The 70,379-nt window shown below is 42.3% G+C and overlaps 6 protein-coding genes across 6 annotated transcripts in view; 2 read left to right on the forward strand and 4 right to left on the reverse strand.

Annotated features, from left to right (window-relative positions):
* Positions 1-799: 799 nt before the first annotated feature.
* Positions 800-4,021, reverse strand: entr1 (endosome associated trafficking regulator 1). Its single transcript, XM_084181276.1, has 8 exons — positions 3,694-4,021; positions 2,984-3,105; positions 2,345-2,770; positions 2,161-2,234; positions 1,816-1,927; positions 1,555-1,617; positions 1,327-1,466; positions 800-1,168 (listed from the first exon to the last, which is right to left on the reverse strand). Exons 1-8 carry the CDS (start codon positions 3,737-3,739, stop codon positions 1,078-1,080), a joined length of 1,074 nt encoding a protein of 357 aa, XP_084037402.1. The 5' UTR covers positions 3,740-4,021; the 3' UTR covers positions 800-1,077.
* A 77-nt stretch (positions 4,022-4,098) lies between these two features.
* LOC311145095 (serine/threonine-protein kinase Chk2-like) lies at positions 4,099-13,842 on the forward strand. Its single transcript, XM_084181277.1, has 15 exons — positions 4,099-4,150; positions 5,199-5,432; positions 8,111-8,235; positions 8,346-8,478; positions 8,685-8,775; positions 8,907-9,006; positions 9,090-9,143; positions 9,837-9,901; positions 10,090-10,189; positions 10,395-10,481; positions 10,710-10,873; positions 11,121-11,239; positions 11,419-11,504; positions 11,657-11,758; positions 12,026-13,842. Exons 2-15 carry the CDS (start codon positions 5,225-5,227, stop codon positions 12,110-12,112), a joined length of 1,521 nt encoding a protein of 506 aa, XP_084037403.1. The 5' UTR covers positions 4,099-4,150; positions 5,199-5,224; the 3' UTR covers positions 12,113-13,842.
* Positions 13,644-16,567, reverse strand: LOC311145096 (glutathione S-transferase theta-1-like). The gene is made up of 5 exons (XM_084181278.1): positions 16,386-16,567; positions 15,092-15,179; positions 14,842-14,992; positions 14,491-14,667; positions 13,644-14,291 (listed from the first exon to the last, which is right to left on the reverse strand). The coding sequence occupies exons 1-5, from the start codon at positions 16,513-16,515 to the stop codon at positions 14,145-14,147; spliced, it is 693 nt and encodes a 230-aa protein (XP_084037404.1). The 5' UTR covers positions 16,516-16,567; the 3' UTR covers positions 13,644-14,144.
* Positions 16,568-22,124: 5,557 nt separating this feature from the next.
* LOC311144719 (solute carrier family 2, facilitated glucose transporter member 11-like) lies at positions 22,125-27,878 on the reverse strand (the record flags this gene model as incomplete). The annotated part of the gene is made up of 12 exons (XM_084180814.1): positions 22,125-22,322; positions 22,510-22,637; positions 22,774-22,849; positions 23,565-23,666; positions 24,284-24,394; positions 24,815-25,002; positions 25,589-25,737; positions 25,851-25,980; positions 26,142-26,266; positions 26,442-26,602; positions 27,128-27,226; positions 27,810-27,878. The coding sequence occupies 12 exons, from the start codon at positions 27,876-27,878 to the stop codon at positions 22,125-22,127; spliced, it is 1,536 nt and encodes a 511-aa protein (XP_084036940.1).
* A 2,297-nt stretch (positions 27,879-30,175) lies between these two features.
* LOC311144844 (uncharacterized protein) lies at positions 30,176-57,595 on the forward strand. Its single transcript, XM_084181001.1, has 12 exons — positions 30,176-30,329; positions 32,621-32,732; positions 33,297-33,390; positions 38,869-38,923; positions 44,537-44,677; positions 45,110-45,270; positions 47,285-47,383; positions 54,669-54,814; positions 55,040-55,211; positions 55,450-55,562; positions 55,688-55,775; positions 55,919-57,595. Exons 1-12 carry the CDS (start codon positions 30,188-30,190, stop codon positions 55,970-55,972), a joined length of 1,377 nt encoding a protein of 458 aa, XP_084037127.1. The 5' UTR covers positions 30,176-30,187; the 3' UTR covers positions 55,973-57,595.
* Positions 57,596-62,765: 5,170 nt separating this feature from the next.
* The window catches only part of aifm3 (AIF family member 3), a gene marked incomplete at its 5' end in the record, with an annotated part of 17,316 nt that continues 9,702 nt past the window's right edge, over positions 62,766-70,379 (reverse strand). Inside the window, 13 exons of the mRNA XM_084180206.1 lie at positions 62,766-62,845; positions 63,425-63,529; positions 63,710-63,785; positions 64,285-64,383; positions 64,673-64,790; positions 65,070-65,146; positions 65,329-65,392; positions 65,895-65,966; positions 66,420-66,535; positions 66,744-66,874; positions 67,013-67,104; positions 67,333-67,419; positions 67,929-68,041. Of these exons, the coding sequence (XP_084036332.1) occupies positions 62,803-62,845; positions 63,425-63,529; positions 63,710-63,785; positions 64,285-64,383; positions 64,673-64,790; positions 65,070-65,146; positions 65,329-65,392; positions 65,895-65,966; positions 66,420-66,535; positions 66,744-66,874; positions 67,013-67,104; positions 67,333-67,419; positions 67,929-68,041 (1,193 nt within the window). The 3' untranslated portion in view covers positions 62,766-62,802. The remainder of the gene's footprint in view (positions 62,846-63,424; positions 63,530-63,709; positions 63,786-64,284; positions 64,384-64,672; positions 64,791-65,069; positions 65,147-65,328; positions 65,393-65,894; positions 65,967-66,419; positions 66,536-66,743; positions 66,875-67,012; positions 67,105-67,332; positions 67,420-67,928; positions 68,042-70,379) is intronic.

The following is a 70,379-nucleotide window of genomic DNA, read 5'->3' on the forward strand; positions in this document are numbered from 1 at the left end:
TTACAGCACAACAGCAAAAAGTGTGGCGGGGCTACAGTGACCTTTGGCTGAAATAAGCATTGTAGCTTTAAGACAAACGTGTGCAAAAAAAACAAGGACATGTGCCGCCCAGAGTTGGCTACTAAATCTGTAAATTCTTATACTAGGCCTATCTTTTACGAATATCCAATAAATGGTAACGTGGGTAGGCTAGTTTACTGGGTAACATGGGTTATAGCAAGCCTACTAAAATATCAATGTACAGTTCAGTCATAAGCTAACCAAATTGGTATAGTTGTATTCAGGGGTGCAAATTGGAAGAAATCACTCCTGGAACCCTCCAATGTAAAATCCATGAATTCGATGTAAAAAAAATAATAATATATATATTCCACTCACGGAACCTGGAACAGTATATATGATCGGGGATTGAGACGCATGCCCGTTTCTTTTATAGCTCTTTGCCTCCCTCCAGTGGTTAAAAATGATACACGATACCAGAGACTGTATAGAGCAGGGGTATTCAACTCTAACCAGCAGGCTCCAGACCTCATAGGGTTTCTGTATCAAAGTCACTCATCACAAATACACTCATTACTAACCAGACTATCTGACAGTCTCAGAAAAAGTGGATGAAATGCAACTCAAATACACTAAGGGGGATCAGAGGTAGGAAAACTTGGCCAGTAATTTACTGACAAGTAGCTAGCTACAGAAAATCTCCAGAGAATCTCTACTCGCATAGAATGGCTATGTTCAAGCAAAGATTGTGGAACAAATGCAGTGTAAAATGCTCACAAAATAAAAACCTACCAACTTTGAAGGATATCTAGTCACATGTTTATTAATCACAATATTTGAGTCATATTTACCTCAGTGTTAAATACATCTGTTGTTTGTATATATTGTTTTCAAATCGCCTGTTAAAGTGGTTTAAACTAAACATTTGATGAAGTACAAGTAAAAAATATGTGCAATATTTTTTTGGGTCACAAATCAGTGCACCCACCAGAACTTAAAATTCTCTGTGAGTTGTTTTCCAGTTCCTTGTTGCTGGATGGTACTAGATCTGAAATCTCTATGGTCCTTTAAACTCCATCAGCCTTCATTGTGAATCTCAGATATGTTGTCGATGGACTGCAGCAGTTGAGATACTAGACAAAGAGTCTCTGCTCCTGTAAGTAATTGCCTGTGGACAGAATCAAACCGATAGCCTGAACTTGGAGAAAATACCCCAATGTAAAACACTATGAACTGAAATTGCACATTACCCAATACACACACAATCAATATGAGGGACAGTTTTTTCCCACTTGTATGTGGATAACACTATGGGAGAGAACTCACTTGATGGAAGTCTCTGCATTGAGTGCTGCTTTGTTAAGGTACTCTGAGGCCACTTGCGCATTATGTTTCATTGTATTTAAGGCAGCTGTTTCTCCAGCTCGAAGTCTCTCATTCTCAAACCGGTACCCATCTACTTGGCCCTGTAATATAAAGAGGATCACATCATGAAATCATATGTCACTGGAGCTCATCATCCAGTAACAACAGTAACACCAGTCAAGGTCAAACCTGTAATTGATGCAGCTCCTGTTTGAGTTTTGATACAATGTTTTCAGCCTTAACTGCTCGTTTCTGTCAAGAAGAAAAAGGTCAAAATAATGAATAAATAATAAATAAAAGACTTCATATCTCAACACGCTTCTGTTTAGTAACTAATCATGACATTTGCTTGTAATCTTATTGAGACATATTTCAGATGATCAGTGAACAAAAATGATTCTTCATCTTTGAGAAACTGATGAACTAGGAGAAAGAGGGACAGGTGCGTACGGTCATTAACTGCAGGTTCTGCTCTACGGAGTGGACCATGGTCTCTAAAGCCTGAGCCTCCCTCTCCTCCTGCACTCTTCTCTTGTGCAACTCATCTGTGACGTGTCGAATTCTATGGGGCAGTCAGAGAAACATGATGATAAGCATAGGTTAAACACTCTTTAAATAGCATTAACATATGAGTACAGTTGACATCTTAAATGTACATCTAAAGAGTACTATTCGAAGCATTACTGCCATGCCATAACATAATATAGGCTTTAACACCATCCCTTAAATCCCTCTTATGCTCCAGGTAGGTCTGTACTCAGCAGACCATATCAACTGGCACTTCTATCCACCTACCTTTGATCATCATACTCAGACTTCTTCACAAGATCTTTAATGTGCTTCCTGAGCAGCACATTTTCCTCCCTCAGCTTAAAAAGAGAAACAGAAATACCCAAAATAAAGGACTTGTGACTAATCCCACGTGATATCCAATCACACGTGTGCATCTGGAAGCAAAGCCTTGAGAGAGGAAAATTACCTTTTGTTGATCCCTAATGCCATTCTCGGTACTACTCTTCTTGGTCTTGTAGGAGAGCTCTGCCATTGATGTCTCATCATCTCCCTCATAATTCACTGGGGCCCTCCTGGACTGGCGGGCCTCTGGTGAGAATTCTTCATCCACCTGCCATAGGGAGGATGAAGTCTCCTCTTCTTCCTCTGTGCACAGGGAGGACTGACCAGAGTATGTGCTGCTGTCTGCTGCTGCAGTGCCACACAGTCCAAACTCATGTGCCTCCTCAATGGCTGATGGCTGGTAACTCCCAGCCCACTCCTCTTTAGTCTCATTTTCCAGAGACTGAGGAAACGGTGTGGGGTCCATGTAAAAGTGACCCTGGAAGTCTTGATCGAAGCTCTTCGGGGCAGTATATTCCCCCTCTGCCGGAAATGTGCTCCCATATGCCTTCTACAACACAAGAAGCAGCAGTAAGGTAAGCCACCTTCACACCAACATTACACCAAAAGTATTAGTCTAAACAGTCTGACCATCTTTACAGGCCTTGTATATTATGCTGTGACTTTATTTCCAAGGACCTAACACCTAATTTCATGCATAGGCTTTGTAACAGTTCATCTCTGGGGTTTAATGTAAAACTGGTTAATTTAAAATGTACAGCACCTTTCGCGGTGAGTAATTCTTCTCATCTGGATCCCCTTTAATATCTGGGTACTGGTTTTTACTGCGGATGAACTCTTTGAAGGAGAAAGGATTCATCTCCTCTCCATCTTCTCTGACTTCATCTATGAAATAAGACATATCGGTAAATATTTGGATGATAGTTATTTTCAAACTGTCTGGCTGCCATTATTGGAGAACAACAAGAGTTGGACTTTGTTGTGGATGTGTGGGGGGCAATATGCCGTCCTACTCCAGCAACAAGTGTCATGGGATTTGTAAATCCAGATTGTCTCACTAAAGGACAGCACCGTGCCAGGGCAGGGTGCCTGGGTCATGGAGTTCTTAGACCAGAGGTAAGAGTGCCTCCCTAATGGCACCATGCCAGCAGAAAGAACTCTGATCCTGGTACCAACCATGCCAACCCCAGCACTGCAGTGGTTTTAAACCTAGCACTTGACAGTTATAACACAAATGAATGCCCCATTACTTGCTGATCACTCTTCGATGGTGCTGAACAGATGTGCCCCTGTCTCAGGTTGATGAGATGTGTGTTATTGCATCCAATGATGTGAATATCAAGTAGCCTATGTCTATATGGTTGCATGCATCATGCCATCTGAATACTGTACAAGGATCAGCTAGCTATAGCTAGTTTAGAATGTACAACAGAATATTGGACAGATGGATTAGCTATGGAAGTAACAACTTACCATCTTCGATTATATTCGTTTTTTCAGAGGCTTTATGCTTTGCCATGTTGACGGTTAACCAGTCAATCCGTGATGGTATGAACGGTTCAGTGGCTAACGCGTAGTTAGCTAGTTAGCACAGTTTACGTTATCTAGCTAGCTAGCTAGCTTGCTGAAAACAGAAGCGTGGCACTGTGCATTGATTATTAACTATCGAAATAATGTACTTGCAAATTACTGGATGTAGACGACATTAAAGGTAATTTATCAAAATGACATATTCCAGATGTGGTTGTTGGTCAGCTGTGTGCGTCGACTCACAAAACGTAAGCTAGCTGCTGAAAATCACGTGGACAATCCTAAACTTCTCATTGGCTACGATTCAGATGACGTTTTAGGGAAAACAAACAACATTTCCCATGAGTCAATCCGATTTCCCGGCAAATTTTACACGTGCCGCGATTAATTCGAAATCCTGGTAAGTGTAAAAGTGTATTTGATTAAATGGTCATTCTCATAAATGTTTCAAATATTGCTCTGATCCGTTGCACACATTATAGGCAACGAGTCTTCACATTTATTCGGTTAGCAAGCAACCACTTAATTTCGCCGTCGTGCTATCTAGACTAGCTAAATTAGCTAACTACAACGGAAATAATTAGGGCACTTGTGAAACTGATTTAGTTTTGCGCTATTTGTGTTTGGTGAGGATACAAATACAGTTAACTCGCATGACAGGTTAGTCAATAACACTTCGCATTGTTGGCAAGAAACTAGGAACGTATTTGTAAATAGATGGAGCATGTTGAATGAATTACACACAGCTAGCTAGGTAGGCAGATGATTCCGACCCTACCGTTATGCTTGTTTACACTGAGCTGTACTACTGAGGTCGGAACGACATCATGGTTAGATTAAGACACCATAGAGCTGGTGTGAGATAATGTTGGAAAATGTACCTCAATGCAGGGGTGGGATATGCCAATGTACTCCCAATTTTACCTTTATCCAAACTGATACTTGGAGAAGATTGAAATACTGCTAGTTTCAGAAAACTGCCCTTTATCGTCCTCAAACTAACTAACAGTAGCCACAGCAGCCATTATGGAATGGCATGTCACTTTGAACAACAAATGAGCTGATTGGCTAACACTGCCATTCCAAGATGGCTGAGGTGGCTACTGGTAGCTGGCATGAGGAGGAAAATGACAGTTTTCTGGAAAAGCTAGATGTATCAGTTTGGATAAAGGTCAAATTTGGAGTACAGTGGCATAGGGTCAGAATCTTCTGGCTAGCTACAAGAGTTGCCAAGATCATGGATTTTCCAGACTAGGTGCATTATGAATACATAGGCGACTCATTTATTCATATCAATCAATCTTTAATTAATATTCATAATGCACAGATTCTCAGACGCAAGTTATACATGAGGACTTTGCTTAGTTTACGGACATGGGGAACATTGTTTTGGAAAATTGAAAGATGTTGTGATAACCTGAATAATGTGTTATTATTTACTTGAATAGACTCAGACTGAGGAGAAATATTGACCATGTCCCAGGAGAAGCCAGATGCTGGCAGTCAGACACAGTCGCAGCCTCAGACTCAGTCCCAGAGTGGTTCCAGCTCCTCCTCTGGGTCAGGCACGCTCAGCTCAGTGGACACCATCCCTGTTAGGGACCTTGGCTCCATACCAGAGGAGCCTGAGCCACAGCCCTGGGGTCGCCTGCTGCCTATGCAGAGAGGCTTCAGAGCCCACAGTGAGTGCAACCACATGACATGCCCCGGTTTTCTGGGTTGATAGGATACCTTCAGGTAGGGCTATGACTGTCATGGAATTTTGGATGACGGTTATTGGTCAGCCAAATGATCATGGTCACCTTATTAATCGTTTGAATAGCCAAAAGAAAAGACGCACATTTTCTCCTCTGCTCCGCTCGTGACTGCAGGGATGGGGGCGTTGCCTAGGCAACCGAAGACTGTTTGTTAGAACACCTTGCTGTTTCAGCCATAGAGATCCATTCTAATTCCTAATTCTATGGTTTCAGCAAGGAGCAACAAAGTTGTATCACGTTGTAGAGTCCATGTTACAGCAGAAACGGACTCAACTGCACAAATGCTCGGCCGTCATTTAAATAAAAACAGTTATGACTGTTATTTTCATTAAGGTCTTCATCTATAACCGTCGGTTATATGGTAATTGTGCCAGCCCTACCTTCAGCATAGCTATTGAATTGTAACACGATATGTGATGGCGCCGTATCTATCTGGTGTGATGGCTTAGCTTCTGGAAAACGCTGCCACATTTTTCAACTAACCTGGTCTTGGTGATACGTTCTTCGTTTAGATTCAGAAGAAAGGTGTATCTTATAAATGTCTGTGTCTAGTTACAGGTGGTTCTACAAAAAACTGTGAAAATTCTAGAAGCTAAAAAAAAATCCATGTTTTGTACTGCGCGAGGAGGTTCCTCGCCATCTTAGCTGCCGCACATCTAGCATTTCCCAGCATCTTTGCAGGAACCAGTCGGTTCTATGCGGCGACGTTTAGAAGTAGATGGCAGCACGTCACACAGTCCCATTCCATTTCTCACACCATACAAAACATGGATTTAATATATTTCGGAATTTTCTCTGGTTTTTGAAGAACCACTTGCAATTGGACACTGATATTTATAAGATACACTTTTCTTATAAATCGATAACTAAGAAAGTATCACCAAGACCGGGTTAGTTTAAAAATACAGTGCATTCCGAAAGTATTCAGAAACTTTCCCTTTTTCCAAATGTTTGTTAAGTTACAGCCTTATTCAAACATTTATTTAAAAAAAAAAATCTATTAGACTCGAAATTGAGCTCAGGTGCATCCTGTTTCCATTGATCAACCTTGATGTTTCTACAACTTGATTGGAGTCCACCTGTGGTCAATTCAATTGATTGGACATGATTTGGAAAGGCACACACCTGGCTATATAAGGTCCCACAGTTGACAGTGCATGTCAGAGCAAAAACCAATCAGCACTCCACCAATCAGGACTTTATAGTAGAGTGGCCAGACGGAAGCCACTGCTCAGTAAAAGGCACATGACAGCCCGCTTGGAGTTTGCCAAAAGGCACCTAAAGGACTCTCAGACCATGAGAAACAAGATTCTCTGGTCTGATGAAACCAAGATTGAACTCTTAGGCCTGAATGCCAAGCGTCACGTCTGGAGGAAACCTGGCACCATCCCTACAGTGAAGTATGGGGGTGGCAGCAGCATGCTGTGGGGATGTTCTTCAGTGGCAGGGACTGGGAGGACTAGTCAGGATCAAGGGAAAGATGAACAGAGCAATGTACAGAGAGATCCTTGATGAAAACCTGCTCCAGAGCGCTCAGAAACTCAGACTGGGGTGAAGGTTCACCTTCCAACAGGACAACAACCCTAAGCACACAGCCAAGACAACGCAGGAGTGGCTTCGGGACAAGTCTGAATGTCCTTGAGTGGCCCAGCCAAAGACCGGACTTGAACCTGATCTAACATCTTTGGAGAGACCTGAAAATAGCTGTGCGGCGACGCTCCCCATCCAACCTGACAGAGCTTGAGAGGATCTGCAGATAAGAATGGGAGAAACTCCCCAAATACAGGTGTGCCAAGCTTGTAGCGTCATACCGAAGAAGACTCAAGGCTGTAATCTTTGGCAAAGGTGCTTCAACAGAGTAAAGGTTCTGAATACTTATGTAAATGTGATATTTCAGATGTTTATTTTTAATACATTTGCTAACATTTCTAAACCTGTTGCTTTGTCATTATGGGGTAATGTGTGTAGATTGATGAGGGGAAAAAATATTTAATCCATTTTAGAATTAGGCATTATCGAAACAATGTGGAAAAAGTAAAGGTGTCTGAATACTTTCCGAATGCACTGTATGTAGCAGCGTTTTCCATTAGCTAAGCTGTAACCCCAGATACAGAGCCATCGCATATCGCGTTACAATTCCGTAGCTACTGTAGGCAGTGAATACAGGGGCACGTTTAGTTATGAAACATTTTGCTACAGTTTGTACTGGACAACACGTTTTCCCACCACGGCGCGCACCGTTCCTCAACATTCTTTGAGGTATGTTTGATCCCATTTGGGTGTGGCGGGGTGTGACCTGATCAATATGGGTGTGACCATTTGAAATTGCAAACTACTGCAGCAGCACACTGTACATAATTGCCCTCATTGCCACCATAATCAGTAATCAAAATGTTCTTCAACTGGTCATTCAGAACAGCACTGTTTACGTTCAATGAACAACGTTGTGTCCTGCTGAACGCAGTCCATGTGGAAGCTGAGTGTGTGTGCAGTTTGCTTTGTTTGTGTGAGATTCTTTGTATTTCTCAACTAGCAGCGCTAGCATCTGTGTATTCTCTTCTCTATTGAAGTGATGGTGTTAGATTTACTTCCATTTTTTTCAGACTGTGTTGAGGACGACGCTTGGTTTGGCCGGGACACTAAATGTAACTATTGCTTTGATGACCCCGTACTGAAGAAATCACCCAGATTTGCTGCATACAGCAAAAAACATTTCAGAATATTCAGAGTAGGTCTATTCATTTGACACAATTATGTATTTCATAATATTTTATTTACAGAAGTGAATTTTGTTCGTCATGTGTGCTCAGTAATGACGGTCAGATCTTTACCTTGCAGGAGCAGAACATTGTCTATGTCTTTGACAACAGTGGTAATGGCACGTTTGTTGACGGTAAAATTCTTGGAAAAGGAAAAACGTTGCCACTAGCAAACAATGCAGTGTTGTCCCTAGCTGAGGAACGCCATAAAGGTACCCTTGTTACAGAGGTTTATTTTCAAGTCATTTCTGTTTAGGTCACTGATACGCAAATAGCAGCCAGGAGGCCATATCTAGCATTCCACTATATTCCCTGTCGCTCTCAACATTAAGTATACTGCATCATTCCCTTATTGGTGATGCCGGTTTTAGTTTTTGCATTTATAATAAATGAGATTAATAGTTTCTCCCCTCATTAGTGTTTGTGTTCATTGATCTCATGGCGGATGAACAGTCCAACCTCCCCAAAGAGTTCAGTGAGAAATACCTGATCACCAAAAAGATTGGAGCGTAAGTGAGCATTTGATACATTTTTTACTTGTGTATTTTACAAAATCATATGATTTTGTTTTGAATTACAGAGTGACATTCTAATATGATCAATGTGTGTAAACGTGGCTGATAATGATTTATTATATCAGTGGTGTGTGCGGGGAAGTGAGGCTGGCCTTTGAGAGGGCCACTTGCAAAAAGGTGGCTGTGAAGACAATCAACAAGAAGGACTTCCCAGCATCTGTTGGCGTAAGTCTTTTCACAATTTTTCTCATGTTCTAGGTTTATGAATATTACTGCAATAAACGTAACACTCCTTTTTGTGCAATTAGACTGCCACACGAAATGCGGAACGAGAGATCCAGATCCTCCAAAAGATTGACCATGTAAGTAAGTATTCATTGTAATTTCTAATAGCCTGTTTATACACTGAGTGTACAAAACATTATGAACACCTGCTCTTTGCATGACTGGTCAGGTAATTCCAGGGGAAATCTATGATTCCTTATTGATGTCACTTGTTAAATCCACTTCAATCAGTGTAGATGAAGGGGAGAAGACATTTACATGACATTTTAGTCATTTAGCAGACGCTCTTATCCAGAGCGACTTACAGTTCGTGAGTGCATACATTATTATTTTTTTGTCATACTGGCCCCCCGTGGGAATCGAACCCACAACCCTGGCGTTGCAAACGCCATGCTCTACCAACTGAGACAGGTTAAAAAATGATTTTTAAGCCTTGAGACATGGATTGTGTATGTGTGCCATTCAGAGGGCAACTCAATATTAGGAAGGTCTTCATAATGTTTTGTACACTGTGTACATCTATAACTTATTACGCTGTAATGATTGCCAAGGAAAGGAGCCAAGGAAAGGAGCCTAGTAAAGGAATGGTTATTTTCATGTCCAACCATGTTTTTTTTCTGGGGTAATCAAATACCATAGAAGTAGTCATTTTCAACTTATGTTTTCTACTGGACAAAGCCACAGTCATAACACTTTTTTTATACAACCACTTTGTATCAAAAACACCTGTAGTATTTTTCTGTGTAACTTTTGCCTCCTGTCTTTTTCAGCCATGTCTAATCAAAACAGAAGACTTCTTCCAAACAGATGACTCATACTACATTGTTTTAGAGCTGTGAGTTTAGTATTTCATTCAAGCAGACATTTTTTAAAAATCAATGACAAACCATTATCATTACATTGCATGTAATATTAATGTAATATTTTCAGTAGCCCTCCTCAGAAGTACAATTTTCACAAGCATAGTATTTCCCTTCCCGTTTGTTTTATTCTGTTTCAACTGATAGCATGTATGTGTTTCAGCATGGAGGGTGGAGAACTCTTTGACAGGGTCAAAAGCAAGCACCAGATCGAGGAGTCAATTGCCAAGCTCTATTTTTACCAGATGTTGAAAGCCGTAGAGGTGGGTGGAGTGATGTATTTCTCCATCATTTTCCCATTTTAATTTCTAGAAGAGTGATATTCATGGTAGGATTTATTGAATAGGCTCTGCTGTGATGTCAAAATACGCCATACCGATCTTGTTTTAGACTGGAGATATTTACTGTCTCTTGAGTAGGTTTACAACTGCTTCCTTATGCTGGTTTATTTCACATTCCTTCCACTAGTACCTTCACAAAAATGGCATCATCCACAGAGACCTCAAACCTGAAAATGTGCTGCTTTCGTCACAGGACGATGTTTGTGTCATCAAGGTAAGGTTTCTCAAGTAAAGTCATCATGTGGGTCATTTTCCCACAATAATTGAACATGGTACATCAAGAGTAAGTGAGGGTAGATAGTTATCCACCTGAACTCCTTGCCTTCCTGAAGCAGACCTCTAAACACTCTAGATCTGGAGAAGGGGGGGGGGGGGAACTGAAAGCTTGGTTGAATAGTCACTGTAACTGAAGTGAGGAGTTACAGGCCTCTCTATGTGACAGATCACAGACTTTAATCAGTCCAAGATACTGGAGGAGTCTGCCCTGATGAGGACCCTTTGTGGAACACCCACGTACCTGGCACCCGAGGTGTTCACCGACGCAGTCACCGTGGGTTACAGCAGGGCCGTAGACGCCTGGAGTTTAGGGGTCGTCCTGTTTGTGTGGTAGGGATCCATACTCCTGATGACAGGGTAACATAAATGACAGTGCTGCATGCTATGACTGTAGCAGTAGTAGGAAGTGGCAAGTAACTTGTTTCTGTCAACATTTAAAGGGAATTGTAATGCAATTATTTCAATCCATTTGCAAATAACTTGGGCCACGATTACTTTTCAACAGCACGCAAGGTTTTCCTGTTAACAGATTCACATAACCTTTTAAAGTGAAGCTTACTTCCTCTCTCCCTCACAGCTTGGCAGGCTATCCCCCGTTCCACCCTGATGCACAAACTGGTTTGTCAGTCAGGGATCAGATCACGCAGGGAATTTATACATTTATTCCATCCAAATGGGACGGCATCTCGGATGATGGTAAGGGACTACTGTAAATCCTGTTTGGCTTTGTCATACATGTGCTAGAGCACATAGAAATTTGAAATGGATTCTTCCTGTCTCTGGTTGGGAAAGAACTTTGGGTACTTTACTACAGTCGTATTGATAATTCAATATATGCTGTCCAATACGTATTTTACTTATCCAATCATGTCTAGCTAAAGACGTCGTGAAGAGGCTGCTTGTAGTGGACCCCAATGCCCGCCTCACCATTGAGGAGGCTTTACACCATCCCTGGCTGATGGTAAGAGCTTTATTGCCGTCTCTCATTGCCTGGCCCTAGTGCCGTCAAGGCGGGTACGTTTACTGGATGGAGGGGTATTTTGTATTTGGGGCTAGGCAGTGTTGTAAGTGGCAACAGTGAATCATCTCTGGTCCCATCAATCTCCATCTCAGGATGAGGCCATGAAGGAGACTGCTGAATGCATAATGTACCCCAAGGACTCTGGAGATGCCACAGCAGCTGATGCCACAGCAGACTCAGGAGATGCTACAGTAGTGAGAAACAATGTCATTCTACTATAGCCGTGTTTCCCACCCCTCTCCTGGGGGACCACTAGACAGTTCATATTTTTGTTCTAGCCCTGCACCGACACACCTGATTTAACTAAGGTCTTGGTGATTAGTGATTCCGCGTGTCCGTGCAGGGCTAGAACAAAAATGTCAACTGTCTGATGGTCCCCTCGAGAGAGGGTTTGCATATGGCGATATTGTTCAGAGTATGGTGTTGCTCACAAAATTGAAGTATGTCTCCTGTTACTTTAGGCTTCAACTACAAAGAGGTCAAGAGAAGATGACGGCGAGCAGCAGCCGGCAAAGAGGAGACCAGGCCCATCCACAGAGGCAACATGAGTCACATTTCATCCTCATCACCCCATTGGCGACTCCCCCAGGTCGTTTTCCACCGGCAATTAGGCCTCCTGGAAATCTACCAGTATATTGCATTTTATCACACATCTATAGCTGTTTCCATTAACTTGTCCAATGATTTTAGACATTTAGAACGTTCGCATAGAAAAATAGATGCGACAATTGCCTGCTGCGGTGCGTTTCCATTTAACTCTCTTGTGTCAATAGAAACAGCTATATATAATGACGTCACACATAAATGCCTTTTTTTAGCGAAAAAAATAGTTTCGAATAAAAATTAAGTGGTTGAAGTGTTTCCATTAATAAATTTGCTACAGCCTGTATGCCCTAACACCTATCTGTTTCATGTCTCAGGTAGCCCGCAAAAGCCAGCGTGGATAGAATGCAAGAATGTACTAATATTTGCCATATTTTAATAATTATCATGTGCCAACATATCGCCATGGTGAAACGTGCACTCCTGTAGCCTAGATTTTAAATAATTGGATGGTGAAACTTGCATCCAGCCAACCAGAATAGCAAGGCGAAGCAATTCAGGCCTTCCTGAAAGTTCAGACAATTGTCCTGCAAAGAAACATTATTTTTATAGTTGAAAAATAGATTGAGCAAGCAGTAGGCATTTAGAATTGAATGTGGAGTGGAGCTTCCAAATTCGACAATCATCATTTAATAAAAAAACACCTTTTCCATTATCAAGTTCGACAAACGAAAAATCCACCCGTCGAACAGATAAAAATGTTGGCAGCTATAGAACAAATGTTCTAAAGATCGACATTTCCTTTACATATGGTGAAATCATCTGAAATGTACTTGATTAACGTTACTATACTGAACAAAAATATAAATGCAACCATTTTTATTTTATTGAGTTAGTTCATTTAAAGAAATCAGTCAATTGAAATAAATTCATTAGGCCCTAATCTATGGATTTCACATGACTGGGAATACAGATATGCATCTATTACTCAGATACCTTTAGCAATATGGGCCTCAGGATCTCATCACGGTATCTCTGCATTCAAATTGCTATCAATAAAATGCTATTTTGTCTGTAGCTTATGCCTGCCCATACCATAACCCCACCATGGGGCATTCTGTTCACAACCATGGGGCACTGTTCACAACCGCTCGCCCACACAACGCCATACACGGGGTCTGCGGTTGTGAAACCGGTTGGACGTACTGCTAAATTATCTAAAACGACGGAGTCGGCTTATGGTAGAGAAATGAATATTCAACCCTCTGGCAACAGCTCACCATGCCAATTGCATGTTCCCTCAAAACTTGAGACATCTGTGGCATTGTGTTTTGACAAAACTGCACATTTTAGTGGCCTTTTATTGTCCCCAGAACAAGGTGCACCTGTGTAATGTTCATGCTGTTTAATCAGCTTCTTGATATGCCACACCTGTCAGGCTGATGGAATATCTTGGCAAAGGAAAAATGCTCACTAACAGGGATGTAAACAAATTTGTGCACAACATCTGAGAGCAATAAGCTTCTTGTGCGTATGGAACATTTCTGGGATCTTTTATTTCAGCTCATGAAACATGGGACCAACACTTTACATTTTGAGTTTATATTTTTGTTCAGTGTACATGTTGATTTCTAACTTGTGGGCACATACTGAGCTATGTCCACTGGAAATTGCCTCCTGTTTTGTAAATAATTGTTTTTGTACAGCTACTGTTGAATAAACAAACATCTTTTCCACTGGGTTTTATTGTTATACATCCCTTAATTCTAGGCAGTTGTATATCATTGAAAAATATATCTTACTCTATTCCACATTTCCCATCTCCACTCCAGATCAAGGTCCATAATGCGGAACCATCTAGTAATTTTGTAGCATATCATACAGAGGCTCATATAAGGCACTGATCACTCTCCCATAGAGCCTATCAACAACATCAATCTCTAGGTCAACATGGACAGCACAAACATAATCAGTAAATACATCTGGTTGCTTTCAAGCATTGTGCAAGCTTTTATATCAAACCATATTGAGATTATTTCATAGCTTGGCTTTGGACCTGTCCCGGAGACTGTACAGCACTCTGTGTGCCTCGTCAAAGGAGTCCCCCAGCGCAGACTGGACACGACTCTTCCAGCTCAACATCTTGGGATGATCCTTCAGGATGTCTCTGCCGCCACCTAGGGGCTGAGAGCAAAGCAGTCAATTAATTTAGTAGGCTGAAATGGGTAGCAATCCATACATCAAAATATACTGTAAGTAGTCAAAGACAGTCTTTGAGATTTGACACATTCCTGACTGCATTGTAGGACCATTTTCTCAGCAGAGGTGGCTGGTTCACCCAGTGGCTGAGCTCTGATGGACCAGTTGACTGAGTTTTCCTCACCTGCATGAGTTCACACACGGCCAGCAGGTCAGCCAGGCTGATGTCATCTCCACAGAGGAAGGGCTGCCTCTTGAGGAACATGTTCTCCAGCTTCTCCAGAGTGTCACTCAGGTCTGCCAAAGCCCTCTCCACCTTCAGTGGGTCTGTTGGCTGTCCTGTCATTTGGGGCAGTAAAACCTACAGCACAAAGCAGCGACGCATGCCATCAACAACAACCACAGAGCATGAGATAACAATAAAAGTCTATTGCATAAATGTGTAATACCCTGCAAAGAGATGGTGGCTTTGGGATTAGACTACATTTCACCTGCCAAATGACATAGAGCTGAGTGTTCCATGAGCAAGCCTTACCTCCATGAGAAAGACCTTGGCCGCATGTGGCCGGGTGTTGGTATGGTGCCATGCTGTGTACTCATCCACTCTCGCCCTCCTCTCTGGGTGGCGTGGATACCAGTTACCTGGGACATCGTATTTGGTGGCCAGGTATTTTAATATGGCATCACTGTAACAAGATGAGGGAGGGGAAATGCCCCTTTTATTTTTTTCATTAAACATTTTTTAAAAAAACATTTTAAACTACAAAGTGAATGAAGAGTCTTACCTCTCAGTCAGAACAAAGTCATTGTCGACCATTACTGGGACCTTCTGCATGGGATTGAGTTTTGTATACTCTGGTGTCCTATTCTCCCCTATATTTAAACAAAGTCATTGAGATACAGTATGTTAATTACATTTCTTTGAGGTATTGGTTTATGCATTTAGCTATACTGAACAAAAATATAAATGCAACATGCAACAAAAACATTCAACGTTTTTACTGAGTTACAGTTCATATAAGGAAATTGAAATAAATTCATTAGGCCCTAATCTATGGATTTCACGATTGGGCAGCGGTGCAGACATGGGTGGGCCTCCACTGGGGAGCCAGGCCCAGCCAATCAGAATGATTTTTACCCCACAAAAGGGCTTTATTACAGACAGAAATACTCTTCAGCACCCCCCCCACACACGATCCTGCAGAATCCAGATGTGGAGGTCCTGGGCTGGTGTCGTTACACATGGTCTGCCGTTGTGAGGCCGTACTGCCAAATTCTCTAAAATGATGTTGGAGGCAGCTTATGGTAGAGAAATTAACATTAAATTCTCTGGCAACAGTGCTGGTGGACATTCCTGCAGTCAGCATGCCAATTGCATTCTCCCTCAAATTTAGGCATCTGTGGCATTGTGTTGTGTGACAAAACTACACATTTTAAAGTGGCCTTTTATTGTCACCAGCACAAGGTGCACCTGTGTAATGATCATGCTATTTAATCAGCTTCTTGATATGTCACACCTGTCAGGTGGATGGATTATCTTGGCAAAGGAGAAATGCTCACTAACAGGGATGTAAACAAATTTGAGAGAAATAAGCTTTTTGTGCATATGGAACATTTCTGGGATTTTTTTAATTTCAGCTCATGAAACATTTGACCAACACTTTACATGTTGCGTTTATATTTTTGTTCAGTGTATTTGTCTAAATTTGAATACATGGACGATTGTGAAATAATAATAACATAGACTTGTCATTCTGAATAGCTAGTTAGTACACATTCGGGACAACTATCAACAGAGAACATGCATGCTGCTGTACAGAGTAGGACAAAGTTCAAGGTACAATAGGTCTAAGTTCATTGCAGGACAGAGCACACACATTTTGCATTTAAAACAATGTAGCACTCAGTCTGTGTATAAATGTATCAAACATATTTGCATTTCCATTTAACATTAACAATCTTGCTTTAGTAGCAACCAAAACGATAGCTAGATTGATTGCATGTTTAACTTTAGCTAGATGATGTTGGTAGTTAACGTTAAACGTTAGCTAACTTTCGCCCAGCCAGCTTGAAACTCACCTTTTCGTAATGCAACAGTTTTCACCTTGTGTGGAATTTTATTGCAGTTCAGAAATATATGTATTGCTCTACATGGTTGTGACAATAAATCTAAATACACTTCTAGTTCTACGGCCTTTCTACCGTCCATGATAAACGTATTTGTATTGCTTGCTAACGTTAGGTACTGTAGGCTACTAGTATTTTGCCAGCAGCACAAATTATGTCACTTTTGTAGGGTAATGACGCTACCTTCCACGTTAAAGCCCCCCCTCCCCCTTGAGTAAGGCACTTAACGCTAATTGCTCCTGTAAATCGCTCTGGATAAGAGTGTCATGTAAAATGTTTTTTAAGACCAATAATGAAAATACAATGTTGAAACTGGTATGTTGAGAATATTGGGTTGTAGAGAGATACATTTTCTGTCTCAGCTAAAGTGGGGTGGAAAATATATAATAAAATACGTGAAATTATATTTTTTTCAAAGGTGGTTGCAGTGCTGTGAAAAACAGTTGTACTGCACTGGACTGGAAAAAATAGATATTCCCAATTTAGCGTGTCTTTGCAGGGGGACTCTTATTTTGAAAATAAACAACTGATCGTGCTGCCCGCATAATATCCTGCTGCTAGGAGAACGGTAATCTGTAGGCTACATAGCCACCAATTGAGTCAAAACAAAAGTCGTGCAGGGCGTGATCAATGGATGGCCGAGCAGCAGATTTCCCATAATCCTTTTAGATTTGAGATGAGGGTTTAATAACATTTTTTAGTATAAAATGACGCTTAAGATCTATTTTGTGAGTAAATGTTTGCAGAATAAAAAGTGTACATTATGGCTGTAAAAACAACAACATTCTGAAAGTTACACAACGTCAGTTAAAATTGTATATTTACTTTAACCTACATAATGCATTTACGCGATAATGTACATGGAGCATTAGGAAGGCTTATAAATTAGGCTACTAACTGAGAACTAAGTTTCTCCAGGAACGCCCTAGGGGACAGTCCCCGGGCACATGGCAGAAAGTGCACTGCCGACTAGCAGTCATTCGGCTTGTGCGTTACAATCTGTAGCTGAGACGTTCAATGGAACTGAGCTTGGTACTCGCAGGTTGCCTTTTGTCAGTGCGATAGCCGATAGGTATGCATGAACAGAAAGGGTCTCATTCTCATGTCGTTTTAAGAAAATGCACCATCAGTTTGTGAGATATCAGTGGAGGTCACAGCTTGGCAAATTTCTGTATATAGCAGCAAGCATGAAGCATAGACGGAGCATGGGGTGGCATCAGTTTCTTGTTTTAATTGACAAGGAAGATATATATTCCATGTCAATTAAAACAAGAAACCTAATATCTCCATCAGTGTTTTCAATATAAAATGGATCCTTCAATTTCTGTAATAGCTTATTAAATTTTTATCTATACCCCTTATGGCATTTTCCTTCCTCCTTACCCTGAATTATTTATTTGTTCTGTTTCTAGACAACTTCCTTATCATATGGCCTGTCCATATGGCTGTGATGCTGCTGATTTTACTTTAGTATTTTGTTTTTGTAGTGGGGACAGTAACATTAGTACTTTCTAATATATATATATATATATATATATATATATATATACTTAAAGGCCCAATGCAGCCGTTTTTAACTATATCAATCATTTCTGGGTAAGGATGTGTGTTAGCAATGGATCTGAACGGATATGGGTGGGGCAATGTCTACATATTATGGGTGCAAATTTCAAACACTCACAAAATCTTTGATGAAGGCAGAGAGGGCGATACATAAAGCTTAATAAAGAACAGTGATACTAGCAAGAGCAGTGTGCTGGTTTCTCTCTTCTTTCACAGTATTATTCGATCATAGTGTGGAAATATATGTAAATCACAGGAAAATGAAGTTTGACAGTCCTGGCCCTAATAGAATAAACATGGCAAAAACAAATGTAGACATTAATAAATGCATTTCTATAGCTTCCAAAATATTTTGTACAATGGTGGGGGAGTGCCAAGATGGCGGCGCGGTGGCTTCAAAACAGCGGCCCCTATCAGTAATTTGTTTTCTCAGCGGCAGTCGCTGCGGGCATGTCTGTGATGGTCGTGTCAGCGGTGGTCTCGTCGCAAAACTAAGACGGTTCTGCCGAGTTGTTCAGCAGAGTTATTCGAGGAAGGAAAGAGAGGAAGACTCCACACCACTCTCTCACTTGAGTATCTTAACTAGTTATTTTCAGATGATCTAATTTTGCTCTTTTGTAGCTTTGGAAATTGTGTGTGTGTTTTCTATACCTGTTCGCACCGCTCCCTGTAGGCTTTACAGACGCTCCCCACCCCTTGGCTGCAGCCCTTCTAATTTAGTGTTCCCTGCACACACAACCCATGTGGAATTCCTGGTCTCTGGCAGTGTTTGGAACTGCCGATCTGCGGTCAAGAACGCTGAGTTCATTTCAGCCTACGCTGCCCTTCAGTTCCTTGACTTTTTGGCCCTGACCGAGACATGGATCACCCCAGAGAACACTGCTACTCCAGCTGCTCTCTCTTCATCTGACTATGTTTTCTTTCATAGCCCGAGAGCATCTGGTCGTTGCGGTGGTGACACAAGGCTACTAATTTCTCCTAAGTGGAGATTTTCTATTTTCTCCCTCACTCACATGTCCATCTCCTCATTTCAATTCCATGCTGTCACTGTCACTTGTCCACTCAAGCTTAACATTGTTGTCATCTATCGCCCACCAGGTGCCCTTAGAGAGTTCCTCAATGAACTTGACACCTTGATTAGCTAATTTCCTGACGATGGCTCACCGCTCTTCATACTTAGCGACTTCAACCTCCTGACGTCTGCTTTCGATTCATTTCTTTCCAACTCTTTCTTTCCCCTCCTTGCCTCTTTTGACCTCACCCTTTCTCAGTCCCCTCCCATTCACAAGGCAGGCAATACGTTTGACCTAATCTTTACTAGAAGCTGTTCGCCTACTAATCTCACTGCAACCCCCCTCCAAGTCTCTGATCACTACTTTGTTTCCTTTTCTGTCTCCCTCTCCTACAACCCTAGCCACTCAGCCCCCACCTAGATCGTCATGCGCCCTCACAATCTCCGCTCTCTCTCCCACTACTCTCCTCTTCTATACTAATCATCTCTCCCTTTTGCTAAATCCTTCTCTCGCCTGTCTCCTGATTCTGCCTCTTTGACCCTACTCTCCTCCCTTTCTGCATCCTATGATTCGCACTGTCCACTTTCCTCCCGGCTGGCTTGGCCCTCCCCTCCTGCTGCATGGCTGAGTGACTCATTGCGAGCTTAAAGAAACAGGGCTGCGGGCAGCTGAGTGAAAATGGAGGGAAACTAAACTTCCGGAGGACCTATCATCATTTCACTCCCTCCTCTCTACCTTATCTTCCTCTGTATCTGCTGCTAAAACCACTTTCTATCAATCTAAATTTCAAGCTTCTGCCTCTAACACTAGGAAACTATTTTCCACCTTCTCCTCCCTCCTTAATCCTCCACTCCCTCCTTCTTCCCTCTCCGCGGACGACTTTGTCAACCACTTTGAAAAGAAGGTTGACAACATCCGCTCCTCATTCACTCAGCCTATTGAGTCCATTGGTCCCACTCACACAGAACTACCCTACACCTTGACCTCTTTCTCCCCTCTGTCTCCAGATTAAATCCTGTGACTAGCAAGGTCTGGCCGCCCGACAACCTGCCCGCTTGACCCCATCCCCTCCTCCCTTTTCCAGACCATCTCTGGAGACCTTTTCCAATTCCTCACTTCCCTCATCAACTCATCCCTGACCACTGGCTGCATCCCCTTTGACTTCAAAATGACTCGAGTCGCTCCACTCCACAAGAAATCAACACTCAACTCCTCTGACATCAAAAACTACAGACCAGTATCCCTTCTTTCTTTTCTTTACAAAACACTTGAGCGTGCTGTCTCTGACCAACTCTCGCTGTCTCTCTCAGAACAATTTCTTGACCCTAACCAGTCAGTCTTCAAGACAGGTCACTCAACCGAGACTGTTCTTCTTTGTGTCACGGAGTCTCTCCGCACTGCCAAAGCTGACTCTCTCTCCTCTGTTCTCATCCTCCTAGGTCTATCTGCTGCCTTCGACACCATGAACCATCAGATCCTCCTCTACACCCTCTCAGGTCTGGGTGTCTCAGGCTCTGCACACTCTTGGATTGCATCCTACCTGGCAAGCCGCTCCTACCAGGTGACATGGAGAAGATCTGTGTCAGCACCACATACTCTCACTACTGGTGTCCCCAGGGCTCGGTTCTAGGCCCTCTCCTTTTCTCTCTATACACTAAGTCACTCGGCTCTGTCATATCCTCACATGGTCTCTCTATCATTGCTATGCAGATGACACTCAGCTACTTTTCTCCTTCTCCCTTTATGACACCCAGGTGGCGACACGCATCTGTAAGCTTGGCCGATATCTCAGCTTGGATGTTGGCCCACCACCTCAAGCTCAACCTTGACAAGACGGAGCTGCTCTTCTTCCCGGGGATGGCCTGCCCGCTCCAAGACCTCTCCATCACGGTTGACAACTCCACGGTGTCCCCCTCCCAGAGGGCAAAGAACCTTGGCGTGGCCCTGGACAACACCCTGTCGTTCTCTGCAAACATCAAAGCAGTGACTCGCTCCTGCAGATTCATGCTCTACAACAGCCGTAGAGTACGACCCTACCTCACACAGGAAGCGTCGCAGGTCCTAATCCAGGCACTTATCATCTCCCGTCTGGACTACTGCAACTCGCTGTTGGCTGGCTCTCCGCTTGTGCCATAAACCCCTGCAACTTATCCAGAACACTGCAGCCCACCTGGTGTTCAACCTTCCCAAGTTCTCCCATGTCACCCTGCTCCTCCACTCACTCCACTGGCTTCCAGTCGAAGCTCGCATCCACTACAAGACCATGGTACTCGCCTACGGAGCAGCAAAAGGAACAGTCCCTCCCTACCTTCAGGCTATGCTCAAACCATACACCCCAACCCTAGCACTCCGTTCTGCCACCTTTGGTCTCTTGGCCCTCCCACCCCCAGCTCCTGCTCAGCCCAGTCTAAGCTCTTCTCTGTCCTGGCACCCCAATGGTGGAACTAGCTTCCCTCTGAAGCTAGGACAGCAGAGTTCTAGCTTAGGCCCTTTATCTACTTCCCCAGAGTCAGATTATCTTGGGGATACCATTTTTATGTGTCTGCGTGCTGTGTTAAGGAAGTTGCTAACTAGCGTTAGCATAATGTCTGGAAGTCTATGGTGTCTGCTAGCATGCTCAAACCCTACACCCTACCCCGAGCACTCCGTTCTGCCACCAATTACCATAATGCCTACACTTCACAATCCCTGACAAAGAACACACATTCTGGAACTTTGTATCTATATGACAGTGAGATATTCATAACACTGCCAGTTGTTGAATAAGAGTGGCGCAGTGGTCTAAGGCACTGCATCGCAGTGCTAGCTGTGCCACTAGAGATCCTGGTTCGAATCCAGGCTCTGTCGTAGCCGGCCGCGACCAGGAGACCCATGGGGCGGCGCACAATTGGCCCAGCGTCGTCCAGGGTAGGGGAGGGAATGGCTGGCAGGGATGTAGCTCAGTTGGTAGAGCATGGCGTTTGCAACGCCAGGGTTGTGGGTTCGTTTCCCACGGGGGGCCAGTATGAAAAAATAAATACATAATGTAAGTCGCTCTGGATAAGAGCGTCAGCTAAATGACTAAAAAATTTAATGTAAAAAAAAAAGTCCTTGCAGCAAACACTGGAGCTGTGTTTCACAGAGGGGTTGACAACAATGTTGTCCTTGGGCCGTCATCTGCTTTTGAAGCCTTCCTCTTGTCTCCAGACTGGAACTCCGTATGGATCTCCAGGAAGGTTTTGTTCTTGGTCTCAGGGACTACCAGGAATATGTATACAGCAACCAAGACCGAAATCACCAAGAACACCAGGAAACAGTACTGCTGCAGCTTAGTCTGTGGAGGTAAAAGAGCAGACCAAACCAATCTAGAACCATCTCTCCAAACAGCCATCTCTCCTATTTCCATATCAATCGACAGTACGGATATCAAACTACTCTAGTATTGTATAACCTACTGTAACACTAACCATACTCCTTATTTTAAAGGTTAAGTGTCACGGTTGCAAACACTTGGAACCTACCACAATAAATGGAAACACCATGCCAATGAAGAAGAAGCTGAGCCAGTTCACGGACCCTCCGATCATGTATGCAGCAGGCCGTGTGGTTTGTGTGAATAACTCTGTGGTCAAGATGTTTGTCACACCACCTCCAAAGGACAAAGTGAAGGTATAGTGTTCATTTTAAAGTAATTTATAATCAGATAATGAATAATATTGATGCCAGATCACACAAAGTCTGGCAAAACCGGCATAAATGAGCGATAAGTAAGTTCTGTCGGTTACCTGGTCCCAAACCAAAGCTGAGTATGAAAGCAAAGACGCATCCCATGCTAAGATAAGGCATCCATAGGCCTGCTCCCTGCGTTCAATGAAAGAAGACAACAATTAGATCATAGAAAACTAGTGTTCTCAAAGCGGCCAGCCAAGCAACATGAAAGGTCCAATGCAGCCGTTTTTATCTCAATATAAAATAATTTCTGGGTAACAATTAAGTACCTTAATGTGATTGTTTTCAATTAAAATTGTCAAAAATAAACTTCTTAGCAAGGAGCAATTTCTCAAGCAAGAATTTTGATAGGACTGTCTGGGAGTGTGTTTGGGAAAATACACTAACTGTAAGTCGCTCTGAATAAGAGCATCTGCTAAATGAATACAATTAAAAAATGTAAAATCTCGTGTTAAGATAATGTTATTGGCAGAGAGGTTTGGAACTCTCTATCTTATTGGTCTATTAACTAATCACCAGGCAGGCCAAAACTCCATCCCACTAAAACAGTCTGAAATTTCAGGCGGTCTTTTCAAACAGCTCTTACACCAAAAGGGCATTATCATAATGTAAAAAATGTCACAACCTCGTAGTGTGGAAATATATATAAAACACAGGAGAAAATCCCGTTTGTGACTGCACTGGGGCTTGTTACCCAGCAATTATTTGATATTGAGATACAAATAGCTGCATTGGACCTTTTTAAGGGTTGGTTTAATCAACCATAACTTATTTAAGTGCAACACAGGTCTCTTATTCTGATTTAATAAGAGACCGAAATGGAATTGTTAGATCAAAGATGCTTTACTTGGAAGGTGAGGGTCAGAGTGAAGCAAATGCACCAGAAAGCCATTAGGGTGTACCCTCCGATGATGAGCACTTTTCGTCCCAGAGATTCGATCAGCATGCCCTGAAAGACACAGCATCTCATATGACATACCAGCAGAAATATAAGAATGTGGAGAAATATAAGATCTTCTGAGTTAAAAAACTTAGATGTAGGATATTAATTTGATTAACCTGTTGCAAGAGAACTTTCCTTTAAATGCAGGACATTTTAAACTTGTAGTGTATTTGAGGTTTAAAAAGGCTTCTGAAGTTTGTAATTTGGACTTTAAAATTTCAGACTTGATTTCCCTTACGAAAAATGTATCAACTCCTACAAAAATGTCCATTAATTATAATCCACATAATAATTCACATTTCCTGTTGCTGCAGGATTAAGATCCGACATCTGTAGTCAACACATCTTCTAATCATACTTAATATCACAACACTGGTATCTTCATTAAATATGTTAATCCACCAGATGAATAGTAACATAAATCATAGCATAGCATTCAATGAGAACAGAACTGTCATACCAGCATAGCATGATGAAATTTGCGATCAGTCATGTTGTAAAGAGGATTCTAAAAACTAATAAATCCATGCAAAGAATCATGGGGTTGTATGACATTTCCGCTCTACGATGGACTTTATGCATGCTTCTAAATATATGTACTATGACCAATAGTTGACACTCACACAGGTAAGGGCAGTGAGGCATTCACAGGCTCCTGTGCCCACAGTTACGTAGGGTATGTTAACCTCTGGAATTCCGGCCTCCTCAAACACATAATCTGCATAAAAATAAATCTGCAAGAGAGAGAGAGTGATAGAAAACAAGTGAAACACAGGTCCTTCACACTATACCCTATAGTGTATACCAGGGATGGGCAACTTTGAAGGGGGTGGGGGCCACAAAAAAATCAGAACTCGTCATGCAGTCAGAGCCAGCCCTAGGCTTTTGGGGCCCCAAGTTACATTTTGTTGGCCCACCCAGCAAAATATATCATACTATATACGGTACATGTATACCCTATAGTCTATATACCCTATAACAATATGAATGTCCTGCAGGTTATATGAACTTAACATGAGAGTTCTGTGAATGGAATATTGTACATTTAAACCAACTTCTTCTGATCTCAACTGACTTGAGTTCATACTGATAAACGTTGCAGCCCTGAGGGGACATAGGGTCATGTGTGGCAATTTGGTCTGTTGCTGACATACAGCGTTGATGCCGTTGAGCTGCTGGGCAGCGTTGAGCAGGATGATGGTGAGGACTTGCCAGCGGAGGCTGCGGTCCATGAACAGCTGCCAGGGCTTCTTGGGTTTAATGCCCATGGCGCTGATCCTCTCCCTCTCCATGTCCTCCCGCTCGCGATCAAAGTTATCCGTGCCGTGGAGTTGCTTCATCGCTGTCCACAGGAAACACAAGACACAGCTCACATGGTCTCTCTCCTCTCCACGCTTCATTTGTTATCCCTCACACTCATAACAAACAGGAATCCACTCATTCACCCAGCCAGCCTAACAAAACAAAACCAGACAGACACAGTGGGATACACAGAGATATTTCTTTGATGATCAAGGATTGTGTGACTAATGAGAGACATTGCCTGGCAGTGTAACCTGCTGTTACAGTATGCACTGCAGTCATGTGCTTGCCCCAGTATGTCACTCAAGGGGAAAGATTTGTACAATTTATGTTTCCCACCCTGATCTCAGATAAAGGCTGAATCATCACCCCCTCCAAGCGTTCCATCACGTGCATCGTGTCAAATCAATGTTCAGGTACAGGGTGACACAGCTCAGCTCTCTTTTTTTAGATGAATGATTGTAGGTTACAATTTAGGTTTGCACACTTAGATCCTACTTTTTTGCTAAAAAAACGTTTCTGTCTCAATAGTTTTCAGCACGATGACTGTTGTTTTAAGACAAGGAGTCAGTCCTTATGTATGTGAGAGAGCTCATGGTAGATCTTTTCACGTGATTGGAACATACCGTTTCTACATCCAACGTCATCCCCTCTGTCGATCAGCAGGTAGCGAGGGCTTTCTGGGAACCAGGGCAGTATGAGGAGCTGCAGGACCGCTGGGATACAGGTGGTGCAGAGCAGGAAGGGCCAGTGCTCTTCTTTACCCAGGAGCTCACTGCAGGATCATAGACACTCATTATAGGAACACACACAAGAAATGATGCGCAGTCTTCATTTCAAAGTAATCTGCAAATTAGTAGGCAATAGTCCAGGATGATCTAAACTTACTTAAGCCCAATCACCTGTCCAGTAAGGATGCCCCCGGTGATGAAAACCGAAGTCCCCATTGCCATGGCACCACGAAGTGCCCTTGGGGCGATTTCCCCCAGATACTGTGGCTGAACGCATATGCCGATGCCTGCCAATCAGCATATTATTAGAACAAAGTGTGGCATATTGACTTACAGACAAGACAGAACCTTCAAAACATCAATATTTTTCAACTCATCCAGCTTAGAAATAAAGACTGCAAACTGCTGATGTCAACACTTCACTTGACTAACGCACTGACATATTTACCCGCATTTACTCCTGTGAAAAATCGTCCAACGATGAGCAGTTCAAATAATCCAGTGGGGTAGCTCAGGCCCATCAACAGAGCAGCCAGTAAGGCAAATGCGTTGTTCATCATTAGTGTCCCTTTTCTTTGACACAGAATATTTGCCGTTAATGAAACATGTATTGAAAGTGCCTTGTTTGGAGAAAAGAATGCATGCAGTCAAATGGCTATTGCCAAAATAGTAATAGCCTATGTGTAGAATTGGAGACAAATATCCAAATGAGGATACAAGCCACTATTAACAAAACACTTCTTTATACCTCCCAAATCTAATGGCCATTGTTCCACCTATAGTTGCTCCAACAAATCCTCCTATTGTGAAAATGGACACGATGCTGGACCACAGTAGAGTGAGGTATTTCTCTGAGATGTCCTCATCATAGCGCTCCAGCCAGGTTTGGTTGATGAAATTCTGCACAGACTGGGGAAAAAAACATGAGGACAGAATACAAAATGATTATCCAATGTCAGTATCATCTTCTCATTAATTCATTAACACCTAAACATTTTCTCTAAGTATTTCATCTAAGTATATTACACTTAAAGGGGCAATCTGCTGTTGAAACAATTACAAAATGTAATTCCTGCCACTGTTTCAATAAAAGCTGAGGGAGGGGGCTGGATACATGTAACCAAGCTCAAATTCATAGACAGTGCTATGGATGCAAGGACTGACCATCCATCATATAAAAATGATAGTTTAAACCATGTTTTTTGGCTATACAGTGGTTGTTTACATTTACATTGTTTACAAACATTGGAATAAAACAAGCTTATATTTTGGGTTCTGATGGGGTACAGCAGTTGAACTAAGCTCATAAGGCATTTATAAGTTACATTCTTAATGAATCAGTAGGTACATATCATTAATTTATAAGTCCCAAAATGGATGTAGCAACTCCAGATTCCCCCTTTACATAGACAAATATTGACAATAATGTCTTACCTTGGTGGGGGCATTGATGATGGAAATATTATAACCATATTGAAAGGTCCCGCCAATGCAAGCTGCACAAATTGCCAGTAGAAGGGATTTGTTCGGACGCTGAAACCAATAATACACAATTGGTGGTTTAGCATCCCATAATATGTACAGATTCTGTGCTATACTTTTCAACATTCAGTATTGAACAGAAAAATGATACCTCCAACAGGTGTAGCCCAATCATGATCATATTTAACTATTAGATAGCTTTCAGAAGTCCAAATGAGGCACAAATACATATCAAACATATTTTAGCTAAGGTTATTAATTACAATAGCCAAGTGTAGACAATTAAGTAGGCTATAGGTTTCTTTAAATAACTTTATAAGAATTGTAGGCCCTATTTTCAGGAGAAGGACACCAAAAACAGTGGGCTTAGTTAGTTTAAAACAAGATATGTTTCGAAAATGTATGCACTCACTAACTGTAAGGTGCTCTGGATAAGAGCGTCTGCTAAATGACTAAAATGTAAATGTATTTATTATTTATTATTGGTTAACATAACTTATAATTCACACTAATAATAATAATAATAACAACAACACTAATATAATAATAATAATAGTAATGCATGTGTTACTACTGTTGTTGTTATTATTACTAATATAGCAATAACACTTCTTCTTAATATCATTATACATACCTTAATTTTCTCTTTTGTTCCTGTGCTACCTTCAAGCAAAAGTTGATATTCCGTATCTCCTTTAGTCATTTTGAGTCCTGTTTTTTGTTTTATCTATGTACAACTTCAGATTGTATACAGGTTTTGCTGTCTAGAAAAAGGCATTTATCTTACTACAAGTGCAAAAGTTGCTCTCTCCTAGGCTAATGTAGCCTACTCATCCTCAAGCGGAGTGCCTTTCGAGGATGTGTTTGGGTTGCGCAGTAAATATAGTGAGGATAATACAATTGATCAGTTGTTCCTTGGATGACCCAGTGTCCCCTCGTCTGAGCATAACATTGCATTACAGACTTTTCTATTTTTTACGAGTGGGAAACTCTGCACTCTTTAGACACAGTAACCATTGAATAATGCACCGAAACCCATCTCTCTCACACACCGGTTACAGTTCATCAATTTTGTGCAGATATCTTCATCAAACATTAGGCTATTTTTCCCTTTATCATTAATAAAAGGCCTACCTCTTTCTTTAATTCTGCATTGCTATCCATTTTGAATTTCGTTCATTGAGCCCAAAAAATTTAAAAAGCACTATTTATGCAAGTAAAGCAACTGCAACCTACTTATGGATTAAACCTAGGCTACTTATGGTCTGGTCGCACCCAAAAACACACGTGTTGTAGGTGTGATGATTCTATTGTAGCCTAGGCTGTATTATTACCACTAGTTTGAGGGTGTTTAATGAACTCTTGACAGCATTCCTTTATGCTACTCTGCTACCAGTAGGCCTATGCAGTAAATTGACCTTAATCTGATGTGAAACAAGTTAAGAAATTGCACTATCCACTGAGGTTGACTAATAATGATTTTGATCTATAATTAATTTTTTTTATCCAACATTTGGCAAGGTGCAATTTAAAAGGTATAGCCCAGGTCTATTTGAAAACCATGCACAAAAACTAAGAAAAGGTATATTGGATTTGACCTATTTTCTGGTCATCAGTGTGGCAATTTTCCTTTTTGATTATAAAGACCTCATTGTTTGTGAAGTCAAGTGACCAACAAAGCTCATAAGCCCCTTCTTGGTCAGCAGGATGGTCATTCCACTGTTGCCGGATAGGCTGCATGCCTTTACTATAATTTCAATGATTTCCATTTCTACATTAATTTTCACAATGGGGAAAAAACGTAACCTCTTTCTTCAGTTTACTGACTATAGCCTATAGAGCAGGGTTCTTCAATTCCGGTCCTGGAGGGCCGAAACACTTCTGTTTTTTATTTCTACCTGGTAGTTAATTGCACTCACCTGGTGTCCCAGGTCTGAATTAGCCCCTGATTAGAAGGAGAGGATGAAAAACAGAGGTGTTTCGGCCCTCCAGGACCGGAATTGAAGAACCCTGCTATAGAGCCTAGCTAGCCCTAGAAACTACAGACCTTTCACTAGACCTACAGTATATAGTAGCCTAACCTTGCAAGTTTACACAAACATATTGGACTTGGAATGTCAAAATGTCTAAATTCTTACCCAATTTGTAGACAAAAGAGACCCTTGTATTTACTTATATGATGTATTGTCTACTAAATTAATACTACTGTAAACCGTGCAACTGACATGGGAATCTTTGTTATTTTGAGCTGTACTTCTACATTTTAGTCTCAGGGCGGCGCTGTCAAGCCTTCTAAGGGCTTCGACTAGATGGGATACTGTGTCAGAATGGCACATAATATATTTTTCGTAGCCGGTTAGAATTTACGCAACAGGTTAGGATAATTAGGTTAAGGTTAGGAAAATGTTTAGAGTTAGCTAAAATGCTAAACTGCACACAAAAAACAACAACTTTAGATGTAAATTTGACATAACCTCATCTAAAACACAAATGGTTCTATCTATGCGCAAATCATTGACCCTGTGCCAGTGTTGCCAACTTAGCGACTTTGTCTGGTGTTATTGGAGACTCTGACGTGAAAGCACGTTTCGTTCTTACTCTTCTCAACGAGCAGCGGGTGCTGACGTCCCACCCCTGTCCCGAAACACTCACAGCCCAGTCCTCCCGTAGCAGTCCCTCCCATCTGCAGTCAGAGCAGGAGATGTTTACCACTCCTTGTCCAGACTGAAAATGAATCGCGCATGCGGGAAGCCGCAGCTGGCTGATCCCGCCCTGGCTTACATTCAGGGCGGGATGTAAATGTAGGGTGTTTTTTACTCCCTTTTTGTCTCTCCCACGACGTTATTCCTCTCTCCTACAGCGTCCGTCACAATTACATGCACATGGCCAATTATGCAAATTAGGTGATGACGTCACTTGGCGACTTCTAGCGACTTTTAGGACAGCCAATAGCTACTTTCCTTACTGAGGAGTTGGCAACACTGCTGTAATCGTGCCCCTGTCATTTGAAAGATGGTGGAAGGTAGTTCTACAACTGTCATGTCGGGCGGTAGAAAGCCCCGTTCTGTGGCAAACCCTCTGGAATCCGCGATCACCACACCCAGTGAACGAATCTTGAGAGAATGCCACAATTTATATATCGACAGCGAAAACGGTAAATAGCAAACTATTGCTGCACACAGCCTACATGATCAATATAACAGCCGTGCATATTCGTCATGTCTGCTCTGCAACAAAGTAGCATTTCATTTTAAAGTTTCTGCTTGTGTTACACATGCTCGAATATTCTACTCTGATCAAAATGAATGCACTCACTAACTGTAAGTCGCTCTGGATAAGAGCGTCTACTAAATGACTAAAAATGTAAATCATCAAGCGTTGTCTGTCACGCTCCAGTAATGTCACTCACCCCAAACAAACACTGAAATGAATCCCAGGGGTAGGGTATTTTACAGTGGTAAAAGTCTTTAACCAAGTGTTTGGGTGTGTTTTTGTCATTAAGGAAAATGCACAATATTGGTCATATGTAATCTTTGCCATATTTTAAATAAGAAATATAGCCTACAGTTTGTTGGCCAGATCATGCTTTCAGGGGCTAGGGCCTACTGTATGTTAATGGCCTATTCCCTAAACTAGATAACATCATCATATGTTCAAATACAACTGAGGCTATGGTAGTTCAAAGTAGGCTGTAGGGTCTACAAGGACTCATCACAGACTTGAAGCCAATATGCCCTTTTTTTATTTATGGTCATTTCCATTCGAAAGGACCCATGAGCACCACCAATATGTGAAGTTTATAGGAGTTTATCAAATTGGGTTTCAAATTAAAGCTAAGAGTCTATATTTTTGGGAAATGAAGGCATAGATACGTTTTTCAACCATTTTTTAATCTTAAAAATGTGGCATAAGTAAAGGCTGTGATTTCTGGATAAACAGATGAAATGGGGTCTTAAAAACATCTACCACAAAAAGTCTTAAACATATCAGAAATACATCAAAACACAATAATGTTGACCTAAAGACCCCTGCCAACTAATATCAACACTTATATTTAGTTTTGGAGAAATTGTTTACCTTTTGTAAATTTTAAGAAATATTTCCTTGTAATTCCGTAACCACAAACCCACATATCTTTAAGATATTTTATAATTTCTCTCCCTCATGAGGAGGAAGGATAATGAAAGTTCACAGAAGTAACAAGTAATTGTAGACCTAGTGATATCAATTTTGTTTATTAATTATTAAGTGATTAAAATTCGTAATTATTTTACCAAATTGGTAACGGAATTACCAAAAAATCTGTAATGGAATTACTGCAACTGAATTGGCTACAATGGGAAATCAGAATTAGGTCATTCCACCCTGGCCTTGATGTTAACGTCCACAGACCGACTGGACTGAACCAAATCTGAAACTATCATAGACCTATGTGAAACATGAGGAGAATGACATTCATATCTATAATTATGCATTTCTGTGTAGTACAGATCAGGGACCCATGATGTAATTCTGTTACCTTAATTCCATTACCGGGTGTAAATCCACTTCACTTACTGTAGTTCAAAACCATAAGAGATTTCTTCAAACTCAAGGTGCCATGTCATACTGACACCCCATTCTTTCTGCAGGTATCTTTGAATCTTAATTCGAGAGCAGATATTTAAGAGTTTTTAGAAAACATGGTTGCATAAAAACCTGAGGGAGATTTTACCGTAATTCCGTTACCAAAGTTTGCATCTGCACAGTTCTTCCACTAAATTAGTTTTTGTAAAATTTTCAGTGGAAATTGTTAAAAGTAGTCCTTGTACATAGAGTTGTATGGTTTGTTAAACTTTGAAGTCAATGGTTTTTGTTTGGCATACATAAAAAAAAAAAAACTGAGTCAAAACATAATTCTGTTATAGTGGAATTGCCTTGGTTTCCAGACTATATCTGCAAGTCAGGTATCCTAAAGCAGGTGTCGAATAAAGACTGCCATTATAACAGATTACTTTGTTATTTGTAGTTCATTGGATCACTTTGAGTGAAAACAAATGTTGCTTAAATCCCTCTGATGCCACTCTCATGTAGTGGAGTCCTGTCTGCCGGCTCTCTATGTATAGTGTCTTAATCAGATATGTCAGAGGCAGACGGAAACACTTATCTGTTGAGACAGGTAGTATGGCGTACTGGATGACCCTAACTCCGATATAGTAAAGTATCATATTTATTTATTAGTTATTCACTGTGTGTTTTATTCTTTATCTTATCTTTAACTCTGCATTGTTGGAAAAGGACCCGTAAATAAGCATTTCACTGTTAGTCTACACCTGTTGTCTACGAAGCATGTGACAAATAAAATGTGATTACATTTGATATTACGGCTTGCCTGACCCATTCTGTAACAGTAGTGTCCAAAAGAAAGGAAAGCCGCCTGATCTGTGTATGTTTGTGTGTGTTCAGGGCTGGTGAAGATAGCAAGCCACCTGGGTCTCCAGCTCCTTCCTCCACGGAAGAAGATCATTGTGATGATAATGGGGAACCACTCTGCTGGAAAAAGCTCATTTATTAATTGGTAATATAGCTCCCCAATATAACTGCTAAGGACCAGCACAGGCTAGGCCACAATCGAGAGGGAGGGAGGGAGGGAGAGAGGGAGAGAGAGAGGGAGGGAGAGAGAGGGAGGGAGGGAGGGAGAGGGGGAGAGAGGGAGGGAGGGAGAGAGGGGGAAATATGTTTGTTAAAATGAGGCTGACGAATGTCCACATAGGGATTGGAGGTGCTACAAGATACAGTATTAGCCTAGACATTGTGGTCTAACAATCAGGTGATTATCCTAGACATTTCCTAATGGAAAGAAAGGTATCAAGCAATTTAGTGAGGATATGAATTACCTAAGAATGTAGATGTATGAGTCTGTTGAATAAAAAGGACATGTAAAGATTCTGTTTTTGTTTCACAACATTTTCATTATTATCACTGTATCCTAAAGGATATCATGAATCTCATAGTCACCTATACATTTGAAATCAATAATAATTAGTAAGTTTGATTCTGGGATTTTCCCAGTGATGGAATTTGTCAATGTGCAGTACATTTCACACAATTGTTGACCCAATTTCACTTACTGCCATTTCAGGTATGTGGAAGAACATATACAGAAAACAGGTGTTGCCATCGAAACGCAGGGATTTACATTTATCACAAGTGGTCGGAAAAGAGAATCACTGACGGTAGGTTTATAGCACCACACCATCACTGCTATGAATGTCTCTCAAAGCACTTTTAACCATGTTATGAAAAACGTACTTCGTGTTCAGCCAGTGGTGATTGAATAGCATAAAAATAAACCTTGTGGTATACTAATAATTGCTTACCAATGGTTTACTGTTGCAGGCTCTATGAATCTCATTCATTATAGCCATAGCTATGATCACTGCAGCCTGTTAGTCACCACTGGTACATACAGTGGGGAAAAAAAGTATTTAGTCAGCCACCAATTGTGCAAGTTCTCCAACTTAAAAAGATGAGAGAGGCCTGTAATTTCCATCATAGGTACATGTCAACTATGACAGACAAAATGAGAAAAAAAAATCCAGAAAATCACATTGTAGGATTTTTAATGAATTTATTTGCAAATTATGGTGGAAAATAAGTATTTGGTCAATAACAAAAGTTTCTCAATACTTTGTTATATACCCTTTGTTGGCAATGACACAGGTCAAACGTTTTCTGTAAGTCTTCACAAGGTTTTCACACACTGTTGCTGGTATTTTGGCCCATTCCTCCATGCAGATCTCCTCTAGAGCAGTGATGTTTTGGGGCTGTCGCTGGGCAACACGGACTTTCAACTCCCTCAAAGATTTTCTATGGGGTTGAGATCTGGAGACTGGCTAGGCCACTCCAGGACCATGAAAGGCTTCTTACGAAGCCACTCCTTCGTTGCCCGGGCGGTGTGTTTGGGATCATTGTCATGCTGAAAGACCCAGCCACGTTTCATCTTCAATGCCCTTGCTGATGGAAGGAGGTTTTCACTCAAAATCTCACGATACATGGCCCCATTCATTCTTTCCTTTACACGGATCAGTCGTCCTGGTCCCTTTGCAGAAAAACAGCCCCAAAGCATGATGTTTCCACCCCCATGCTTCACAGTAGGTATGGTGTTCTTTGGATGCAACTCAGCATTCTTTGTCCTCCAAACACGACGAGTTGAGTTTTTACCAAAAAGTTCTATTTTGGTTTCATCTGACCATATGACATTCTCCCAATCCTCTTCTGGATCATCCAAATGCACTCTAGCAAACTTCAGACGGGCCTGGACATGTACTGGCTGAAGCAGGGGGACACGTCTGGCACTGCAGGATTTGAGTCCCTGGCGGCGTAGTGTGTTACTGATGGTAGGATTTGTTACTTTGGTCCCAGCTCTCTGCAGGTCATTCACTAGGTCCCCCCGTGTGGTTCTGGGATTTTTGCTCACAGTTCTTGTGATCATTTTGACCCCACGGGGTGAGGTCTTGCGTGGAGCCCCAGATCGAGGGAGATTATCAGTGGTCTTGTATGTCTTCCATTTCCTAATAATTGCTCCCACAGTTGATTTCTTCAAACCAAGCTGCTTACCTATTGCAGATTCAGTCTTCCCAGCCTGGTGCAGGTCTACAATTTTGTTTCTGATGTCCTTTGACAGCTCTTTGGTCTTGGCCATAGTGGAGTTTGGAGTGTGACTGTTTGAGGTTGTGGACAGGTGTCTTTTATACTGATAACAAGTTCAAACAGGTGCCATTAATACAGGTAACGAGTGGAGGACAGAGGAGCCTCTTAAAGAATAAGTTACATGTCTGTGAGAGCCAGAAATCTTGCTTGTTTGTAAGTGACCAAATACTTATTTTCCACCATAATTTGCAAATAAATTCATTAAAAATCCTACAATGTGATTTTCTGGATTTTTTTCTTCTCAATTTGTCTGTCATAGTTGACGTGTACCTATGATGAAAATTACAGGCCTCTCATCTTTTTAAGTGGGAGAACTTGCACAATTGGTGGCTGACTAAATACTTTTTTCCCCCACTGTATTCAGGAAATCTTCTTCACAGCGTTGGTGCTGTCATGTTGGGGCGGCAGGTAGCTTAGTGGGTAAGAGCGTTGTGCCAGTAACTGAAACGTCGCTGGTTCTAATCCCCGAGCCGACTAGGTGAAAAATCTGTCGATGTGCCCTTAAGCAAGGCACTTAACCCTAATTGCTCCTGTAAGTCGCTCTGGATAAGAGCGTCTGCTAAATGACTAAAATGTAAAATGTAAATGTAAATGTTAAATGTACACTTTCAAATAATTTCCACTCATTTGGGATTTAGGCATATAGCTGGATCTACACGTCGATGTACAGTGCCCTCTGTAATTATTGTGACAGTGATACATGTTTGGTTGTTTTGGCTCTGTACTGCAGCACTTTCGATTATAAATGATATAATGACTGTGAGGTTAAAGTGCAGACAGTCAGCTTTAATGTGGTCCTCTGTAGCTCAGCTGGTAGAGCACGGCGCTTGTAATGCCAAGGTAGTGGGTTCGATCCCCGGGACCACCCATACACAAAAAATGTATGCACGCATGACTGTAAGTCGCTTTGGATAAAAGCGTCTGCTAAATGGCATATTATTATATTATTATTATTATTAATTAGAGGGTATTTTCATCCATACCGGGTGAACTGTTTAGGAATTTAGGAAAACACTTTTTGTACATAGGCCCCCCGTTTTAGGGGACCAAAGGTATTAGGGCAAATTAACTTAAACACTACAGTGAGGGGAAAAAGTATTTGATCCCCTGCTGATTTTGTACGTGTGCCCACTGACAAAGAAATGATCAGTCTATAAATACTTATTTACCTCATTAAAATGCAAATCAATTTATAACATTTTTGACATGCGTTTTTCTGGATGTTTTTGTTGTTATTCTGTCTCTCATTGTTCAAATAAACCTACCATTAAAATTATAGACTGATCATTTCTTTGTCAGTGGGCAAACGTACAAAATCAGCAGGGGATCAAATACTTTTTCCCTCACTGTATATGTATTAAAGTAGTCAAAAGTGTATTATTTGGTCCCAAATTCCTAGCACGCAATGATTACACCAAGCTTTTGACTACAAACTTGTTGGATGCATTTGCTGTTTGTTTTGGTTGTGTTTCAGACAATTTTGTGGCCAATAGAAATGAATGGTAAATAATGTATTGTGATATTTGGAGTCACTTTTATTGTAAATTAGAATAGAATATGTTTCTTAACACTTCTACATTATTGTGGATGCTACCATGATTACAGATAGTCCTGAATGAATTGTGAATAATGACAAGTCAAAGTTAGACACAGAAATATCATACACCCAAGACATGCTAACCACTCACCATTACATTAATAATATAATATAATATGCCATTTAGCAGACACTTTTATCCAAAGCGACTTACAGTCATGCGTGCATAAATTTTTGTGTATGGGTGGTCCTGGGGGTCGAACCCACTACCTTGGCGTTACAAGCGCCGTGCTCTACTAGCTCTACCAAAGGGAGGTTAGCCTTTTTGGGGGGTATGATATTTGTGTGTCTATCTTTCTCACTCATCATTATTCACGATTCATTCAGGAATATCTGTAATCATGGTAGCATCCACATGAATGTAGAAGTGTTTAGAAATATATTCTTATTTACAATAAAAGTGACTCTAAAATGACAGTACATTATTTACCATTTGTATTTATTTACTTTTGTATTTGTATTTATTAGGGAATCACATTAGCTGTTGCCAAGGCAGCAGCTCCTTTTCCTGGGGTCCAAACACATTAAGGCACATTCCATATAAAATAGACTTTAGACTACTTTAATACACATATAAGTGAATTTGTCCCAATACTTTTGATCCCCTAAAATGGGGGACTATGTACAAAAAGTGCTGTAATTTCTAAACCGTTCACCCGATATGGATGAAAATACCCTCAAATTAAAGCTGATAGTCTGCCCTATTCAAATCCAAAGTGCTGGAGTACAGAGCAAAAAGACGAAAAGATGCTTCATTGTCCCAATAATTACGGAGGGCACTGTATTCACGTATGAATGTAAGTCGCTTTGGATAAAAGCTTCTGCTAAATGACATATTATTATATATATTGTATATTACATTGGGACATGGTTGTATCTTGACATATTACTCTACTTTTGAGGCCTGAAAAAATCGGACAAAATTTTATTTTATGACTTGAACAATGTCAGTGCAGTGAAATGGCGCTCGTATGAGTTAGATTAGTTTCAAAAACCAAGCATGCAGGTGCCACGTAACACACAGATAATGTTGCACGCATTAAATCTAGTTTTGACATTATTTTAACTCCATATAGTTGTACAATGCGATGAGATGCCACTTTTCTTGCTGGCTTAAGCGATGCATGTATGCCTGGGTAAACCTAACGGTACTGACAGTGGTGATGGCTCACTCTGCATGCTGCTCCATCCTCAGCTGATGGCTCACTCTGCATGCTGCTCCATCCTCAGCTGATGGCTCACTCTGCATGCTGCTCCATCCTCAGCTGATGGCTCACTCTGCATGCTGCTCCATCCTCAGCTGATGGCTCACTCTGCATGCTGCTCCATCCTCAGCTGATGGCTCACTCTGCATGCTGCTCCATCCTCAGCTGATGGCTCACTCTGCATGCTGCTCCATCCTCAGCTGATGGCTCACTCTGCATGCTGCTCCATCCTCAGCTGATGGCTCACTCTGCATGCTGCTCCATCCTCATCTGATGGCTCACTCTGCATGCTGCTCCATCCTCAGCTGATGGCTCACTCTGCATGCTGCTCCATCCTCAGCTGATGGCTCACTCTGCATGCTGCTCCATCCTCAGCTGATGGCTCACTCTGCATGCTGCTCCATCCTCATCTGATGGCTCACTCTGCATGCTGCTCCATCCTCAGCTGATGGCTCACTCTGCATGCTGCTCCATCCTCAGCTGATGGCTCACTCTGCATGCTGCTCCATCCTCATCTGATGGCTCACTCTGCATGCTGCTCCATCCTCATCTGATGGCTCACTCTGCATGCTGCTCCATCCTCAGCTGATGGCTCACTCTGCATGCTGCTCCATCCTCATCTGATGGCTCACTCTGCATGCTGCTCCATCCTCATCTGATGGCTCACTCTGCATGCTGCTCCATCCTCAGCTGATGGCTCACTCTGCATGCTGCTCCATCCTCATCTGATGGCTCACTCTGCATGCTGCTCCATCCTCAGCTGATGGCTCACTCTGCATGCTGCTCCATCCTCAGCTGATGGCTCACTCTGCATGCTGCTCCATCCTCAGAGGGGCTGGGCTGCACAGAGAGGGAGAGCAGGGAGAGAGAGCGGAGAGAGAGAGAGAGGCGTATCTGCAGTATTTTCGGGCTAGGCAACAAGCTTCTCTCTTTCTCCCTCCCCTGGTGAAAGAGATGAAGATGAATAATATAATTCTAGTGAAGGACTGGAAGGATTATCTGCTATATACAGGAAGGGCTTAAAGCCATGCGCGAGCTGCAGCAAAGCCCCTGGCATTGAGACCAAGAATATCGCCTCGCCTGGCTACTCAAGGAGGCAGACATCTTTTTGACCGGCTGGGCTCCCAATAAGTCCACACGTAGCTAGACATTTTCTGTCTGTTCCTACCACCTCTCTCACCATCTTTTATCTTCCACAGGGAAATGCCACGCTCCATCTCTACCCCCATTTCCGACCACTCCTGGAGTTTAAAGGTAGGGTTTCCCCTGTCATCGGAAATACTTTCCAGTGTACGAGTCTGTTTGTGGCACCATTAATGTTTTTCTCTTGCGCAAGTAATTACAGAGTAAAATTGATTGCCGTCTAACTTCCACAGCTTTATATTGGGCCTATTTCACTGTTTTATGCTGTATTCCTATTTTGAACCACCCATTGTCATTTTCACAGTGGCAGGAAAGTCTGCCCACCTGTAACTTAATGACACATTTGTGTGTTCCTGTCCATTATTCTTATGGGAAGCACATTTTGTTGCACCTCAGAACCACCTAAAAGTGTTTGCACCTGTTTGTAAATACAGACCATTTCACAGGAAACTGTTTTAATTCCCTGTAATTAATGCACACTTTACACTGCTGCAAAGGCGTAAAGGAACAGTGCAGTTAAAATATGATTTTCCTGTGATATAAAAAAAAATATATATATATATATATATTTATTATTATTTTTTTTTTCCACACTGAGGTTGGAATAATACTATGAAATTGTGAAAATTATGATAATGCACTTTTAGTGTAAGCGCTGTTTGAAAAGACATGTCAGCTTCCTTTTCACTCTGTCAGGCGGTATATGTTTTTAATAGACCAATAACAAACAACAGCTAGTTTTCAGGTTACACATCCCTCCCATTAGGCTCCTCCAATTAGGCCCCCCTCTCACTCAGACCACTCCCAGACAGTCCTAGCTAAATTCTTGCTTGAGAAATTGCATTTAGCAAAGAAGCTATTTTTGTTTCTTTTTGACCATTTTAATTGAAAAAAATGGCTACATTGGACCTTTTTAAAGTTGTAAATCTGACCCAAGTGACTTTGTCCACGGTATCAGAACATTGCATCAAATCTACTTGGAATGCATTGATTTCTTATTGAAGTATTGGTTCAAACATGACCAGTGTAACCTACTGCTGCTTGGTTCCCTCCATAGGGTGTGTCTGTCTGATAGGCGCTAGAGCTTATAGGTCGTTCGTCTTGATGACTAACGCTCAATTCTGAGTCATCAAGTCTGGTTGCGTCTCAGATGTCTAAATAGTGCACACTACGATGAGAGCCCTGTTCCCTATATAGTAAACGATTTGACCAGAGCCGTTTGGGCTCTGGTCAGAAGTAGTGCACTTTATAGGGAATAGGGTGCCATTTGGTATGCACTATATAGGGAATAGGGTGCCATTTGGTACGCACAATATAGGGAATAGGGTGCCATTTGGTACGCACAATATAGGGAATAGGGTGCCATTTGGTACGCACTATATAGGGAATAGGGTGCCATTTGGTACGCACTAAAATAGGGAATAGGGTGCCATTTGGTACGCACTATATAGGGAATAGGGTGCCATTTGGTATGCGCACTCTGAATATATCAGGGTTGTTTACCACTTCATCTGTGCTGCAGACTCTGTGTGGTTGCTTTTCACTGTCATTTATATCTTGGAAGATGGAGGTGAAACTGGGATGACATAGGACCATCAGACTATAGAGTAGCGGCAGTAGGTTGGATCTCCAATGTGGTGGCTACTAGGTAGCTGCTAATAATAATGTAGATACGGTCTTGGAGGGTGTGCCCAAGGTGTCTCAGCCCAGGGGAGGGCTGTGCAGTGCGGCTCAGTGTGTCTCCACATTGACAGTGAGATGTGTACAGAGAGAGAGCGAGATAGAGAGGGTTCACAGAGTGCAGAGTGCACACTACTGTACGGAGCTGTAAGTCACACGCCCCATCGACGGCAATGCGGTGGAGTCAGGAGGAGGAGCAGCTGAGAAATGTCACGGCCATTAGAGATGGAGCAGCCAAGGCACCAGCAGCAGCCAATGCCACTGACTGAGGAGCCACAGGCCGCCCGCCGGCGCTGAAGAATCATCATGGATCTGTCCTGGATACAGCTAGCTATTTATCTTCACATCACCACCGACGCCAACGCCGCTCTCCAAAGACATGTTGAGATGTTATTAGGCGGCGGAGGATGACTCATCGAAACGCTGTTTGATATCTGTCTTCCGTGAGATTATTGCCATTTGTTTGCTGGTTTATACTTGTCTTTCAAGACGAATTTCTCTATTTGCTTGACACTCTTGTCAGAACAAGTGTGTGTACTCCTGAGGAACAGGTGTTTAATCAAGTAATACGTTTAGTATCATTTCCATAGTGTTGGAACAGCAGTCTTTAATCAATCTCTTGTTAAGAGGTTACGTTCAGATCTCAAATTTGATGTACAGCATCAAAATGTAATGTCAAGTTATCCGTTTTGACAGCCGTCAGTTTGGTCCAACTCTGGTTAGGTATACTATACTACAGTACTTGAGTTTGCCTGGATTGGGTTTAACACAGTTGGGCCATATGTATCAAACAAGGATCAGCGCCCCCTGTCCCTATAATCTTATTCATTGTGACCTAAAAGGCAAAACTGATCCTAAATCGGCACTCCTACTTCGAGACGCTTGATATAAACGCCCCCTGCCCTGTGCTGCCCCTCAGGGTCACATTTTCTTGCAGTGAAGCAGCATTTTTTGCAGCCTTTGACCTTATCCTGGTGCACTGGATATGCTGGATATCTATCCCTCTCTGTCTGAGGTGGCAAGCTCAGCGCTAACAGGGCCAGAATAGAATATCACTCTCTTTACCTTTTCACCTTTCAAGAAGCTTATTGGGGCCTTTTGCAATTAAGGAATCTATTCCATACTGGGGCAGCATGTCTGTATCTAATCTATCTGATTGGCTATTTTTAGGTGTTCTTCTTCTTGCATACTGACAACGGTAGTAGCACAAGTTGTCTCCTGTCTGTTAACCCCTATAGGATCGGACACAGGAGTCTGTGCTGCACGCTTAATGTCTTATAACTGGACCCAACTGGAGCGCAGTAATGGGTGCTGGACCTCATTAACTGTGTTTGACATGGCCCTCTGTTTTGCCGTGAAAGGGACCTTGTCCTTGAGTCTTGGTTGTGTTGTGATTGGAGACAGGGCTGTGTGGGCGGAAATCTATGGAGACATCTCATCTTGTCTCGAGCCGCTGGGGAGATTGACGCATTAGGGGAGCGAGCACCGAGCAGCCATGTTGATGTAGGAGAATGTTGGGAATGTGCACCAACAGCAAGAGCAGCACAAGGCTGTGATTTGTACTGGCTGGTAACACCTGCCTCTCGCAATGAAAAAAGCCCCAGTGTCATTCCAAGTGGGGGAGGAAGGTGGGTATGTGTCTCAACAGTCATCCTGTTCTGATTCTGAGGGAAGGGGTTGGGGGAGGGTCAGTCATAGCTACAGTACATGGTGTATGTGTCATGTCACTGTGCGTTGCTTCACAGTCGTTCTTCACTGGCTAGCTTTATGTCTCACTCCCTTCTGTAAAGCTGCCAGTTGAAGAGCTGTTGTGGGTAACACTTACTACAGGCCTCTCTGCAGATGGGGATTGTAAGGCATAATTCAGACCTTACGAGTCAAATTGAGGGTTGATCTCTGAGGGCATGTTTTGTTTTTGCCTGAGGAGAGGGTTTTTAGTGAAGTAGCCTACTGCACTGTAAAACAATGTGTACTACTAGCTCTGGATCCAATCAAAAGGTTATTGAAATTGTTTACAAATGGTTAATCCTAATTGTTACTGCAGGTGTATCCAAAACCGTTTAGTAATTTTTTTTTTAGAATAGACAGTTCTTGCAGACTAGCACCGCGGGCAGCATCCTCAGCTTTCCAAGTATTGATCGCACTGCAGCTTTATGGGCAACAAATTAAACAGACTGGTGCTGACAGCCTTCAGCGGGACTCCACTTCTTATTGATCACCCACAAGTTCTCCAGAAAGGGCCACACTTTAGTCCAGCTTACTTTACTGTATGTGCCTTCAGAAAGTATTCACACCCTTTGACTTTTTCCACATATTGTTGTGTTACAGACTGAATTTAAAATGGATTATATTGAGATTTTTTGTCACTGGTCTACACACAATACCCCATAATGTCAAAGTGGAATTATGTTTTTAAACATTTTTACAAATTAATTACAAATGAAAAGTTTAATCTTGAGTCAATAAGTATTCAACCCCTTTGTTATTGGCAAGCCTAAATAAGTTAGGAGTAAAAATGTGATTAACAAGTCACATAATAAGTTGCATGAACTCATTCTGTGTGTAATAATAATGTTTAACATGATTTTTGAATGACTACCTCATCTCTGTACCCCACATGTATAATTATCTATAAGGTCCCTTAGTCAAGCAGTGAATTTCAAACACAGATTCAACCGCAAAGACCAGGGAAGTTTTCCAAGGTCTCGTAAAGAAGGCCAACCATTGGTAGATGGGTCAAAAATAAAAAGCAGACATTGAATATCCATTTGAGCATGGTATAGTTATTAATTACAATTTGGATGGTGTATCAATAAATCCAGTCACTACAAAGATACAGGCGTTCTTCCTAACTCAGTTGCCGGAGAGGATGGAAACCGCTCAGGGATTTCACCAGGAGGCCAATGGTGACTTTAAAACAGTTACAGAGTTTAATGGCTGTGATAGGAGAAAACTGAGGATGGATCAACAACTTTGTAGTTACTCCACAATACTAACCTAATTGACAGAGTGAAAAGAAGGAAGCCTGTACAGAATAATAAATATTCCAAAACATGCATCATGGCAAAGCAATTAACTTTTTGTCTTGAATACAAAGTGTTATGTTTGGGGCAAATACAACACATTACTGAGTACCACTCACTATTTTCAAGCATAGTGGTGGCTGCATCATGTTATGGGTATGCTTGTAATCGTTAAGGACTGGGGAGTTCAGGATTAAAAAGAAACAGAATGGAAATAAGCACAGGCAAAATCCTAGAGGAAAGACTGAACCAGGTTGCTTTCGACCAGACACTGGGAGATGAATTCACCTCTCAACAGGACAATAACCTGAAACATAAGGCCAAATCTACACTGGAGTTGCTTACCAAGAAGACAGTGAATGTTCCTGAGTGGCCGAGTTACATTTTTGACTTAAATCTACTTGAAAATCTATGGCAAGACCTGAAATTGGTTGTCTAGCAATGATCAACAACCAATTTGACAGAGCTTGAAGAATTTGTTAAAGATTAATGGACAAATGTTGCACAATCCAGGTGTGGAAAGCTCTTAGACTTACCCAGAAAGACTCACAGCTGTAATCGCTGCCAAAGGTGCTTCCACAAAGTATTGACTCAGGGAATACTTATGTAAATGAGATATTTATGTATTTCATTTTCAATACATTTGCAAACATAAAAAAAAAAAAAAAAACTTTTCAGTTTGTCATTATGGGGTATTGTGTGTAGATGGGTGAGAATTTTTAAATATTTAATCCATTTTGAATTCAGGCTGTAACGCAACAAAATGTGGAATAAGTCAAAGGGTGTGAATACTTTCTGAAGGCACTGTATGCACACAGCCAGTCCCAATTCACTCCTTACCTCTTCCTCTTGGCCCCTTCAATGTTTGCAGATCTGTAATGTGGAAGCAATATGGTGGAAGCTCCACCACTACACTGCTTACACCTATCCAGACCTTACAGATCTGACAAAGGTAAAGGGTTAGGGCATAGGGGGAGGGATAAGGAGCAAATTGGGGCCGGCTGACTTTGTTGTGTTGTAGGTGTTACGGACTATCTGTCGGCTGAGATCTCCACCTCCAAGCAGAAGAAGTTTAGCCTGGTGACGTTCGTGGACACACCGGGCCTGGTGGATGGGGACATGGTCTATCCCTTTGATGTCAACCGCGCTATCACGTCGTTTGGTATGACTCATTCCCTTCGCTGGTGTGGCTTGACATACAGTATACGCACACATGCACACACACACACCCTGATCCCGTCACATAGGCAGGACTGCATCACCTTGTGTAATCATTATGGTATGTTGGTGGGTGGGGGAGGATGGGATATCACAAAGAGGATATATTTTGTATCACTCTAATGCCTAGTCACTTTACTCTGCCTTCATGTACATATCTACCTCAAATACCTCCTACCTCTGCACATTGATCTGGTACTGGTACTCTGTATAGAGCTCCATTTTTGTATTTTATTTTATTCCTCTTGTGTTGCTATTGTTGGGAAGGGCTCGTAAGCAAGCATTTCAAGGTAAAGTCTACACCCAGTTGTATTCGGCGCATGTGACAATTTTATTTTTAAATAAAAACATTCTACATGGGGGTGCCTCTTTCCAGGGGAGCAGGCGGACCTGGTCTTTGTGTTCTTTGACCCCATGGGCCAGGCGCTGTGCAAGCGCACGCTCAACATTGTGGAGAAGCTGAGCGATAAGGTTGCGGACAAGCTGCGCTTCTACCTCAGCAAGGCAGATGAAGCCGGGAGGGAGACGGACAGACAGGTCAGTTACTCTTCGACGATGCACTGTCCATTTAACCTCCATCTAGATCCCTCTGCTGTCCGTGCAGTGACTGGATCAATGTCTGTAGAGAAAAATGTGTGTTCATTTATGCTAGTTGGTTCAGAATGGATTAGATTTTGAAGCACATTATGGCAGTTGCTGTGTTGTATAACAATTGTATTACATGTACTTTTATTATCACATCATAATTAAGCAATAAAGCCAGAGGAGTGTGGTATATGGCCAATATACCACGGCTAAGGGCTGTGGTATACGTGGTGTGACTGGACAACGCGGAGTGCCTGCACATAGCCCTTAGCCGTAGTATATTGGCCATATATCTCAACCCCCTGAGGAACAGTAAAAATACATATTTTGTATACCCGATCTGATACAGTGCATTCAGAAAGTATTCACACCCCTTCCCTTTTGTTACGTTACAGCATTATTCTAGAATGTATTAAATAAATATGTTTCCTCATCAATCTACACACAATACCCCATAATGACAAAGCCAAAACAGGTTTGTAGAAATGTTTGCAAATGTATTAAAAATAAAAAACAGATTCGGACCCTTTGCTATGAGACTCGAAATTGAGCTCAGGTGCATCCTGTTTCCATTGATCATCCTTGAGATGTTTCTACAACTTGATTGGAGTTCACCTGTGGTAAATTCAATTGTTTGGACATTATTTGCAAAGGCACACACCTGTCTATATAAGTTCCCACAGTTGACAGTGCATGTCAAAGCAAAAACCAAGCCATGAGGTCGAAGGAACTGTCCGTAGAGGTCCGAGACAGGATTATGTCGAGACACAGATCTGGGGAAGGGTACCGAACATTTCTGCAGCATTGAAGGTCCCCAAGAACACAGTGGCCTCCATCATTCTTAAATGGAAGAAGTTTGGAACTACCAAGACTCTTCCTAGAGCTGGCCGCCCGGCCAAACTGAGCAATCGGGGGAGAAGGGCCTTGGTCAGGGAGGTGACCAAGAGCACGATGGTCACTCTGACAAAGTTCCTCTGTGGAGATGGGAAAACCTTCCAGAAGGACAACGATCTCTGCAGCACTCCACCAATCAGGCCTTTATGGTAGAGTGGCCAGACGGAAGCAACTCCTCAGTAAAAGGCACATGATAGCCCGTTTGGAGTTGCCAAAAGGCACCTGAAGGACTCTGAGAAACAAGATTTTCTGGTCTGATGTAACCAAGATTGAACTCTTTGGCCTGAATGCCAAGCGTCACGTCTGGAGGAAACCTAGCACCATCCCTACGGTGAAGCATGGTGGTGGCAGCATCATGCTGTGGAGATGTTTTTCAGCGACAGGGACTGGGAGACTAGTCAGGATCGAGGGAAAGATGAACGGAGCAAAGTACAGAGAGATCCTTGATGAAAACCTGCTCCAGAGCGCTCAGGACCTCAGACTGGGGCGAAGGTTCACCTTCCAACAGGACAACGACCCTAAGCACACAGCCAAGACAATGCAGGAATGGCTTCGGGACAAGTCTCTGAATGTCGAGTGGCCCAGCCAGAGCTCGGACTTGAACCGGATCGATCATCTCTGGAGAGACCTGAAAATAGCTGTGCAGTGAAGCTCCCCATCCAACCTGACAGAGCTTGAGAGGATCTGCAGAGAAGAATTGGAGAAACTCCCCAAATACAGGTGTGCCAAGCTTGTAGCGTCATACCCAAGAAGACTCGAGGCTGTAATCGCTGCCTAAGGTGCTTCAACAAAGTGCTGAATAAAGGGTCTGAATACTTATGTAAGTGGGATATTTCAGTTTTTGCTTTGTCATTATGGGGTATTGTATGTAGATTGATGAGGGAAAGAGTCAAGGGGTCTGAATACTTTCCGAATGCACTGTATACCACGGCTGTCAGCCAAGCAGCATTCAGGGCTCAAATCAACCAGCTTATGTATTATAGCACATGTTATTTCCCCAAGCTTAGAATATTGCATACATGGAATACCTAGAATACCTTTCCTGTTTAATTTGTTGTTTTCCCATGAACAGCGTGTCATGATGCAGATAGTTCAGGAACTGTGTCGCCGACCAGGGCTGAACAAGTGTGGCTTTGAGATGCCCACCATATACATCCCCAACCCCCAGAAGGTAAGACATCATGGACTTAGGCTAGACAAGTCTATCCAGAGACCTCGTCCAATATAGAAGACCCTAGTCCAGATAATCAGGGCTGGCAACATTCTAAAAATCTCTGCACAAAGTCACAAATATAGGTTGAAAAGCATTCTCAAAGCATTTCCTGATAATTCAATGTGTATGTACAATGAGAACAAAATGTCTTGGTGTTTTTTCACAGGATATTTAGGCCCACCCACCATACCGCCCTCTGTCCCTGTTTGGCTTGCCTCACAGTTAATGTGACAGTCATTCAAGTAGTATTATTATCTCTACTGAACTTATAATTAATAGGGTATTTAGGATAGATATGAGGCTTTTATGTGCAAAATAATTATATTTTGAAACCATGTGAACAGTGGACGAATGAGAAAAAAAATATTAAACCCATGACACTGTCCTCTGGAGGGAGGCTATGGAGTTGTTTCAGAACATTTCCGTCAAGTGTAGCCTACTCCCTGTAATCGATCTTCAGCTGTTGAACATCGTTGGGTTAGGTCTGGATTTTAGGCACTCCCAATCAGGAGATCTGATGGCTGTGGATCGCTGAGAACAGGATGAATCACTTTTATTATGACAGCTGGGAGAGTTATATGCCGTCTCAGGGGGACTAGGTGTTGTAAACCACCGGGCCTGATCAGCCACCTTTAGCAGCCTCAGGCCTGAGTGATCGCTCCCTCATCCGGTGATCAATGGTTGTGAGGCTGTGCGATGGATGGTTGGTGGATTTATACATTCGTCCTGCACCAATTAATTTCCGCTGAGAGAGGGAGGCCCCACTATACCAGAAAGTACACAAGGCGTGCCGGAGTCAGTGGTCTAAGCTCCTTTTAAAACGTTTTTTTACTCAGGCCTGAGGCTGCTAAAGGTAGCTGATCAGGCCCGGGGGTTTACAACCCCTAGTCCCCCCCCTGGCTGCTTTTCCTTCACTCTGCGGTCCAACTCATCCCAAACCATCTCAATTGGGTTGAAGTCGGGTGATTATGGAGGCCAGGTCATCTGATGCAGCACTCTATGGCACTCCTTCTTGGTTAAATAACCCATACACAGCCTGGAGGTGTGTTGGGTCATTGTCCTGTTGAAAAACAAATGATAGTCCCACTAAGCGCAAACTAGATGGGATGGCGTATCGCTGCAGAATGCTGTGGTAGCCATGCTGGTTAAGTGTGCCTTGAATCTAAATAAATCACTGACAGTTTCACCAGCAAAGCACCTCCACACCACCTCCTCCATGCTTCACGGTGGGAACCACACATGTGGAGATCATCCATTCACCTACTCTGCGTCTCATCACAAAGACACGGCAGTTGGAACCAAAAATCTCACATTTGGTCGTGTTTCTTGGCACAAGCAGGTCTCTTCTTCTTATTGGTGTACTTTAGTAGTGGTTTCTTTGCAGCAATTCGACCATGAAGGCCTGATTCACGCAGTCTCCTCTGAACAGTTGATGTTGAGATGTGTCTGTTACTTGAACTCTGTGAAGCATTTATTTGGCCTGCAATTTATGAGGCTGGTAACTCTAATTAACTTGTCCTCTGCAGCAGAGGTAACTCTGGGTCTTCCTTTCCTGTGGTGGTCCTCATGAGAGCCAGTTTCATCATAGCGCTTGATGGTTTTTGCAACTGCACTTGAAGAAACGTTCAAAGTTCTTGAAAATTTCCGTTTTGACTGTCCATCATGTCTTAAAGTAATGATGGGCTGTTGTTTCGCTTTGCTTATTTGAGCTGTTCTTGCCATTAATATGGACTTGGTATTTTACCAAATAGGGCTATCTTCTGTATACCACCCCTACCTTGTCGCAACACAACTGATTGGTTGAAACGCATTAAGAAGGAAAGAAATTCCACAAATTTACTTTTAACAAGGCACACCTGTTAATTGAAATGCATTCCAGGTGACTACCTCAATGAAGTTGGTTGAGAGAATGCCAAGAGTGTGCAAAGCTGTCATCAAGGCAAAGGGTGGCTACTTTGAAGAATCTCAAATATAAAATATATTTTGATTTGTTTAACACTTTTTGGTTTACTACATGATTCCATATGTGTTATTTCATAGTTTTGATGTCTTCACTATTATTCTACAATATAGAAAATAGTAAAAATAAAGAAAAACACTTGAATGAGTAGGTGTGTCCAAACGTATGACTGGTACTGTATGTGTATATAAACTCAGCAAAAAAAGAAATGTCCTCACTGTCAACTGCGTTTATTTTCAGCAAACATAACATGTGTAAACATTTGTATGAACATAACAAGATTCAACAACTGAGACATAAACTGAACAAGTTCCACAGACATGTGACTAACAGAAATTGAATAATGTGTGCCTGAAGAAAGGGGGGGTCAAAAGTAACAGTCAGTATCTGGAGTGGCCACCAGCTGCATTAAGGACTGCAATGCAGCTCCTCCTCATGGACTGCACCAGATTTGCCAGTTCTTGCTGTGAGATGTTACCCCACTCTTCCACCAAGGCACCTGCAAGTTCCCAGACATTTCTGGGGGGAATGGCCCTAGCCCTCACCCTCCGATCCAACAGGTCCCAGACGTGCTCAATGGGATTGAGATCCGGGCTCTTCGCTGGCCATGGCAGAACACTGACATTCCTGTCTTGCAGGAAATCACGCACAGAACGAGCAGTATGGCTGGTGGCATTGTCATGCTGGAGGGTCATGTCAGGATGAGCCTGCAGGAAGGGTACCACATGAGGGAGGAGGATGTCTTCCCTGTAACGCACAGCGTTGAGATTGCCTGCAATGACAACAAGCTCTGTCCGATGATGCTGTGACACACCGCCCCAGACCGTGACGGACCCTCCGCTTCAGAGTACAGGCCTTGATGTAACGCTCATTCCTTCGACGATCAACGCAAATCCGTCCATCACCCCTGGTGAGACAAAATCGTCAGTGAAGAGCACTTTTTGCCAGTCCTGTCTGGTCCAGCGATGGTGGGTTTTGTGCCCATAGGCGACGTTGTTGCCGGTGATGTCTGGTGAGGACCTGCCTTACAACAGGCCTACAAGCTTTCAGTCCAGCCTCTCTCAGCCTATTGCGGACAGTCTGAGCACTGATGGAGGGATTGTGTGTTCCTGGTGTAACTCGGGCAGTTGTTGTTGCCATCCTGTACCTGTCCCGCAGGTGTGATGTTCGGATGTACCGATCCTGTGCAGTTGTTGTTACACGTGGTCTGCCACTGCGAGGACAGTCAGCTGTCCGTCCTGTCTCCCTGTAGCGCTGTCTTAGTCGTCTCACAGTACGGACATTGCAATTTATTGCCCTGGCCACATCTGCAGTCCTCATGCCTCCTTGCAGCATGCCTAAGGCACGTTCACGCAGATGAGCAGGGACCCTGGGCATCTTTCTTTTGGTGTTTTTCAGAGTCAGTAGAAAGGCCTCTTTAGTGTCTAAGTTTTCATAACTGTGACCTTAATTGCCTACCGTCTGTAAGCTGTTAGTGTCTTAACGACCGTTCCACAGATGCATGTTCATTAATTGTGTATGGTTCATTGAACAAGCATGGGAAACAGTGTTTAAACCCCTTATAATGAAGATATTTTGATTTTTACAAATTATCTTTGAAAGACAGGGTCCTGAAAAAGGGACGTTTCTTTTTTTGCTGAGTGTTTATATATACACTGCTCAAAAAAATAAAGGGAACACTTAAACAACACAATGTAACTCCAAGTCAATCACACTTCTGTGAAATCAAACTGTCCACTTAGGAAGCAACACTGATTGACAATAAATTTCACATGCTGTTGTGCAAATGGAATAGACAACAGGTGGAAATTATAGGCAATTTGCAAGACACCCCCAATAAAGGACTGGTTTTGCAGGTGGTGACCACAGACCACTTCTCAGTTCCTATGCTTCCTGGCTGATGTTTTGGTCACTTTTGAATGCTGGCGGTGCTTTCACTCTAGTGGTAGCATGAGATGGAGTCTACAACCCACACAAGTGGCTCAGGTAGTGCAGCTCATCCAGGATGGCACATCAATGCGAGCTGTGGCAAGAAGGTTTGCTGTGTCTGTCAGCGTAGTGTCCAGAGCATGGAGGCGCTACCAGGAGACAGGCCAGTACATCAGGAGACGTGGAGGAGGCCGTAGGAGGGCAACAACCCAGCAGCAGGACTGCTACCTCCACCTTTGTGCAAGGAGGAGCAGGAGGAGCACTGCCAGAGCCCTGCAAAATGACCTCCAGCAGGCCACAAATGTGCATGTGTCTGCTCAAACGGACAGAAACAGTCTCCATGAGGGTGGTATGAGGGCCCGACGTCCACAGGTGGGGGTTGTGCTTACAGCCCAACACCGTGCAGGACGTTTGGCATTTGCCAGAGAACACCAAGATTGGCAAATTCGCCACTGGCGCCCTGTGCTCTTCACAGATGAAAGCAGGTTCACACTCAGCACGTGACAGACGTGACAGAGTCTGGAGACGCCGTGGAGAACGTTCTGCTGCCTGCAACATCCACCAGCATGACCGGTTTGGCGGTGGGTTAGTCATGGTGTGGGGTGGCATTTCTTTGGGGGGCCGCACAGCCCTCCATGTGCTCGCCAGAGGTAGCCTGACTGCCATTAGGTACCGAGATGAGATCCTCAGACCCCTTGTGAGACCATATGCTGGTGCGGTTGGCCCTGGGTTCCTCCTAATGCAAGACAATGCTAGACCTCATGTGGCTGGAGTGTGTCAGCAGTTCCTGCAAGAGGAAGGCATTGATGCTATGGACTGGCCCGCCCGTTCCCCAGACCTGAATCCAATTGAGCACATCTGGGACATCATGTCTCGCTCCATCCACCAACGCCACGTTGCACCACAGACTGTCCAGGAGTTGGCGGATGCTTTAGTCCAGGTCTGGGAGGAGATCCCTCAGGAGACCATCCGCCACCTCATCAGGAGCATGCCCAGGTGTTGTAGGGAGGTCATACAGGCACGTGGAGGCCACACACACTACTGAGCCTCATTTTGACTTGTTTTAAGGACATTACATCAAAGTTGGATCAGCCTGTAGTGTGGTTTTCCACTTTAATTTTGAGGGTGACTCCAAATCCAGACCTCCATGGGTTGATAAATTTGATTTCCATTGATAATTTTTGTGTGATTTTGTTGTCAGCACATTCAACTATGTAAAGAAAAAAGTATTTAATAAGATTATTTCATTCATTCAGATCTAGGATGTGTTATTTTAGTGTTCCCTTTATTTTTTTGAGCAGTGTGTGTGTGTGTGTATATATATATATATATATATATATATATATATAGTTGAAGTCGGAAGTTTACATACACTGGAGTCATTAAAACCACTCCACAAATTTCCTGTTAACAAACTATAGTTTTGGATAGTCGGTTAGGACATCTACTTTGTGGATGACACAAGTAATTTTTCCAACAATTGTTTACAGACAGATTATTTCACTTATAATTCACTGTATCACAATTCCAGTGGGTCAGAAGTTTACATACACTAAGTTGACTGTGCCTTTAAACTGAAAATGATGTCATGGCTTTAGAAGCTTCTGATAGGCTAATTGACATAATTTGAGTCAATTGGAGGTGTACCTGTGGATGTATTTCAAGGCCTACCTTCAAACTCAGTGCCTCTTTGCTTGACATCATGGGAAAATTAAAATAAATCAGCCAAGACCTCAGAAAATAAATTGTAGACCTCCACAAGTCTGGTTCATTCTTGGGAGCAATTTCCAAACGCCTGAATGTACCACGTTTATCTGTACAAACAATAGTACGCAAGTATAAACACCATGGGACCACGCAGCCGTCATACCGCTCAGGAAGGAGACACGTTCTGTCTCCTAGAGATGAACGTACTTTGGTGCGAAAAGTGCAAATCAATCCCAGAACAACAGCAAAGGACTTTGTGAAGATGCTGGAGGAAACAGGTACAAAAGTATCTATATCCACAGTAAAACAAGTCCTATATCGACATAACCTGAAAGGCTGCTCAGCAAGGAAGAAGCCACTGCTCCAAAACCACCATAAAAAAGCCAGATTACGGTTTGCAACTGCACATTGGGACAAAGATCGTACTTTTTGGAGAAATGTCCTCTGGTCTGATGAAACAAAAATAGAACCGTTTGGCCATAATGACCATCGTTATGTTTGGAGGAAAAAGGGTGTTGCTTGCAAGCCGAAGAACACCATCCCAACCGTGAAGCACTGGGGTGGCAGCATCATGCTGTTGGGGTGCTTTACTGCAGGCGGGACGACTGGTGCACTTCAAAAAATAGATGGCATCATGAGGAAGGAAAATTATGTGGATATATTGAAGCAACATCTCAAGACATCAGTCAGGAAGTTAAAGCTTGGTCGCAAATGGGTCTTCCAAATGGACAATGACCCCAAGCATACTTCAAAAGTTGTGGCAAAATGCCTTAAGGACAACAAAGTCAAGGTATTGGAGTGGCCATCAGAAAGCCCTGACCTCAATCAGAGTCACATTTGTGGGCAGAACTGAAAAGGCGTGTGCGAGCAAGGAGGCCTACAAACCTGACTCAGTTACACCAGCTCTGTCCGGAAGAATGGGCCAAAATTCACCCAATTTATTGTGGGAAGCTTGTGGAAGGCTACCCGAAACGTTTGTCCCAAGTTAAACAATTTAAAGGCAATGATACCAAATACTAATTGAGTGTATATAAACTTCTGACCCACTGGGAATGTGATGAAAGAAATAAAAGTTGAAATAAATCATTCTCTCTACTATTATTCTGACATTTCACATTCTTAAAATAAAGTGGTGATCCTAGCTGACCTAAGACAGGGAATCTTTACTAGGATTAAATGTCAGGAATTGTGAAAAACTGAGTTTAAATGTATTTGGCTAAGGTGTATGTAAACTTCTGACTTCAACTCTAAATACTTTACACCACTGAGACCTAATGTGTCCGAGAGGCCGAGCAGTTGCCATACCAGGCGGTGATGCAACCATTCAGGATGCTCTTGATGGTGCAGCTGTAGAACTTTTTGAGGATCTGGGGACACATGCCAAATCTTTTGTTTCCTGAGGGGCAATAGGCGAGGTCGTGCCCTCTTCACGACTGTCTTGGTGTGTTTGGACCATGATCAAAATGCCTCTATATTACTGCCAAATCACTATTCCAACAAAATCTGGCCAATACACTCAACTTTCATAGAGTGTCATAACCACTGTCAATTGAAACTCAAAATCCCAAATGCAATAAGTGTACTTTATGGATTATGATGTTGTGTGACCAAGAGGTTAGCTGCTTATTCCTCTGTCCTGTTGTCCAGCTGAGCCGGTGTGTGAACCAGATCGACGGAGTGTGTCAGACAATAGAGAAGACCATCAACCAGGCCGTCCAGAAGACACTGGACCAGCTGGAGAAGGACTGTGACCTCATCTCCTCCACAATCGACAGCAAATTGGCCCAGGACAGGTAAGAGCAGGAAACGATAGGTAGCCTAGTGGTTTGAGAGGTGGACCAGTAACCAAAAGGTTGGGCCTGAACTGGCCACTGGAGAGTTGCTGGTGTCACGCTACTGTTGTGCCCTTGAGCAAGGCACTGAACCCCAAAAATAGGAGACCAGGCTATTCCTCTCTTATTGCCTTTACATGCCACAAAGCTCCATTAACCCCTTGGCCTCTGTCTGTGTTCCTGCAGGGCGGACTTGAGTTTCAACAGCAGTGTCCGTCTGCACTCCTTCCTGTGTGGGGCGCTGGGCATCCTCTTGCCGTGCCTTTCCATTCTCAGCTTTATCGTCAACACCCTCTCCCCAGAGGAGTTGCAGGAGCTGCTGGGAGAAGGGCTGGCCAAAGCCCTTTGGCTCTCCACGGTAGGTAACCTCTGACTCCTAACCCCTGACTGTAACATTCATACCCTGAATTCCAAATCGCCCCCTAGCCCCTCCTCCCTAGGCACTCCTGTAGATGCATTACGATGCTGTTCTAATGCATTTTAAGACTTGTCATGAGCATGACCAACCCAGACTCGGAATCAGAATAATTTTCCTTTGCCTCAAAATACTGGACAAAATACTGTTCTAAATACTGCTGCTATGCTCGTCTCAACAGGGTGTAGTGGTCTTTCTGTGGGATTGGATACCAGAAGATGGCCAGATATTGTTTGTGATCATATTTGGTGCACTCTGCTACTTTTTCTTATGTCTCGCCAAGTATTTTGCCCGGTAAGCAGAATCCGTCACGCACAAAAAACCACACAGAAATCCATCACTTACGCCGTTTTTTCCCCACTCATGGAATACGTTTCCCACTTTGATTGACAGCCGTTGTCATGTGATTGTGTCCTCAGCCAAGGGAATAGGACTCTGACGAAGAAGGAGAAGAGAACCCTCACAGAGTACAGTGATTACGTCCAGGATGTCGTCAAAGCCAAGAAGGTGAGATTTCATTGCAATAATTATCATTCTGCAATTCGGTTGAAGAAGCTGTGTATTCAGGTGTATCTATTAGATATATTTCTGAGGCATGAAATGTGCTACGTACATGTCATCTGTATACCATTCTCAACTTATTTCAACAGGGAAAACTATATGAGGAGTATCTCGCGCAGTGTGCGGCTGAATATGACTTCTGATAAGGGGCGGATCCATCGGAAATCTACTTGTCGGACTTTCTCATGCATTAATTGTTTTGTAGGATGTCTTCGTAAGTCTTTTCATAATCACACTGGTCAAGGGCTCACATGCCTAGGATTGCACAATTTGGGATGCTTTCTGGTACATTTAGAAAGTTACCGGGAATATTCTATCTCTTTGCAACCCTACACATGCCACTGTTTTTCAACAGGCATTTAATGAGTCCAGTATCTGGACATTGTTCAGATTCTCATGGATATAAGCCTGGACTCGGTCACTGTCTATAAAGGAATATATGCTGAACAAAAATATAAATGCAACAGGTAAAGTGTTGGTTTCATGAGCTGAAATAAAAGATTCCAGAAATGTTCCATACACACAACACTTATTTCTCTCAAATTTTGTGCACATATTGTTTACATCCCTATTAGTGAGCATTTCTCATTTGCCGAGATAATCCATCCAACTGACAGGTGTGGCATATCAAGAAGCTGATTAAACAGCATGATCATTACACAGGTGCACTTTGTGCTGGGTACAATAAAAGGCCACTCTAAAATGTTCAGTTTTGTCACACAACACAATGCTACAGATGTCTCAAGTTTTGAGGGAGCGTGCAATTGGCATGCTGACTGCAGGAATGTCCACCAGAGCTGTTGCCAGCATTTTGTGTTCATGTTTTTGTTCAGCGTATAACTCAATTTGTGATATACAGTATATACTCATAAATAATTGTGAAAGAAATATAAAGTGCCTTTTTTGTGGAATTTTGAAAACTGTGAAGAAATATCTCAAAAGCAAATCTCAAAATCTGACATTTCTTGTGACTTTTTCAGGATGTGTACAGTGAGGGGAAAAAAGTAGTTGATCCCCTGCTGATTTTGTACATTTGCCCACTGACAAAGACATGATCAGTCTATAATTTTAATGGTAGGTTTTATTTGACGGGCCTGTATATGTGCTTTCTTGAGCAGGGGGACCTTGCGGGCGCTGCAGGATTTCAGTCCTTCATGGCGTAGTGTGTTACCAATTGTTTTCTTGGTGACTATGGTCCCAGCTGCCTTGAGATCATTGACAAGATCCTCCCGTGTAATTCTGGGCTGATTCCTCACCGTTCTCATGATCATTGCAACTCCACGAGGTGAGATCTTGCATGGAGCCCCAGGTCGAGGGAGATTGACAGTTCTTTTGTGTTTCTTCCATTTGCGAATAATCGCACCAACTGTTGTCACTTTCTCACCAAGCTGCTTGGCGATGGTCTTGTAGCCCATTCCAGCCTTGTGTAGGTCTACAATCTTGTCCCTGACATCCTTGGAGAGCTCTTTGGTCTTGGCCATGGTGGAGAGTTTGTAATCTGATTGATTGATTGCTTCTGTGGACAGGTGTCTTTTATACAGGTAACAAGCTGAGATTTGGAGCACTCCCTTTAAGAGTGTGCTCCTAATCTCAGCTCGTTACCTGTATAAAAGACACCTGGGAGCCAGAAATCTTTCTGATTGAGAGGGGGTCAAATACTTATTTCCCTCATTAAAATGCAAATCAATTTATAACATTTTTGACATGTGTTTTCTGGATTTTGTTGTTGTTATTCTGTCCCTCAGTGTTCAAATAAACCTACCATTAAAATTATAGACTGATCATTTCTTTGTCAGTGGGCAAACGTACAAAATCAGCAGGGGATCAAATACTTTATCCCTCACTGTATGTATTTACATATGAAAGCATGTATGGGACTGTTTACATGTTTATAGGCTACCTTTCTTAAATGCCTCCCTAAGCTAACAAGCAAACTGCCTATTTGGTAGCAAGGTGTTTCTTGTCTTTTTGAGAAATCTTAGATTATTACAACGTGCTTGGGGGATCCTTTGGGGGATCCTTTGTCATTTTGTAATGAATATGTTTTATTACAAACTACAGTATCAGTAGAAGTGTCTGTATTCTGGACAAGAAATCAAAAATCTCCATAATGCTGATTAACACTAACAAGTGTGTCGACAGTGAATTTTTTTCTATGGGAATTCAAAGGTAGAGATGATGATGTGAGAACACTGTGTGTGGCAGGGAATGATATTTTGTAGCAATATACGGAGACACACCAACTATATTTTAAAAGGGCAGACTTTTTTTTACCAGACTAATGCTTCCACATGGATGGCAAATGAAATAGAACGGTCAGTGCTTTCTCCTGTCAACTGTGCAGTGAAGTCCTAAGCACTGATGGGTATTTCACCTCCTGAATATGTCTCATGTTGTTTAGTAGTACATAGTTATAATACATAATTTAATTATATGGATTAGTATACTGTTTGTCTTACCGCTCGTCTTTGGATCAGTGAAATAACTGTTACCATATAATGCCTTCAATGAATACAGTGTATAGAATATATTTATTGGTCTCATGAGGTGCCTGCTTTGAGGTCATTTATATTTGTACAATGTAGAATACCTCCACTTTGTGCCGTTTTACAATAATGTTTCAAACTGTAAACACAAAAAGTTTGGGAATGTCTTCGATGTAGCTTTAGGGAATAATCACTCCTAAAGTTCTTGTGAACTGGTGCTGTTTCTACATGTATTGGGGTTCTTGTGTACTGGCGCTGTTTCAAATTGTATTTATTGTTAAATTGTGTGAATGTATCTATTCAGTTTTTTTGCCTTTTCCTTAAAGCATATAATTTATGCTTGTTTAACTTCTAGAATCTCTTCCGTCGACCGTCTGATAAGCTGAAGCCTAGTTTACATGTTGCAGTACCTCAAAGTAGGAGGCCTCTTATACATTTTTAAGCTATACTCTGTAACAACAATGTCATATAAGTTAATAATTAAATGTTTTGAAATCAAATGTATTGGTCACATACACATGGTTAGCAGATGTTATTGCGAGTGTAGCGAAATGCTTGTGCTTCTAGTTCTGACAGTGCAGCAATATCTAGCAAGTAATATCTAACAGTTCCACAACAAATACCTAATACACACAAATCCAAGTAAAGGAATGGAATAAGAATATATAAATATATGGATGAGCAATGTCATTGTCAGAGCGGCATAGCTAAGATGCAATAGATAGTATAGAAGTTTTCTGATTAATCCTGTGTGTTCGTCTGTGTATTGTTCTGTATATTATCTACCACCATCACAAACCAGGGATCAGGTTCTTAGAACTTGAAAGTACACAGCAAATTCGCCAGTGTTAAATCAACACTGACAGTGTTACATTTAACACTGGTCCAGTTTCTATATAGGTTCACACTTTTCAGTGTTAAATTAACACACTGCTTAGTGTAAAGCCTTATTTGCATATCTCCCAGAGTGCCTTGCCTTTTGAGTGAAGTGTAGTTATCGCCCATGACTGTATTTGTTAGTGACAGAGACATGGTTGTTGCATTCATCCATTTTCAGTCCTGTGGCCTTCACCAAGTGAGATCCTAAGCAAATATGTTATCATGAAAGTTAAATTATTTAACACAATACAACACGTATTTCATATGGCCTTATTTTGAAGGCGTAGTTTTACCCTAAAACAGTGATCTGAAACTCATGGTTTACAGTAGTGATGGGAAACTGAGGCTTTCTGTCCACAATGCACATTAGTGACATCTGCTGGTCAGCAATAAATGGCAGTGTGATTTCTTTTCTGCACTGTTTTAATCAAAACTCCGTGGCGCAGTGGTAAGTTGTATTTAGTAGCCTATAATCAGTTGCAATACCAACCAGGTTCGCATCATGCTTCCCTTTTTTGCCTTCAAGTTTACTATTTTTCAAAAATGTAATCTATGGCATTATTTAGGATGCTTAAGACAGAAGCTTATACTATACTAAATGTAAAAAAGTACTTGAACAACAGTGCTGAAAGTGGGGTTTCACATAAAACCATTTTCAAAATAGTTTGCCTTCAACGGGATCCGACCTCATACCATCACATCCCCCTGAATTTCCATAGTTCCCTACGCTACCTTTTTGTACAAAATCCTAAGTATATTTGTAAGTGTTTGAAAGCAACTTGGAATCTAAGAAAGCGCCTGAACCAATCAGTGGGATCTTGAATTTAGCAAAACACGGTTTGAAAAAGCATGTGATCAAACGAAGCTTCGGACGTCATTGATGACATACTTCTGATAAAGTGATACACGGATCGGCACACTGCTTCAAAGTAATGCCTTGATCACACCGACAGTGTCATTGCATTTTGGTACACCAGAAGTACATTCATTTCCAATGGAACGCTGCGATCGCTTTGCAGAGGCATTTGCAGTGTGTCCTGTGTGGTGCATATGTTGGAGTTATCTTAGTATGAGTCAAACTGTATGCATAGACGACTTGACAGAAATCGTAGCAGAAGGTAAATGTTGCACACATATCCAGATGATGCTGCATACCATTTTGCGCAAGGCACTGTTGGTGTGATCAAGGCATTACGCTTTGAACACACCGACTGCGTCATTGGAAATGAATGTACTTCTGGTGTACCAAAACACAATGACGCAGTCGGTGTGTTCGAAGCGTAACGCCTTGAAGCATGCCTTGGAGTTCTGGTATCAAACTTAACATCACTAGTTGACAGGCCACATCAGGCCTGCAAGTCACATTATGCTGGCTTGCAAAATTATGTGTAATTCCTATTGGAATCCAGCCGGAGTGGGGATAGCCAACATTTAGAATTTTTATTCACCCACAACCTACATTTAGAATGACTGCTGGGTTGAGAAGACAAAGATATGAGACTACTTAAACTATCTTAACTGGAACAACCATTTCAGTAACGTGTGCAAAAGTACAGGTAACAGATTGGATTAGTTTAGAAAAACATATGTTATTTATATTTGAGTAGCATAAAATTAATTCATCAATCAATGTACATGCAAAATCATAGATATTGAAACAGACAATTCAAAAAAAAAATGACCTGCAATAGAGCATGCTGGGAAATATGTTAATGATGGTCATGGTTTTGGTTTAACAATGGTTATTAACACCACACAGTGAATTTAACACCTGAATCAACACTAGAAATGTTACACAGAAAAATCAACACTAGGTAACACTGGCCAATTTGTGTATAATGATCCTCTTTTGTCATTCTTGTAAAGGGCTTTGTGTCGTTGTCTTTTATAAAGATAATATAGCTTTAATTCCAATACATAATGTTAGCAGTACAGAAAACATTGTTGAATACTTTTATTTCAAAGTTTCCATTATAAAAAATACCATTCTAAGCTTCTCTGTATGAAGAATATGTCTTTTAAAATGTGGTCTTGTTTTTCACCTCAGTGCTCAAGTATTTTGGAATCTTGCAACGTGCCAAAATGGAGATGGGAATACTTCCTCCTCTACACATCTAAGGAAATGATAAGCAAGTTCTGAAAACAAGACCTCTTCAAATACAGAGAACCAATATATGGTAAGAAAATAAAAGCAACAAGTTAATATATTTTTGCAACAGGACCAACCCCAATGTGATCAGGCCTCGAACCTCAGTTCCCTGAGTTAGTAACAAAGAGCATTCATAGCCTTCAGCAACTATTACATGACCATATCTAAAAGAACAACAGTAATTTAAGTTTTGTTAGAAAGCACAGACATATACTTTTCTATTGCGCAAGCATTAACATAGATTAAAGTACATTTCAATTTCTCGTTTGTGCAATCTACAGATGTAGTATCTTAATTTGATCACCCTGATGCAGGAAATGCAAACTTGTAGCTAGTGTATTCAAGGCTTAAAAAGGCTTCTAAAGTTTTACATTTCCACTTAAACATTTCAGACTTGATTTGCCCTAACAAAACATTTATCAACCCCTACACAAATGTCCATTAATTATAATTAACACAATAATTCACATTTCCTGTTGCTGCAGGATTATTGGACTGCTGTGAGAAACTGGTCAAATTAAGATCCTGCATCTGTACGAGCAAGGCAACAAAGGTCACCACCAATAAGAAGAGATACATTGTAATCCTTAAAAGAGTGATTTGTAATCATATTGTGAGGATTTCATGCTTGTGTGTGTGTGTGTGTGTGTGTGTGTGTGTGTGTGTGTGTGTGCATGTATGCGTCAGGTGGGGAAAGGGACATTCAATTGCTGCAACTACAGATTATGTGTAGTTTATCTTGTTATGATACTTGCATGGTTGAGGCAAACATTGTGCAGTTGAAGGTCTCAATGCAAAGCTGACAAACCTAAGCGTTGTTTTTGTGTGGCTTCTATAGGTAATAATGTCTTTGCTTCTATAAATTGGGGCTGAACAATCTATAAGAAATCCTATTATTTCAACTACCAGATATACTGTACATGGTCTGTTTTAGCCCACATGAGCAGACTCAACTAAATTAGTTTGATCTCAACCTTAGAAAACTCCAGTTTAAAATTATACAGCCCTGTTTTGTTACAATATATTGAGGATTATTGCTATATACAAAGTTGCATATACAAAAAAATTCAATACCCCTCTCCGGCCCTTTATAAACAAAGTGTACAGGTAGATACATCATGCAGAAGCACAGAGACTGCATCCAGGATTGCTTTACTGTGAAATCGCAGAACATTGCCATGAGCACACAGTTCTGCCATTACGGCATTGGATCATGTTAAAACCGTGCATGGCTCATGTTCTTGGTAAGATTACAGTATGTAATCCATCACCGTAGAGGTTCTCTGTAGAACCATCTCAGTCTCGATTCCAGGGGAGCGACTCCAACATTCCCAGACAGGGGTCTGCTGCTGTATGTCCACAGTATGACTGCTCTGCATCTCATCAGCACCAAAAGTGTCCATATTTTAGTGTCCGACAGATCCCAGACGCACAGAGAGCCTGAGACGTGGAGGCTCGATCACTGCGACCCTTTGTCTATCAACCAAGACATGTCCCCTGTCCTGCAATACAGAGGAAACAAAACAGCAAAAGACATCACTCAGAGTGCATATTATGCAGTTTAGACAAGAATGACGTGGATAATGTAGTCTAGGCTCTGAACAACAGAAAACAAGAGTGTAAAACTGGAACTGAACTGCATGTATAGCACAAGCATGCCAAGGTTGATTTTTGTGTGTTCTGACAGTGTTTCACATATAGTCTCATGAAGGGATCGTTAGTGGAGAGATTGAGAAAGACATGCATCTTAGATTTCGTACTTGCGTTGTCGGGTTAACAGCCTTCATTTTGTATGAGTGCACAATTAAAAATGAAAGATCAGCATTAGAGAAAGTAAGACATTGTTTACAGTAAAGCATTGCAGTACACATCTTAAACAAACTGACAGACACCCACTGGCAAATGTATCTAAACCCTCCTCTACTTATTAACATAGGTCATGTCTTTCACAGTTATCACATATCATGTGGTAACATTTGTAGAGTTCGGTTTTTGCTCATAGTGAACCTAGGAAAATCTAAAGAACTTAACAACCTCATTGTCACCCAGACCCCCGCTTAAGACCATAGAAATGCACTTACTCCACATCTCGCTTTCTAATCGTCTTTCCGGACCCTAAGACCTCTGCCACACGGGATACAATGGGGTCATAGTTCATGCTGGCAACGGCAACCACCTCCTCACTCCTATAGGTGGGAGAGATACACCAAACAACTTTTAGACAACAAACTAGGTTTACTGGAGTTCATTCTGTGGTAAGGATGAACTCTACTGGATTATATAAAAACAAAAGAGAGGATTTACTTTACAAAACAACCTGGACCGATGGCTGAAAGCATCTCAGTAGATAGTGTTTGGACACATACCTGGTGTAAAATGCCACAAACTTTAGTTCGTCCACGTCCCCTTGGATGACGACATCATCAAAGCCCTCCCCGTAACCTTGGTAACAGAATAGACACACTTTAGGTCTGTAAAAAGAGTGCCACACCACCACCACACCTATCATGATGGCATACTTCTAAATCCTATGATGACTGAAAAGCCGCAGTGTCTGAGCTCACAGCTAGGTGGCAGTACTTGAGCTACAATCTCAACAGAGGCATTTGGAGGAGAGCATTGGTAGTAGTCTTACCAACTCACTATTTGCAGATTTTTTCCACCTATTCAGTCCTAATTTAACACTTCCCAAACAATGAATACAGTACATAAACAAAACTTGTATAACTATGTAAAAAACGTTTCCAATGGTTCAGTGGGTTAGACTGAGCATGGTGCTGGCAACACCATGGTGGAGGTTTTGAAACATGCACAGGCCACATATACTAAATAGATGTGTCACTGTCAATTTTGACAGTTCTGCCATGTGCTTTGGATAAAATCTTCTAAATGACCCTAACGGTATTAAATGATATTACTTGTGGAGTGAGGCTCTGTTTACCTGCGTAGCGTAGGCTTTTCCCAAACATGGCCGACCAGAAATAGGGCACCGTTTTGATCTCAGTGGGTCTTCCCATCATGCCTAGTGCTGCCACTCTCCCTGTCAATCACAAACCAATAGAAAAGGTCCCATAAAAAACAATCCACTGCAAATCCAGCCCCAGATACGCAGCTGAGTGTTTGACCCTTTAGGGGAAATGTAAAAACTCCCACTTAAAAGGAAAACTCCACCCCAAAACTATATTTTGGTATTTGTTTCATTAGTCCATTGTTGACATAGTCCCAAAATGTTTTGCTTGTCAGCAATCAAGTTTTCAAGATACAGAAATCATCCCCGTATGATGCATTTTTTATTTTAACACTTTATTAACACAACAATAAACACTTACCGTGCACATGGGCCATTTGCCAGTGTGGGATGTTCACCTTCTTATTGCTGCGCCCCGGAAAAGGAAACGTCACAATGTCTCCTCCGGCATAGACACCATCAATGTTAGTCTGCATTGTCTGAGGGTTAGAGGGTTATCCAGAAGAATACAGGAGCCAATGTGGAAATCAGGAGGATCTCTTACTTGTAGACAAGCCACCTGACAAATTAGATGATAACTGACGAAAAACTCACAGCTCTAGTTCTACAAATGATACAGTGACACTTGTACATCATTGCAATAGAGTGGCACTGAAATTATTTGTTTGAATAAAATGAGTGCATTTGAAATGAAATGAGTGCATTCAAAGTATTTGTGTGTTATTAGAATTGTTGTGCATCATCATTGTTTTTTCTACCTTGTTGACGGGGACAAAACCCTTGGAATCCATGTGAACGCCACTCTGTTTCAGGAATCCAGTGGCTGGGCCAGACCCTGCAGAGTGAAGAGACATAGATAGACCACCATTAATTCACCACCAGGAATCAGAGTAACATTAGTGGTTGAGTTTGATCAACTCTACATTACACTCCTGCACGACCACTGAAATGAGTGAGTGTGCTAAAGTGGAGGCTATTGCGGACCGAGCGTTTGTGTCTCTGAGCTAGCTGCCTCACCTGTGCCAATAACACACACATCCGCCCTTAGTACTTTCCCACTCTTCAGAACCACCTCTTTCAACTGTGGAACATAAAACAAAAAACATTGACAAAAACAGTGAGGCAACACACACACATAATATTACCACTAGATTACCCTCAGTTCTGCTACTTTCGTTCTTGAGTACGAAGTTTTTTTTTTTTTGCACAACCAGTATTGGCACACGTCTCTTTTACTGAGTCACACTCCAAATGGAGGTTGTAACTGGTAGTAATCTGGGCTGCTTATCCTTTGTTTGTTGGCACTCTGTGGTCTACTTGGGTCAGTCACACCCGTTCATCAGCGTTTAATGGCGGCGTCCCCATTCTCCTCTTCTCCCCAAGTGTATACTTGCACACTTCCTCTCATGGATTTGTGTATCATTCGCAGAGGGAGTTTCCACCATAGTGAAATCCATGACGGAAGTGTGCATGTTAGAGAATCTAGGCAAAGCCTGAAAATGGTCTTGACTGGCCAACAGTGAGAAGGAAGGAGAGAGCCAACTGTGCATTATGTCATGCTGTTTCTCTCACTTTCGGAATACCTGTCCATGATGGCCAACCATCTCCGACACCTCATTCAACATGTAGAACTTCACCCTGTTCGTCTCAAACAGCTGAAAAGTAAGACAGACAGAGAGAGCACTGGGTTAAGTGTTCAAAGAGTTGAGCTTTTGTTAAGTTTAGCCTAACTTGTGTTCAGCTACAAATATACAAAAATACATAGGCCTATTACTAATGCCAATGGTTAATTGGCGGTGATGCGGCAACTCTTTCTATAAATACCCTCTTCATAATGGATTATTAACACTATGTACACACACACACACACACACACCAGCGATACATCCAGTATACCCTCCTCTGAAAAACCAAGATTAATGGGCAATATATACCTGATTGTCTAAATAAGTGCATGAGCACCTATAAGAATATACTAGACATATTCCCTTGTGGTGCCTGGTGCATTGAACATGATTCACATTTAGAGTATACGTTTCTCTGTGTAGAAATGCTGATGAAGGTGTTCTAGAGGTAGTAGGGCTGATTTCCCAGGGGTGGGTCCCTACCTTCATTATGGCTTTCCCTACTTTCTCCCCCAGAGCTTTCCGGAAAGGGACTGCTTCTATCCCAATGATGGAGACAGAGTGGGCCTTGTCGGTGAGCGCAGCAGCCACCTCCATACCTAATGCAGAACCCAGATGATTACTCATGCACACATTCACAGATAGAAGTGCTACAATTACAGTACTACTATAAATACAACCATTCCAAACAAAGATTCCACAAAATACAACTTTTAAGGCTTAATGTAGCCTTCATAAACCCTTTATAAGGTATATAGATCGACATATGTGAATTTACATCTACTGGAGGTCTGTCATCTCTCTCACCAACAAATGATGTTCCCACAATCACAGCATTCTTGTTGTTGGCCAGCCTGGCTACGCTATTAGCATCTTCAGGGGTCCTGAGGTGAAACACATTCCTAACGTCCTGGCCTTTATAGTTCATTGGCTTGGGTCTTACAAAAGACAAAGGACAGTGTTATATCAGTGTCAATAGAACAATGAGTTATGTCAAAACTGGTTATATCAACTACAATAGAATTTAATTCCATTTTATTGCATTCAACCAAATACTATTTCCGGTCACTCCTCACTTGCTTCCTGTGGCAATGAAAAGCTTCCTGTATTCCATCCTAGAGCCGTCTTGAAAAGTCACAGCCTTAGTCTTGACGTCCACTGCCACAGCCTATGACATCCAAACATCACAGTTAGAAAGAGACCATGGGTGTCACCAAGGGGATGTGTTCATTAGGGCACACCAAACCAAACGTTTTGCAACGGAAAACGAAAATCTTCTTATTGGAAGATGTTCAGGTAGCAAATCCATGATTCACTCCCTTTCAAAACTCCCTACTTAACACGGCCCAGTTGTAGATTCAAATGTAGCCTATATAATCAGTGTTTCAGGTCTCACCTCCTTCTCCGTGAGCAGCTCGATGTCGTGGGCTTGGAGGAAGTCTATGGAGCGTAGCCGGAGCTGCTCTGCTGTGCTCTCTAAGGACTGAGGGGGAGACAGTTAGTTACACCTCACCTCACCACAGCACGGTACACCACAGGCTGGACTTTATAGGTTGACGTTTGTTAAGTTGAAATGTTATAGGTGAAATTCATTGAAGAAATGCCACTTTTATGATGGTAATGCAACATTAATATGTTATCCCAATTTAAATCGCAATGTCAGCAAACCGTTTTCCCATAGAGATCATGGCCAAATGTCTACATTGGCCAGGACCAATATTTTCCCAAGATTACAGGCTAAAGATGGGTTCAGGATGGGTTAATACTTGCAATAACAAAATGGTAAGTATTTTGAGGCATGAAATCTCTGGATGGAATTGTTAATCTGCTATGAAACACAGTAGGGCATAACTGGTAGACTTTCGATCAGCAATTTCAATAATGTTTATATCCAGAAGAATCCTCAACTTAAAGAACCCTTGTGGACACTAAGTCTTTATGGGGATAGTCCTTGTATAGTTTCTGTGGTGTGTTCTGGATCTCTGTACAAACCTTACTCAGTTTAGGCCTGTCATAGGGTGGGTATTTGTCCATGGTGCACATGACAATGCGATCGGTGAAGCCTTCCTGTCTCAACGTCTCAGCGCACACCAGCCCTGCTGGACCTGGAGACACAAGACACTAGTTTAACATCTAAGTAGGATCTTAGATCCTTGCTATCCGAACTGAACACATGCTCTGTTTACCATAACTATTGACAGAAACAATAATAGTGAATCGGAGCGTGGATTAAGTTTGGATACCAGACACAATCTTAGAGCGGTGTAAACAAAACTTTGACAAAGAGCATACAGTCAAAATGTGTAAAGAAAATATATATACACTGCTCAAAAAAATTAAGGGAACACTAAAATAACACATCCTAGATCTGAATGAATGAAATAATCTTATTAAATACTTTTTTCTTTACATAGTTGAATGTGCTGACAACAAAATCACACAAAAATTATCAATGGAAATCAAATTAATCAACCCATGGAGGTCTGGATTTGGAGTCACCCTCAAAATGAAAGTGGAAAACCACACTACAGGCTGATCCAACTTTGATGTAATGTCCTTAAAACAATTCAAAATTAGGCTCAGTAGTGTGTGTGGCCTCCACGTGCCTGTTTGACCTCCCTGCAACGCCTGGGCATGCTCCTGATGAGGTGGCGGATGGTCTCCTGAGGGATCTCCACCCAGACCTGGACTAAAGCATCCGCCAACTCCTGGACAGTCTGTGGTGCAACGTGGCGTTGGTGGATGGAGCGAGACATGATGTCCCAGATGTGCTCAATTGGATTCAGGTCTGGGGAACTGGCGGTCCATAGCATCAATGCCTTCCTCTTGCAGGAACTGCTGACACACTCCAGCCACATGAGGTCTAGCATTGTCTTGCATTAGGAGGAACCCAGGGCCAACCGCACCAGCATATGGTCTCACAATGGGTCTGAGGATCTTATCTCGGTACCTAATGGCAGTCAGGCTACCTCTGGCGATCACATGGAGGGCTGTGCGGCCCCCCAAAGAAATGCCACCCCACACCATGACTGACCAACCACCAAACCGGTCATGCTGGAGGATGTTGCAGGCAGCAGAACGTTCTCCACAGCGTCTCCAGACTCTGTCACGTCTGTCACGTGCTCAGTGTGAACCTGCTTTCATCTGTGAAGAGCACAGGGCGCCAGTGGCGAATTTGCCAATCTTGGTGTTCTCTGGCAAATGGCAAACGTCCTGCACGGTGTTGGGCTGCAAGCACAACCTCCACCTGTGGACGTCGGGCCCTCATACCACCCTCATGGAGTCTGTTTCTGACCGTTTGAGCAGACACATGCACATTTGTGGCCTGCTGGAGGTCATTTTGCAGGGCTCTGGCAGTGCTCCTCCTGCTCCTCCTTGCACAAAGGCGGAGGTAGCAGTCCTGCTGCTGGGTTGTTGCCCTCCTACGGCCTCCTCCACTTCTCCTGATGTACTGGCCTGTCTCCTGGTAGCGCCTCCATGCTCTGGACACTACGCTGACAGACACAGCAAACCTTCTTGCCACAGCTCGCATTGATGTGCCATCCTGGATGAGCTGCACTACCTGAGCCACTTGTGTGGGTTGTAGACTCAGTCTCATGCTACCACTAGAGTGAAAGCACCGCCAGCATTCAAAAGTGACCAAAACATCAGCCAGGAAGCATAGGAACTGAGAAGTGGTCTGTGGTCACCACCTGCAAACCAGTCCTTTATTGGGGGTGTCTTGCTAATTGCCTATAATTTCCACCTGTTGTCTATTCCATTTGCACAACAGCATGTGAAATTTATTGTCAATCAGTGTTGCTTCCTAAGTGGACAGTTTGATTTCACAGAAGTGTGATTGACTTGGAGTTACATTGTATTGTTTAAGTGTTCCCTTAATTTTTTTGTGCAGTGTATATATATTACTGGAAACTTTCTACGTTTACCAATAAACTACCAGAATTTTGATATCTTTCAAGGATTTTATGTAATCTATCACAAGACATCTAGTGGCCCTTTTGGGTACTTCAGATTATCACAGGTGTCTGTAATAATCTCTGGCCCTCTGTGTGGCCTTATCACATGTAAAATACACTGAGTGCACAAAACATTAGGAACACCTTCCTAATATAGAGTTGCACCCCCTTTTGCCCTCAGAACAGCCTCAATTCGTCGGGGCATGGACTCTACAAGGTGTCAAGCGTTCCACAGGGATGCTGGCCCATGTTGACTCCAATGTTTCCCACAGTTGTGTCAAGTTCGCTAGATGTCCTTTGGGTGGTGGGCCATTCTTGATTCCCATGGGAAACTGTTGAGTGTGAAAACCCCAGCAGTGTTGCAGTTCTTGACACACTCAAACCGGTGCGCCTGGCACCTACTACCATACCCCGTTCAAAGGCACTTAAATATTTTGTCTTGCCCATTCACCCTCTGAATGGCACACATACACAATCCATGTCTCAA

Source organism: Coregonus lavaretus, assembly GCF_964263955.1.
Source record: "Coregonus lavaretus genome assembly, chromosome: 17".
Classification (NCBI taxonomy): Eukaryota; Metazoa; Chordata; class Actinopteri; order Salmoniformes; family Salmonidae; genus Coregonus; species Coregonus lavaretus.

Excerpts from the sequence above, each read along its gene's own strand:
- LOC311145096 (XM_084181278.1), bottom strand. The coding sequence starts at position 16,515 with ATGGACGGTAGAAAGGCCGTAGAACTAGAAGTGTATTTAGATTTATTG. Across the intron at positions 14,993-15,091 it reads GACTTTGTTCTGACTGAGAG|TGATGCCATATTAAAATACC; the intron begins GTAAGACTCTTC and ends ATCTTGTTACAG. Across the intron at positions 14,292-14,490 it reads CCGTGTGTGAACTCATGCAG|CCCCTAGGTGGCGGCAGAGA; the intron begins GTGAGGAAAACT and ends CTTTGCTCTCAG.
- LOC311144844 (XM_084181001.1), top strand. The coding sequence starts at position 30,188 with ATGGTGGAAGGTAGTTCTACAACTGTCATGTCGGGCGGTAGAAAGCCC. Across the intron at positions 32,733-33,296 it reads AAAAGCTCATTTATTAATTG|GTATGTGGAAGAACATATAC; the intron begins GTAATATAGCTC and ends CTGCCATTTCAG. Across the intron at positions 55,212-55,449 it reads AAGCCCTTTGGCTCTCCACG|GGTGTAGTGGTCTTTCTGTG; the intron begins GTAGGTAACCTC and ends TCGTCTCAACAG.
- LOC311145095 (XM_084181277.1), top strand. The coding sequence starts at position 5,225 with ATGTCCCAGGAGAAGCCAGATGCTGGCAGTCAGACACAGTCGCAGCCT. Across the intron at positions 9,902-10,089 it reads TACTACATTGTTTTAGAGCT|CATGGAGGGTGGAGAACTCT; the intron begins GTGAGTTTAGTA and ends TATGTGTTTCAG. Across the intron at positions 11,505-11,656 it reads TACACCATCCCTGGCTGATG|GATGAGGCCATGAAGGAGAC; the intron begins GTAAGAGCTTTA and ends TCTCCATCTCAG.
- entr1 (XM_084181276.1), bottom strand. The coding sequence starts at position 3,739 with ATGGCAAAGCATAAAGCCTCTGAAAAAACGAATATAATCGAAGATG. Across the intron at positions 2,771-2,983 it reads AGAATTACTCACCGCGAAAG|AAGGCATATGGGAGCACATT; the intron begins GTGCTGTACATT and ends CTTGTGTTGTAG. Across the intron at positions 1,618-1,815 it reads AGAACCTGCAGTTAATGACC|AAACGAGCAGTTAAGGCTGA; the intron begins GTACGCACCTGT and ends TCTTCTTGACAG.